The sequence below is a fragment of the Loxodonta africana genome, chromosome 4 (assembly GCF_030014295.1).
Source record: "Loxodonta africana isolate mLoxAfr1 chromosome 4, mLoxAfr1.hap2, whole genome shotgun sequence".
NCBI lineage: Eukaryota > Metazoa > Chordata > Mammalia > Proboscidea > Elephantidae > Loxodonta > Loxodonta africana.
In genome coordinates, this window is record NC_087345.1 from 140,500,700 (window position 1) to 140,564,690 (window position 63,991).

Consider the following 63,991-nt stretch of genomic DNA (forward strand, 5'->3'; position numbering starts at 1 on the left):
CAGCCTGGAGAGGCAGAGGGAAGCCTCCACTCACCCTGGCACCAGCTCCTCCCCTTCTCCACCTCCTCAGGTTTTCCCCATTAAAATGAAAGTATCGTTGCTTTCTTTCTTTTTGGGTAGATGGGAGTGTGCAGAGGTGGCCACGTGTCTCCAAGCGTGTGCATGAGCTAAGCAAGTAAGCGAGGGTGTGAAAAGAGAGCGAGCTCCCACCTCCCTACTCAACAGTCCCCCTTTTTGGGTTGCCAGCTTCCCTCTCTTCTCCTTGTGGCTCAGTTCCCCACCCACCCGCCCTCCTACCTCACCACCACAAAAAGCTCCCCCAGCAGCCAGCAGGCACAGTTCCAGGGACAATACAGTGAGGAGGGGGCCCATCGCCAGGGGCTGGGGTGTAGGGGCTGGGGCCTTACCCCAGGGACCCTCCCCAGGATGCTGTGGGGTGCCCCTCTTAGGGGAGCCCTTTGTGCTGCTCCAGATGGTGCTGGCCAGGGAGGATTCAGTGTAGTGAAGAGCATGGATTTGGTGGTAGCAGATCTGGGTCCTAGCCTGGCTCTGCGGCTCCCTACACGGGTGATCCTGGGCAGGTCATGGAACATCTCTGCAACTTGGTTCCTCTCTGTGTAAAGTGAGGAATAACAACAGCACCTGTCTCATGGGGCTGTGCAGATGAGTGCATTATAGACAAGATCATGTTTTAAACAGCATGGTGTTAGGTATCAGTATCCTGGGGGGTGGGGACAAGCACAGGATGGCAGAGATGGGTATAAGCACAAGGCGAAGTAGGCGTCTGGAGGGCACAGAGGGAATCCCTTTCATCAGATCACCTTCTCCTTGGCACCCGGGCCTCCCCAGAGGTCACCCCCAGGGCATTTTCTTCTCAGGAGCCTTGATGTGGGTTTTGGTGGAAGGGCATCTTTGGAGAAGTTGTTGTTGGGTGTCGTTGAGTCAATTCTGACTCATAGCGACCCCACGTTACAGAGTAGAACTGCCTCCATGGTGTTTTCTAGGTTGTAATCTTTACAGAAGCAGATTATCAGGTCTTTCTTCCACAGAGCTGCTAGGTGGGTTTGAATTGCCAAACTTTTGCAGAGTGCTTAACCATTGCACCACCAGGGCTACTTGGAAAAGTACAACACCTTGTTCCAAGTTGACTCCCCAGCTTCGCCCTTTTGTTTCAAACATCCCTACTGCTTCTCACTCTACCTCCTACTCGTCTCCCTCCGACCGTGATGTGAATAATTTCTAGGCCTTCTGTGTCTACTGTGGCCTGGATTAGCGTCCCCCTCCCCACCGGTGTAAGGTTTCCTCTGCCTGAGACTTATGGGCCCCTGGACAATCTCCTCAGGGCCTCAGTCCCTCCATGTGTAAATCAAAAGGGTAAGGCCAAAGGGGCTTAAAGGTCCCTTTTGGTGCTATTTTATGATTTTCTTGGTGGTCTTTTTTTTTTTTTTTTTTATCCCGTTGGCCGTTTTCCAGAGTGGGAGCTGGGGGTTGGAGTTGGGTGCCTGCCTGCTCTGAAAATCTTCCTGGTCCTTGTCTTTGGAGGGTTCTGGTGCCTTGGTTGGTGGAGGCCCAGCCGTGGCTGCCTTTTCTCATACCCTTAGAGCCAGCCACTCTCTGTCTGTACACTCGCTCTTCCGGCCAGCTGTGAGGGGCTCTATTGACCGAGAAGTTTCTCAGGGCAGTTTGGGGGAAGTGTTGCTGGCCCTGGGAGACTCTTAAGGGAGTGGAGAACAGGTTGCCTCTTTCTGTTTAGGAGAAGCCATGGTGGCCTTGCGGACTCCAGAGGCACGGCAGCTCCCTGGGTTAGTCTCATCCGATTTAAGGAACTTTCCAAGAAACTCAGATTTTTAGAGACAGATGAATCTTAGAGATCAACTCTTCTAGTCCTCTTTATATCTGGTACTTGGGCTAGAATCCAACTCTTTTGACTTTTTGGTCAAATATCTTTCCTTAATTTCGTGCTGGAATTTTAAATGCCAACTTTGACTGCTGGCTAGGGAGTAAAAAGATCAGCCCCATAGTCAGGGCATGAATGATCTTTTCAAGTGACTAAAGTGTGTTGGGAGGGAAGGTAGGAAGGGAAACCCAGGGGATCTGGGCATTCTCTCCCGTATCTCTTTACTGTCTTCCACCAAAGGTACAGAGGCGGGGGCACCCCAATCTTGGCCCCTGCCCTGGAGCACAGGTGTATCAATTACCTGGTGCCTCTGCTGAGTGAAGATTGAAGACAAAGCTGCCAGCTGGCTGCTCAGCAGCCTGGCGGTACCACAGAGGGAAGTGGTCCATGGTGAATATGCTGGCCTCGTCTTCAGGAGTCAGGAACTTCCTGCAAGGAGAGAGATTTGGTACCTTTCCCCAAATCTGGGATCTACTCACTCCTTTTTCCTTTTTTCATACCAAGTCATCTTGGCTAGGCCAACGGTGATTCCTCATAGTGCTTTTGCAGAGTGGCAGATAGCTTGAAAATGTTGTTGTTGTTAGCTGTTGTGGACTGGGTCCCAACCAATGGCAACTCCATGCACAACAGGATTACACCATTGTGATCCAGAACGTTTTTAGTGACTGATTTTTGTAACTACATCACCAGGCGCTTTCTTCCTAGTCCGACTTAGTCTGGAAGCCCCGCTAAAACCTGTTCAGCATCGTAGAAACACGCGAGCCTCCACTGGCAGATGGGTGGTGGCTACACATGGGGTGCATGGACTGGGAATCAACCGGGGTCTCCGGCATGGAAGGGGAGAATTCTACCACGGAACGACGCTGCCCCCAGTTTGAAACTATTAGCCCCTAAATTGGTACTGCCCAGAAAATGTTTGCTAGCAATTCCGGCCTTTTCTAGAATCAGAATGATGCTGCAAATGACGCCACATTAGTAGCTAGTAGAGGCTTGGAGTCTGTATGTGAAGGAATACTTCCTATTTGTATGTAAGCTCCTCTGCCTGCAGGGTTTATTGCTTTTGGATGTAGCCTGATCTCTTTTTGTCCAGCTCATTGCAATGTCTGAGCGAGGAAATTGTATAGCCGACTCTATCACTGCCCTAAGAGAAGAGAGGGGAATAGATTCCCCAAAACGGTTACTTCAAAAATCACTGCCTCGAGGTTTTAGGATGCGTTATGAGTTTTCTTTTTTTGAGCAGCTTTACTAATTATGGTTCTGCATTCCCTGAACACACACCAGTAGACAGAAGGGAGTGTTGGTCCAGAAGCCCAGTGGGAGGGAGGGAGAAGCTAGTGGGGGATTAAAAAAGTTACTGTGGATAATCCGCAAGGTGGATGGGTGAGACCTAAGGCTGAATGCCTTACGTATTCCATGCGCAGGTCTGTCTTACTGCACAATCCCTGGGTAGCCATTCATGCCCCAGTTGGGGGTGAAGGGTGCCCTCTGGAGGTGCATGGTGCACGTGTGGCCATACCTGGCGGCTGTGTTCGTAAGAGGCCAAGGACTCTGCCAGCTCTGCAAGGTCTGTCTGTGTTGAGAGCTCCTTCTTTCACTTTTAGAAATTCTTTAGAGAGGGTGCAGGGGAATACGGAGAATGTTTTCACGCCCCTTCCCACCTGCGGATGTGGTTCATCCTGTCCACCCCTTGCCAGGCAAAGCAAGGGCATGCGATTTTCTGATTGGGGTGGAAATTGAAGGCATGGAAAACTCAAGGGAAGAGGAAGCATGAGTGGGTGGAGAGCTGGAGTGGGTGGTAGGTGTGGAGTAGGAAAGGCCCTAGCCAGGATCTTAAGGTGAATCCACAGTGTATGCACTGGCTTTGGTCCTTCTGAGTCATTTGTCTCGTCCAGGGAAGAGGAACAGGAAAGGGTCAGCGAAACAGAGCGCTTTCCTCTGTTTCCACCTGTCAGGCAATGAGGAGAGAAAGGAGGGAGGGAGAAGAAAGAGCACCTTAAATTGCTTTCCTAGAATGCCTCAGCTTTGCTCAGCAAGTGTGTGGATCTGTCACAGCATGCTGGAAGAATCTCAAACATGGTGCCCTGTGGCTAAGTGCACTTGTGTTTAATGAGAAAAGCATTGTGTGGGTGGAAGGCAAGGATGGTGGTGTCAAATCTGCTCAGTAACCCCCTCTGCAGTTTTCTTCCAGGTGCCTGGTTGCCCAGACCCATTGGAATTTTGTGGTTTGGAGTGATAGGTGCTCCCGCCTGCCCAATAGCACCCTTCTCTGGGCTCCCAGCCTCCCTTTGCCACAGCACCCATCGAGGTGGGCACCCTGGGCAGCCTGGTCCCTGGGCCCCTCAGGCTTCCCCCAGAACCTGGAATTTGCTTAAAGCAGGGTTTCTTTGTTTTGTGAGGCTGTGCTGTACATTGTAGGAGGTTTAGCAGCATCCCTGGCCTCTCCCCACCAGATGCCAGTAGTGCCCCTCCCTCAGTTGTGACAACCAAAAATGTCTCCAGACACTGCCAAATGAGCCCTGTGGGAAGGGATGGGAGGTTGCAGATTCATGCCCAGTTGAGAATCGCTGGCTTAGACTCCACAGGGAATTGGACCTGAAACTCTATCAGATAAGGGTAGAAATCACAAATGTCTCTCACTCTGAGTTAGGGAGTGGGTTGTCTGAAAAGCTCTCCATCTATAGGGCTCAAGTAGTAGCTCCTTTCCCCTTACAGAATGGGGAAGGTATACACAAAGGAGAAGACACAACCAGAAAATTTAGCTTGTCATGGAGACCAGTCCCAGAAGGGAAAATAATTTCTCTCTGTGGAAATGGAATCTCTGATCAATTCTCCCAACTTCGAGATCCTGGCAACTCTCTTCCCCACTGGTTACCCTCCCTCTTCTGGGGACACCTCCAGGGTGTGTCTAAGCCTGGTGGAAGAGTTATTTTTCTTACTCTCCAATACATAAATCCCAGCCCTTCCACCAGCCCTGATCTCCCAGAAGGCCTAGTATGCTAGAGTCCAAGTCTGTCCATGTGCCACAGGCACGCACCTGAGGACTTTGTCCCTTCCTGCCCCCGCAGGGGTCCCCACTCCCCGAGCTGGCCAGCAGGACTCACTTGTTAGAGACCTTCTCGGAGCCCACGAACAAGCCGCTTCTAAGAAGACCAGCCCGGGTGCCCAGGAACGCCATGTCCACGTCCTTGGAGTCTCTGTGAGGCAGACAGAGTGAGGGTAATGAACACGTGGATGCTGGAGCAGGTCCTGAGAAGGGCAGAGAGAGACAGCACAGGGAAGACCTGAAGGATTTTCTAGCCTTCCTCTCTCTTAGCTCCTGGGCCCAATCTGACTCAGGGGAAAACTTTCTAGAAAGGCTGATTTCTCAGGGAGTTGCACACACATGCTCATGAGCCACTGTGAGCATCAAGTGTTACCTCAGGAAAAGCGGGCTTCCTCAGGCACCTCTCCTTGTTAATTGCATCCCCTGGGCCCCTGCCTTTCTGCTTTTTCAGGTCTAGCTCCTGATTTGTTGACCTGGTTTTGGAGGACTTGGTTCTAGAAGACATGGAGGAAACTCAGGCAGAGACATTTTGTCCTGGGGCCCAAGGAATAGTAACTTCTCATAACCAACAGTCACGTAGCACCTCATATTTAAGCATTTTTCACATATTTACCTTATTATTGAGATGTGAAAGGAGGATGCACCAACTACACCTAAGAGAAGTCCCAGTGGACTTCATAATCTTGCCAACAAGATGTGAAAAAACAAAAATCTGTTAGTTAGCTAGAGTTTAATTTTTCTCACAGTCCCAAGGCACTAATGCTATGACAGAGGGCACCAAGAGCTTGAAAATGTACAGAGCCAGTGCCAGAGGTCATCACTTCTGACTTCATGAATATTCTGGTCTATCGGTCTAATTTGTTTTAGGCTATTACCCAACTCTCTCAGTGCCTGGATCTGTGGGTTTTAGTGAGTATACAAGGTGGGGATTACCCAAAGCATTGCTAAGGGAACACTTTTTCATTAAGGCCCAGATGTTAGGCTCTTGGGGTTTCCCTCATGAAGGATATGTGGAGGAGGCTACACCAGGCAGTGTCCATGGATAGTACCTGGAACAGGATTAAAACACTTGGCCTAGAGACTGGAAAATCACTGAGCAAAAGGGTCTGGAGACGTTGGTCCAGGCCTCCCACCACTCCAGCGTTCTAGCCAGGGTGTGCGCTGCAATCACATAGGGACATTACAAACATTACATTCTGGAGCTCTGAGGTAGACCCACCCACATTCAAGGCACAGGTGTATGTTTGAAAGTGTCCAGATCCAATTCTCTATTCACAAGTAGCGAAAACAGTACACCAATGTTCCTGTCAGCATTATTCACAGTAGCCGAAAGGTAGAAACTACCCAAGTGTGGTATGTCTACATAGAGAGCAATTGGCTCAGTTTTTCTTTTAGTACTTGCATGGCTTCACTTTTACATTTAAACCTCTGAGCCATTTGGAATTTATCCAGGTGTGTGGTGTTAGGAAAGAATTCAATGTTATCATTCTCCATATGGCTATCCAGATATCCCAAAGCCAATTCTTTTAAAAAGTCCATCTTTTCCTCTCTGATTTAACATGCTGCCTTGATCTTACACTAAATTTCCACATACAATTAGATGAATTTCTGGATTTTCTATTCTGCTCTATTTGCCTGCCTATTCATGGCCAACATCACTTTTATAAGTCATGAAGGTTTTACAATATGTTCCAATTTTTGTAAGACCAATCTCCACTCATTTTCCCTTCTTTTTCAGGGATTCCTGGCTATTCTTGGAAATGAACTTTATAATCAATTTGCCTGACTCCAGAAAAATTGGGTGGCATTTTTAGTGGGATTGTATTAATTTTATAAATTAATCTAGGGAGGATTAATATCTTTATCATGTTCAGTCTTCCTATCCAAGAGTGCTATATGTTTTCCATTGGTTCAAGTCTACATTTGTGCCTTTCAGGGGTGTTTTATAATTTTCCTTCTGTAGGTTTTTGTACACTTCTTATAGTTATGCACAGGTATTTTAGTTTAGTTTAGTTTTTGCTCTTCTAAATAGACCTTCTCACATTAATCTCTTCTACCTGGTTTGTGTTTGTACAGATCATTGTTAGTTGCAGTTGAGTTGATTCCAACTCACAGTGACCCCAAGTGTTCAGAGTAGAACTGTACTCCATAGGGGTTTCATGACTGTGACCTTTTGGAAAGCAAGTAAAGGCTATTAATTTCTGAATGTTGATATTACAACCTGTTACTTTACCAATTCTATTATTTTTAGTAGCTTTCTTATTAATTCTTTTGGGGGTTTCCAGGTATATAATCATACCATCTTTAAACAGAGATAATCTTACTTCTTCCTTTCCAGGTCTCATTGTCCCTCAACACTTTCCCTTGTCTAATTGCATTGCCTGCCCCTTCAGCACCTTGTTAAATACCAGTGGTGAAAGCGGCATGCTTGTCTTGTGCCTGTCTTTAGAGAGAGAGCCTCTAGCCCCATTAAGTAAGATGCTGACTTTGAGGCCTAGGTCAATTTTAATTTTATTGAGTGGCTTTTAAAAATGTGAGAAGATATTAGTATTTTTTCAAATGTCTTTTCTGCATCTATGGAGATGATTATATGACTTTTTCCATATCTTTGTTAATATTTTATATTCATTTCCCAGATAATCTTCTCTGATGCACACTCTTAGTTAAGAATACTGGCTCCTCAATGTTTCTCAAAATTAAAAACCATCCGTGGTTCATCTATGAACTTGGAAAGATGAAGAGTGTGCGCCTTCTCTCTCAGCCTAGTGCTCTAATCCACTGTACGACGAAGAAAAGTGCAAGGGCTAAGAGTCCAGACTCTGAAGCCAGGCTGCCAGGTTTTGAGTCCAGCTCTGCATACGACCTTAGGTAAAATGCAGGTAATGATAATACCTATATCGTAGGGTTGTTGTGAGGATGAAATGGGTTCATATACTCTAAGCATTGAGAATAGTACCTGGCCTGCTGTATTCTTAACTTTATTAATATCTTACACCACCTTTCACATGTGCACGCATGCGTGTGCGTGCACATATATATCATACACACACCACAATTCATCTTCTTTCTACCTGGCCATGAAACACTCTAGCACTAGGTAAAAATTCAGCAAAGGAAGTGAGGGAATCTAAAACCAGTGACTCATGGCACGTGTCAGAGTAGAACTGTGATCCATAGGATTTTCAGTGGCTGATTTTTTGGAAGTAGACCACCAGGCCCTTCTTCCCAGGTGCCTCTAAGTGGACGCGAACTTCCAAGCTTCAGTTCGCAGTTACGCATGACGAGGCTAGAAAATATGGAGGTAAGGTTTGCGCTTCACTGGTGTCATGACCCTGGTGGCTAGAAACAAGGCTCAGACTTGCTTAAACTGTTCTTATCACGGCACTTGGGCTAATGAGCTCTCATGGGTACAGCCTGACCCAGAGAGAAGGGTTCTCAGGATGGGGCTCTGCTGAGCGAGGTGGTATTTGGGTCCATGCCCATCAGCCTGTGAGGGGAGCTGCATTTGGGATTTTTTCAAAGGGGAGAGAGGGCAGCAGCAATCTGCCAGTGTGGAAGGTTTGCTGAGCTACCTGCTTTCCTGGGGCTATGTGAAGGTCGTTCTCACTCCACCCACATCTTACCACACTCATCACCATTCATATCAGGCCAAGAGGATGTGAGTGGTCTCCTGAGCTGCCAGCCAGGTAGTAGGAGGGACCTTGACTCAGCAAGGGGATCCTGGGGTCTGAACTGGGCCTGCTGCTTTTCCTTCTCCAAGCCCTCAGCCCATCCCGGGACGTACTCAGACATGTTGAGAGCCAGCCCAGTCCAATAGGCTTCCATGGGAGCCGTCACCACTGCGTCAAACAGCACCTCCTGCAGCAGCTCCTCGTCACCTGGGTGAGCAAGACAGGGGCAAAATAAAAATGAAGTCACTTGTTTTGCCCATGATATGGACATAGCTCACCTCTCCTTTTAAGGAAACTTTAAGTTCAGGGAAGAAGCTATGCCTGAAACAGGTACCTGGAACATGTAAAACCATCTGTGTGAATTGAGGAACTCACTTAACCTCTTTCAGTCTTAGTCTCCTCAACTCCAAAATATGTGAGTAAAAATAAATGGTTTCTAAGACTCTTTCCACTTCTAACATCCTATGGAGTCAGGAGAACACCTCTGTGGTATCAGACTTAGATCTGGGCCTTGCCTGTTTCTTCCATCTCAACTTTCACCCCTCTGCTCCTTGCCCATCACTCTCAGGACACATTGGTCTCTTGTCAGTTCTGTGGATTTGAACTTGCCAAGCCCCTCCTTGTCTCAGAACCTCCACACATGCTGTTCCCCGGTCTGAATGCTCTTTTCTCCACTCTGCATGGGTAGCTCTTTTTATCCTCAACCTAAGTGACAGCTTGTTACAGAGGTGGCCTTCCCTGACCATCTGTTTAATTGAAGCAGACCCCATTTTTCTCCCTCATGGTCCTCTATTATGGCACTTTTCACAAGCTGTGATTACCTACATCTATACATGTATGCTTGCTTGTTTATTGTCTGCTTTCTCCACTAGATTATAAGCTCTATGAGAGCAACGGCCTTGTCTGTTTGGGTTATCTCTACACCTTCAATGCCTAGCCTAGGGCATAAAAAAAGATTAAACACTCAGCACATATTTGTTGATGGGATGGATAAATGAACAAACAATGCCCTAATGAGCCAGCATGGGAGGCAGAGTCTTCTCATGGGAGGGATGCTTATGTGACATGATGACCTGCTCCTTCTTCCAACGAGGAAGAGGAAGGACTGTGCTGAGGGTGTGACCCAATGATTTCACCATTTGTCTTAGTGCAGGGGAACTTAGAATTAGCCTGAGAACCAGGGTTTACAAAACAATCATAGACCCACAGGCCTTAAGAGGCCATGTGGTCTTGTGCTCTCTTCTTCAGAGATGAGGAACCAGGGAGCAGGGTGTCAGCTCCTTGCCCTGGGTCCACTTTAGGTGATGATGGGGACAAGCTTGACTAGCAGGTTGGTGCCCTTACACGTAAGAGCCTTTCTTCTGAGTCCTAACAGTGCTCTGTAGACAGAAGCTTTGAAAGATCTCAGTTCCTGACATAGCGATACATTCATGTCACCACAGTTCCAGAAATGCTTAAACACTAGCTTGGCCCCATAGTAAGGCTGGTTCTGCCTTATTTCTTTGGAAATCCCCCTGTTCTCCCACAGTCACCCATGAGTTCCAGGGATAGGGTCACAAGGTAGCCTCCTCCCCTCCTGCAAGGTCCTGAGCTGCAGGACTCCATTGGAAAAGCTCCCAAGGTGAGGCCTCAGTGGACAGGCGGCGCTCACATTCCAGGTCTGCGTCCTCCCCTGTCAGGAAGTTGACCATGGCCTCTAGCTGGCTGAGCTTCCGGTGGTCTGGGTCGATATCTGTGATGCAGTAGATCCTGGAATCCAGGAGAGCCAGCGTTACCTCCAAAGATTCTACCATTCTCCCTCCCATCCTCTATTCCTCATGAGCAGTGACTTTCTTGCTTACCATTCACTGGCTACGGTCACATCCGGGTGAAGCAGGTCATGCAGGCCTGAAATCAGAGTTTACACTCAGTATGATACGCACCCACTGTCAGCAGAGTGCACACCTTGCACTGCTGAAAACCAGCTGCACAGTGAGCTCCTTGAGGATGGGACTGGGTTATTCTTTCCTTTGTCCGGGCACTGCTCTTAGCTCAGTGTAGGGACACGATCATGGATCATGCATTTGTCTGTGTTGCTCCTGCTTCCTGAAATGATTCTTCTCCCCATTTTCTCACGTCCAAATACCACCTTTCCTTCAAGGTTCAAATACAATGTCTTCAATAACCTACCTGACCAAGGGTCATCCCTTCCTCCTCCTTCAGCTTTCATGTCACTCACTCCTTTCCAAGCTGCATTTTACTTATTATGCCATGTCTTAATGCTTCCACTCAGAATCAACTCGACGGCACTGGGTTTGGTATTGGGTTTGAATGCTTCCACTAGACAGCAGCTCTGCGAGAAGGCCCTCTCTAATTCTTCTTAGGATCTCTCTCAGGAGCTAATACTTTGAAATCAGTGATTTCAGTCTCACTGGCTTTATTATACCCAACTGAGCTAAATGGCGGGTTAGAGATGAGCCTGACAATGGGTGGTGTCTGCTTTATGTAATCTCTGCAGCCTCATTGCCCAGTGCAGCTCCTGCACTGGCCATGTGCTCAGCACTGTTTGTTGATTGAATGAACAAATGAGCAAATGTTCTATTGAGTGCCTACTCATGCTCAGCAATAAATAGGCGCCCAAACAGCGTTTTGCTAAATCAAAAGAAAGGATGACGGAAGGTGAAGGGGGGCATCTGTGGAGCTATTTAAAGGAATACTGGACTGACACAGACACAAAGCAAATAGATAAAGGATGAGGCTCCTTTTCTCAGTAAACCCAGCCAGTTCCATGATGCCAAACCCCTGGCCTCTGGTCCATCTCACCACAGAGGTGGGTAAAATATAGCTCCTTCTGTCCCCTGAGTAATCTAACTTGGGAATACCTGAGTAGAGGAAGAAAAGCATAAGAAGGAAGAAGGCATAATGGAGGCCTAAGGATTTTGATTGTTTTGGGGCAGGGGAAGACAGAGAAGAAGAGTGTCCCAACAGACATGGACACATGCCATGAAAGGGCAAATAGAGTGGCTACACAGGAGAACATAGCTGGCACCTAACCTGGTCTGGGTGAGGGAGAGGGGTCTGCCAGGGATGGCTTCCCAGAAAAGTGACATCTAAGCTGGGACCTGAAGAGTGGGTCAAAGTTGGCTGGGATAAGAGGACTGAGGGATGGAGAGAGAAGCGTTTTGGGGGACCGCATAGCATATGGGAAGACTGTGAAGCTTAGTGTGTGGAGGAATGAAAGAAAAAAATTAAAAAGTCACCAATTCCTTAAGCAGTGACATGATCAGATCGGGCATTTCTGGAAATATCCTTCTGGCTAAAGTTGAGAGAAAGAAAGAGGCAGGGAGACCAGTTAGGAGGCCATTGTAGTTGTCCAGAACAGAGACGACAATGACTAGAGTGGTGGCAGAAAATGGAGAGATGAGATGCATTTGAGGGATAGAAAAGGAAGACTAGATAGAATGTGACTGTTAAGTAGAATGGTGACTAGATTTTCCAAGGACTTCCTGAGAGACCCCTGACCCCTGAATATAGGTTTTGTTCTCTGAAGGTACTCAGGCAGCTGCAAGTCAGGGACAAGGAGATGGAGTCCTTCTTTCCCATCCTCCCTCTGTTTCCAGCCATTCCTCTCAGGTTCATGTCCCACAAATAACCTTATTCTTCCTGATCTTCTCTCTTTCTTTTCCCCTCCTTTTAGCCTTCTGACAGCATTGTTCAAAGCAACACATTCCCTTGACTGCCCTACCTCTTTGGCCCTGCAATGCTCCCAGAATTGGACTCTGCATTGTCAGGCTTTGTCCGTTTTTGCAGGACTGACTGCCTGGCACTGCTTGGCTGGGTACCAGGATACACAAACCCCCCCTCACCAGGCAACCGATGCTCTGAGAGCCCACTCTGATGCCTGGAATCTGGGATGCTGTTAAACCAGCTCCACCCTGGGGTTGGCCTTGCCCAGCATTCCAGGAGAATCCAGGCTTTTCTCTAAACTGTCCACCAGAACTTGGTCTAACGCACCTTCTTCCACCGATGTGTTCCCCAGGAGGATGTATTCTCCGTGGCCCTGGGATAGCACCACTCCCAAACTGTGGGGAGAGCAGAGAACACACACACATCCACAGCATGTGACAATCCACCTCCCTGCTGCTTCCTGGTCCTTTCTTCATTCTTAGTTTATGAGCTTTTCATGCCTGTGACATACAGCTAGCATGTCAATCCTCTTTTTGTGGCTCTGGCCTCGCAGGCTGTCCATCTAGAACAGCGGCAGCACTTCTATTTCTCCATCAGCCTTTCTCCCTGAGAAGGACCCTGGAAATTCTCTAGACCAAGAATGCTCTCAGCTCCCACTTTAATCAAGGCATATCCTGAACCTCACAGGGACCCCCCAAAATGTAGAAAGGCCTCCATGTCTCACAGGCTGTCCTGCGAACAGGAAATCCCTTTGCCTCCTGGCGAGTCCTACCATGCCTTCCTCTCCTGTAGAGCATTGGTTTTCAACCTTGGCTGAACATTTGAATCACCTAACCCAAAAACCAAACCCCTTGCCATTGAGTTGATTCCGACTCATAGCAACCCCATAGGGCAGAGTAGAGGGAGCAGCTGGTGGATTTGAACTGCAGGCCTTTTGGTTAGCAGCCTGAGCTCTTAACCACTGTGCCACCAGGGCTCCATTTGAATCACCTCACCTGGGAGCTTTAAAAGATACTAGTGCTGGGTCCCACCCCCAGAAGTTCCAGTTAAATTGGCTTGAATGGGGCCTGGGCACTGGTATTTTCACAAAGTTCCTCAGGTATTCTAATGAGTAGTCAGGCCTAGGAATCACTACTTTAGAGACAAACGAGGTAATTCAGAGATAAGGGCCATTTGTTTCTTAATTTGTGTAATGTCTAGAGTCAAATATTTTCAGAGTTTGAGGGAACCCAAATATCTTCCAATTTGATCCTTTATTTTACAGTAAGGCATTGCTTTCATAGCTTTAAGTGGCTCATGCCATTTAATTCTCATAACAACTCCATGAAGTAGGTATTATTATTACCCCTGTTTTACAGATGAGGAGTCTAAAGCACAGAGAGGTTAAGTAACTTGACTACAGTCACACAGCCTGTAAGTCATGGAGTTGAGATTCAAACCCAGGCAGTTTGACTCTAGAGCCTGCACTCTTAATCACTAGGCTACACTGGCAAACAGGTCTAGACCTCAAGTTTCCTGAATGTTGACTTGGGTCTTTTTCTATTACCAAAACATTGCCAACTAAATATTACAAAATCTATCCCCAAACCTCAAAATCCTACCCTGAGTTGCTGGTATTCATATTTCATATGCCCTCCCTCTGCAAATAAAACATGAGTCCCTCACCTGAAAGGTGTGTCACTGATGTCTGTGAAGAAGTAATCATTGGTCAGGAAAAGGACTCGCTTCTGGAAGAGCCAACAAGAGAAGAGTGCTTGCTAGAAGGAAGAGTTCCTGCCCATGCCACCTGCCTTCTCACCCAATGCCCTGGGAGTGTTCATCACCTCTGGACCTCTGCCCTTGCTTCTTACCTCCTTCTCTCACCACCACCAATATGCCTCATCTTACTAACATCTACAGGCAGAACAGTCTCAAGGCACAGCAAAACCGCCACCCTTTGAGGGTTGCCCGGATTTAACGACTGGACTCTAGACCTGTGTTGCCCAGTACAGGAGCCATTAGCCACATGTGGCTATGGAGCACTTGAAATGTGAGAATCAACAACTAAACTGAAAATTAAAAAAATTTAAACTAATATAAATTTACGTTCAGAAAGCCAGTGTGGCCAACGGCTACCATATTCAATATAGCACAGGTGTCAATAATGACTCCAGGGTCCAGCATGAGGTCAAAGAAGAGGCTGCCAGTTGATGCTCAAAATTCCTGGAGCTCATCTATATAGAGCCCACCAAGGGAGAATGGGCACCATTCCCCCTCTGCGCTCCCCCACCCCAGCCCACGTCACCCCTTTACAACTTCTTTTTCCTTTCAAAGATGCCATCTTTTAAGTTTCATTTAAATGTGTACAAATTAGGGTATTAGTAGTACATCATGGTGGTTAAGGGCATGGACTAGAATCCTTGGGTGGTGTAAAAGGTTAATGTTCTTGACTGCTAACTGAAAGGTTAGAGTTCACCCAGAGGCTCCTTGGAAGAAAGGCCTGGTGATCCACTTCCCAAAAATCAGTGATTCAAAGCCCTGTTGAACACAGTTCTACTCTGACACACATGAGGTTGCCATGAGTTGAGGTCGACTCAATAGCAACTGGTTTTAAGGGCATGGACGGAGCATCAGAGCGCTGTGGATTTAAACCCTGCTCTGAAACCCCCCCTTTTTTTTTTTTTCTGAAACCTTGGTTGCATAGTGGTTAAGGGTTCAGCTGCTAACCAAAAGGTCATCAGTTCAAATCCACCAGGTGTTCCTTGGAAACCCTATGGGGCAGTTTTACTCTGTCCTATAGGGTTGCTATGAATTAGAATAGACCCGATGGCAGTGGGTTTTCTGCCACTTATAAGTTGTGGGCTTTTGGATAAGTTACTTCAGTTTTCCTGGCATCCTTGTTTCCATTTTTAAATCAGGATTAACAGTAGTAGCTCTGCATAAGGTTGCTGTGAAGTTGTGAGCTTGTTTGTCATTGGTGGAGATGGGCATGGGGAGGATCTTGACTTGCTCTGGGCTCTGAAGTGTTCTGTGGGTGGGCCTGTCCATACACACATGTTAATGTCAGGGAGAAAGTCAAGTTTCTTAGTTGGCTCAGGAGCAGTTCTTACTCCATGAATCACTTCTTACTGGCTTTTCTTTGTCCATTTGGAAACTGGAGTAAGATGTAAGGGACACAGAGGGAGAGTGATGACATTAAAAAAAAAAAAGGGTTTGCTTTCTAGCAACCTGGTGTTAGACCAAACCAGAATGAACAGTGATCTATCACTGGACTCAGGTCCCTGGGTGGCACAAGGGGTTTGTACTTGGCAGCTGTCATGGATCAAATTGTGTTCCCCCAAAATATCTGTCAGCTTGGCTAGGTCATGATTCCCAGTATTGTATGATTGTCTACTATTTTGTCATCTGATGTGATTTCCCTATGTGTTGTAAATCCTATCACTATGACGTAATGGAAACCCTGGTGACATAGTGCTTAAGTGCTACAGCTGCTAACCAAAAAGGTCAGCAGTTCAAATCTTCCAGGCACTCCTTGGAAACTCTATGGGGCAGTTCTACTCTGTAATTATGTAATTATGATGTAATGAGATGGATAAGTGGCAGTTAAACTGATGCCATCGACAAGATTAGATAGTATTTTAAGCCAATCTCCACTGAGATATAAAAGAGAGAAGCAAGCAGAGAGACAGAGGACCTCATACCACCAAGAAAACAACGCCAGGAACAGAGTGTGTCCTCTAGACCTGAGGTTCCTGTGCAGAGAAGCTCCTAGACCAAGGAAAGATTGATGACAAGGACCTTCGTCCAGAGCTGACGCAGCAAACGCCTTCCCCTGGAGCTGGTGCCCTGATTTTGGACTTGTAGCCTACTAGACTGTGAGAGAATAAATTTCTCTTTGTTAAAGCCATTAGCTTGTGGCATTTCTGTTACAGCAGCACTAGATGACTCAGATAGCAGCTAACCTAAAGGTTGGCAGTTTGAACTCATCCAGTAGCTCCATGGAAGAAAGGCCTGGCAAAATTCTTCTGTAAAGACTACAGCCAAGAAAACCCTATGGAGCAGTTCTACTCTGTAACACATGAAGTTGCTCTGAGTCAGAATTGACTCAACAGCAATGGGTACATATGTGTGTACCACTGGACTCATCTGCTGGTCATGGCCTCCTGCTTCCTCTGCTTCAGTCAGATCCTTCCTCCCAGTTTTTCTCCATCACAGCAGTCATGGGAGATGTCTGCTTCTTTCATTCATATCTACTAACATGACCCATCTGGCCCCATAATCTTTGAGTCTGTGAGTCCTGCTCTACCTGTGCTGGGGTTGCTGCTGCTGTCCTTGGTAGCACTGCAGTAGTTGCCTGTCTAGAGTTCAGGGGAGATGGAGAAAGGCCCAAACTGATCAGTGAGAAATAAGGATGCATGTTAAAATCTCCTCGAGAAAACAAAACAAAAAGCCAGGGTATCGCAGTTCTTAACCCTCCTGCCAGGATGGCTTGAAGGGTAACGGATAGTAACATGATGCTTTAACAAAGATTTCTGTTCCCTCAACCCAGACCTGAAGATTGTTTCTGCTGAGGAATAAGCTTGTAAGTGGAGATGTACCACTGAGATGAGAGAAAGGGCTGGGATAGATCGGCAGGCAAGAAAACAGTGGTATTGTCTGCCGACTCTGCTTTTAAAAAGAGAAGGCGTGTGGGGGAAACAGAGCAGTTGGTAGAGAACAAAATGTAGCAACATCAGGGAAGAGTGGCATCATACTAGACGGAGTAGTGAGAGGTTAGGATGCCACTGTGGTGACCTTTATACCAGCGAAATGCCCTACACACAGCGTAGGCTCGCTAGCTTCTGGGCGTGAGAGTAAAATGTAAAGATGAAAGGCTAAAGAGGGCTAGTTATGATATAATGTGGTAGACAGAGAGAAGGAGCCAGGGAATGTTAAGATGGAATAGAAGTCCTATTCAAAAGAGACTCTTGGGAAATCTTCGAGGCTGGAGAAAGAGTTGAGAGCTCAGGGCCAGTCCTACAGAAAGGCCTTATACAGCAGTGGTTAAGAGCAGTGGTCTAGAATCAGATACATGTGGGCTTTGCAATTTGTCATCTGGGTGGCCCTGGGCAAGTTTTTAGTTCCTACCTCATAGGGTTGTGAGTGTTAAAGCAGCAAAGTGCTTAGCCCAGTTTCTAATAAATGTCAGCTACTAGTAAAAAAAAAAAAAAAAAAATTTTTTTTTTTTTTTTACTAGTAGTAGTGAGGGCAGTGGTGATTCAGAGGTAGCATTTTCACCTTCCATGTGGGAGACCCGGGTTCGGTTCCAAGCCAATGCACTTTACACAACAATTATCCATCTGTTAGTGGTGGTTTACATGTTGCTCTGGTGCTGAACAGGCTTAAGCAGAACTTCCAGACTAAGATGAACTAGGAAGAAAGGCCCAGTGATCTACTGCTGAAAATCGGCCAGTGAAAAACCTATAGACCACAATGGTCAGATCCACAACTGATCATGGGGATGGTGCAGCACTGGGCGGACCATCATTCTATAGTGCATGGAGTCACCGTGAGGTGGAGGTCAAGCTGATGGCAGCTAACAACAACAAGAAGCAGTAGTAGTAAAGCATGAGCTTCTACATGCTATGAAATGTCCGTGATGGTCATGATGATGATCATCGTCGTCACCTCTTCTTCATGTTAGAGCAACCATATATCATGAAGACTTCCCTAAGCTGTAAATATGTAACCTGAATGGTTTATCAGCATCAATGGACACATTTCAAGGGGGGCAGATGTTTCAGGAGAAGTTCAGACCGCCCTGGGTCTGGTTAGGACTCTGCCTTGATGGTTTCGAGAAGTTTGAAGGCAGCATGAGAACGCAGGGTGCTGGAAGGAAAGGATGAAAGACAAACTATGCTCACTTCATGAGTAGCTCTGTATTAGATATACTATGTTGTCATTGTTAATTGCCGTTCAGTCAATTCTGACTCAAGGCACCCCATGTGTGCAGAGTAGAATGGCTCCATAGGGCTTTCAAGGCTGTGACCTTTTGGAAGCAGATCACCAGGCTTGTCTTCTGAGGCGCTTCTGACTGGGTTCAAAATGCCAAATTTTGGCTGGCTGTTGAGTGCTTAAACGGTTGCACCACCAAGATCTATTATGGTACTATTGTTGTTAGGTGCCATTGAGTTGATTCAACTCATAGCAACCCCACATGACAGAGTGGAACTGTCCCATAGGGTTTTCTAGGCTGTAATCTTTACAGGAGCAGATTGCCAGGTCTTTCTTCCGTGGAGCCGCTGGGTGGGTTTGAACCACCAACCTTTTGGTTAGCAGCCAAGTGCTTAATTGTTGTACCATCAGAGCCCCAGATATACTGCAGCCATACTCAAACCTGTCTTTAAATTGCCATATGCCCTGTGTATAATAAATTATTTATTATAGCGTGAAAACTAGTCCCACTTTAAATGTACTGGCCAGGCTGAAGTAGTTGAGAGTGGCCTTGAGTAAGTGAGCAAGAGCCTGGTTGGGATAAGAGTTGGGGTGCAGATGGAGTGAACCTCTACTCTTTTGGATCAGGAGAAGGAGCAGCAGCCGATGGTGGCCTGACGTCACTGATGTTGCCCAGGGTGCCTCAATGGGGCACTTCTCAGTCGAGAGCTTACAAAAAGTCAAGCAGATGTCACAGAAACCAGATACTGGCCCCTGTGAAAATCAGTCCATTGGTCTAAAAGGGATGCGATGCATTGTTTCTCCTGCCTAATGCTTTCTTGTTTGGCTTCCCTGGAGGTCTGTGTTTGTGGAAGAATTGGGCCTAATTGTTTCAGGCAGATGCCTGTGTTCTTTTAGCTGAGGCAGATGGGCAACAGGAGGAGGAGGTGGGGGTGGCTGTGAGGGAGGAGGTGACATTTGTAAACATGTCAAGGGACAATGAAAATTCCATAGATGCACTGGAATCTTGTAAGTGAGAAGAAGAAGTGATCTTTTAAAAATGATGTACAGATCTATAAAGACAGTAATTATATCAATGAGGGTGTTGATTACTGCCTATCTGTGGTCACAGCAGATGAAATCAGCTATAGGGAATACTGATTATTTTCAACCTCTTCCCATACAACGTGTTTTATGAGATCTACTAACAATTTGCAAAATTGGAGGTCACTTTCTCCTTTTCCATCATAAACAACAAAAGGTTCAAAGGGCAGGCATCATAAGGAAGAAAGAAGAGTTGGAAATGGCTTGGGTTAACCTAATGGCTAACTCAGCAGCCTCCAAAGAACCAGGCATTGATGCGAGCAGTCATGTAGCCCCTTGGCCAGGTGTTTCTGAGGCTCCCTGGAATATGCCCTTTAATCAAATCCTAAGTTTTAATTCGACTAAGTCCAAGTCCCTTGTCACCACCCAAAACTTCTATAAACTGAGATGCTGCCTTCCGAGAACCAGACCCAGGCTCTCTCTAGTACCTTACCCCTTTGTCCAGTGGCACCTTCACGTTCATAGACAGAGAGCCAGTTTCCCCATTGATCATGGCTGTTCTCAGCTTCAAGAAGAAAGATAATGGTATTACTTCCATGCCTTACACTGGAGCTTTACTGACCAGATGAGAGGTGACCCCTAGAAACACTTGGTTTTCCCCTTTTTCCTCTTGTCTTTTTTCTCTGAGCAGAATACCGGGAGGGAATATGGAACAGATCTTATATTCTGTTTAGCTTATAGGTTCAGGCATTCACCAAGTTAGTCCCCGAAAGTGGGCTGATGCATCAGGGTACACAGTGTCATATTACCGGAACACAACTTCCTTTAGGATGAGCTCCTGAGACCAAACGCCTGGCTAAAACATTACTAACTCTGTAGCTTATAGACATAATCTCATTCATCCTTAGTAATCCTTGTAATTCAGGAAGATATTGTTATATTATTTTTTTTTAGTTGTTTAAAGAATTTGTCCATTATAGGAATTGCTTCTGGCTTGGGGCTTGGAACCACTCTGGGACTGAACTGCTTTGTCCGAGAGAAGTAGAGTGAGTGATCTCAAAGCTTAATACCACGTGGTTGACCCATTTTGTTGGAGATAGAGCTAATTAGCTTCCTTTTCCCGACTTTCCCCACTCACGATTTCAGCTTGGTCTTCCCACTCCACTTCGGAGAGATCCACGCTGTTGTAGTTAGGTTTGGGCTTCAGTTTCTTCCCCTCTCTGTACTGGAGTGAGCAGGTCAGGAAGAAAAACATGAGGTTAGCACAAGGCCCTGCTCAGTTTCTAAAGCCTTCTGGTATAATCATAAAATCAAAGCACCTCAGTGATTCCTTCAACTTGTCTGGGCCAACCTTCCACCCAATGCAGAGCTTTCCTTACCAATGTTCATGACAGATGGTCTCAGGGCCTCTGAGTGAATATTTCCCACATTGAGGAGCTCTTTTTTTTTTTTGAGTCAGCTTGTCATAGTTTTAGACAGCTGTAATTGCTAGAAAGTTCTTCCCCATACAGAGCTGAAATCTGTCTCCCTGTAACTTTTACCAATTGATCTTAGTTCTTTCTCCTGGGGATACACAGAATGTCTTCTACCTGACAACCCTGGAAATTTCCAAGGTACTTGTCACTCCTTAGATTTTGCTTCTCCAAACTAAATATTTCCAATTTGCAGATGCCTTAACATCCTCTGAATATGCTCCACTTTGTCAACGTCACTCCTAAAATGAGTGCCCAGGACAAAAATCAATAGTGCGGATGGAGTATGACCAGTGTGGTGTGAGTCTGACCTCTCCGGGCCAAAATATCACACAGTTACGACTGCTGCCTATGATTCTGCTTAACTTCTTAGAGAGTTACACTACCCTGCTGGTTCACATTGAATTTTCATTTAATTAAATCCCTTTGGTCTTTCTGACGTGATATACTGTTAAATTACATCTCCACAACCTTACATTTGAGCACTGAGTGTTTTGGCAGAATATTCCATGTATCCCTAATATATTTTATCTTGTTAGTTTCAGCCCATTGTTTTAGAAGAAAACTTTCTGTATACTGATTTTCTCACTTAATGCATTAGCCATACCTTCCAGGCTTTGTAGCATCTGCTTTCTGCATTTTCATCTTGTTGATAGAACTTTTGAGTGGGACAGAGCCCCAAGGAGAGATATTGCAGTGCCTTTCCAGGTGATCTGTAGCTCAGCTGCTACAACAGTGCTCACTTTCATTCTTTTTCTCCTCCCCCATGCCTGGATGACGCCTCCGTTCTAGGTTTTATTGGTGTCCATACTCATGGCAAACAGTGCTGCTCTGCCACCTTTCACATTCGATCTATTTATTCTGAGTAAGGTGCAACATTCCATTGCCGTTGACTAAGTTAAGTCCTGATGACTCCTGAAAAATCGTCTTTAGCTTCTCATATTAAAACCATAATTTCACTTTGTTAGTTACTCATACTCTGGGCACTGACATAGATTTCAGGGCAAAAGTATGGTTCTTGATCCTCTTTCAATTTATTACTAGGCATCTCCTCTATTATTTTCCTTTTATTTTTTTTTAACTCAACACTGGTTCTCCTTAATATCCATCATAAATTGATAGTACTTTCCTTAGGAATCTCATTACATTGGCTTTATCATATCTTTTGTTAGATAATTATATTCTGCTGTATTATTCTCTATTGTTTTACTTATGTAAGTCTTATTTCCTTAATTACATTATAAATTTCATTTTTGGTTCTAGCATATTTCACAGCATTAAAAAGTTAGGCACACAGTAGGTCCACAATATGAATTTATTTGTTGAAGCCTTGTATTCATTTAGATTAAATAGAGGATGACAGGTGGGTTTCTGATCAGTGTCCCTTTAATTGAGCTCTAGGATCAACATATTTATTATTTCCCTAGTGAGTCATTTTGCTGGCATTGGGACTGCTTCCCACAGATCCCGCTGGTACAGGACAGTCACACATCATGAGTTCAGATGATGTGACGTAAGACCTAAAATTAAGGCTCAATATTATGTGCTGCCTTGACATCTGGCCTAACCTAAAGTTCCCTTCTCCACTCTGCTCCTGTGGATAAGGTCTCCTAGCCAAACAACCATCCTTATCACAGGACCAGGCACAGTTCCTGCTTATCCCTGAGTAGTGGGCTTCAGTTCCCTGCCAGCTCATGGACTTATTCAAACAAGCCAATCACATCCTCCCCTGGGAAACAGGGGGCACCTCATCCTCTTAATGCTACAAAGCCTGCCTCCCACAGCCCATGCTTGTTCACCTTATTTCCAAGCACAACCCCTGTGTGGTCCTCCTTCCGTGGGCTATGAGTATATGAAACAATTAGAGAATAACACCACATAGAGAATAATACCACATAGAGAGTTAGAGAATAATACCACATAGGCTGTGACTAATAAACTGCTATCAATTTCATCTGCCCAGTGTTGGGTATTATCTATTTGGCCACCTCCAAAACCCTAGGGCAGGAATTTCCCCATCATCGATGCGGTGAATAACCAAAAGAAAAAAAGACAAACCCGTTGGTGTCAAGTCGATTCCAAATCATAACGACCCTATAGGACAGAGTAGAACTGCCCCATAGGGTTATGGGGTGAATAGGAGGTGATTAAAACAGGTGCTTGTCCAGCAGAGACTGAACTAGGAAGACAGAGTAGACAGAGTTCTTTCCAGTGCACCCTGATCTCTCTTTACTCTGAACCTGCCTGTGGGCCCTCAGTCTCCATTTGAACTGAATGGAATGGAATGTGGTTAGAATGATCTCTCCAAATGGCACCTGGGGCAGATAAACACCTTGGTAAGTTCTTGGAAAAGTACTCTGCTGCCTATTGCCCTCCGCTGCCATCTTCAATTCAGTATAAGACTGGTAGAGGGGACTGGCTAAACTTCCTCTAGGATTTTAACTCCTCTCCTCTTTAACAACTGCTCTGTGAGGTACAGCCATTATTGCTGTGGATAGTGGCCAAGTGCCATGGGGGGGTGGGGGGTGGGGATTAAGGAGCCTCTAGCCCTGAAGGCAGAACCTTTAGATAAGGCTATGCAACTTTTCCTTTTAAGCCATCAGTTGCTCAGTTAAGCCCCTGTGAAAATCCTTCTAGCTTCTGTATCAGGCTGGAGAGAGCTAGGAAGGGGGCAGGAGAACTCGGGAACACATTATTAAGACAAACTCAGGGGAGCCTTGGCATTGCCACCCCCCACCTCTCACGAGAGGGTTCTCCACACTTGTCCTGGCATTTTTATTGTTAACTAGATATTAACACCCCCTTTGGGTGGGGCCCTGGAGTTACACTTATATGGCTGTCAGACTCCCAAGGGAATGTGGGGCTACCTACTGAGGCAGTGATAGGAATGTCAGTGTCTTAAGGGTTTCTATAACCACATATCTGCACACTTCGTTACATGTTCTCTGGTCTGTTCATCAATCATTTCATGTATTTTTGCCTTGTCTCTCCTGCTAGATTATAAATGATTTGAAAACAAAGGCCATAACTCAAATACATTTTTTTTCTCATACTATCCATAACAGAGTGCTGGATTCCTACATGGAGCCCAACATGTGTTCATTGTTTCAACTACTTAATGAACCACTCCCAAGTACTATATAGTTAGGATCCCAAGGCAAATAAGACCTGTACCTACCAAGGGCCGGAGGTCAGGATGGGAGAGGATGTAGCCATTGTTAGTGTTCAAAAAGGCATATCCGTGCACTCCTAGCTGCCAGAGACAGGGATTGAGGCGCATTAGACCTGTTGTTTATGTCGGATCATTGGACTTGGTAAGGGGTTTGGGGCCATAGATAGTTAAAGATGGCCACTCACTGGGGAGAGTTTTCTAAATAGGAATACAATTGAGCCAATGTTTCATTTTTACATTAAAAAACTTATTGTGGTAAAATATAGATAACATGAAAATTTGCCATTTTAACCATTTTTAAGAGTATAGTTGAGTAGCATTCATTGCATTCACAATGTTTTGTACCCATCACCACTGTTTCTAAAACTGCTTCATCACCCCCAAACAGAAACTCAGCACCCTTAAGCAATAACTCCACATTTTTCCTTACCCGCCTCCAGCCCCTACCTATACCCATTGCTGTAGAGTTGATTCTGACTCATAGCAACAGTATAGGACAGAGTAGAGCTGCCCCATAAAGGTTTTCAAGGCTGTAAATCTTTATAGAAGCAGACTGCCACATCTTTCTCCCATGAAGGACTGGTGAGTTCGAACCACTGACCTTTCAGTTAGCAGTCGAGAGGTTAACCACTGCACCATCAGGGCTCCTTTCCCTAGCCTCTGGCAACCTCTAATTCCTTTCCATCTCTATGAATTTGCCTATTGTAGATATTTCATATAAGTTGAATCATGTAGTATTTGCACTTTCATATCTGGCTTATTTCGCTTAATTTTTTTTTTCCACTTCGTGTAATGTTTTAGGTTCGTCCATGTCATAGCATGTATCAGAACTTCATTTCTCTTTATGGCTGAATAATATTCCATTGTATGCATATACCACATTTTGTTTATCCATTTATCTGTTGATGGAAACTGGGTTATTTCTACCTTTTAGCTATTGTGGATAATGTTGTTAAGAACATTAGTATGCAAATATCTGTTTCAGTCCCTGCTTTCAATTCTTTTGGGTCAGTACTTAGGAGTGGAATTGCTGGGTGATCTAGTAATTTTGTGTTTAACTTTTTGAAGACTGTATCCTTTAATTTTGAAGTCTTTTCCAAACTCTATTGTTTATAAAAAAATTATAGCAACAATAATTGTGCTATACTGCTACCTGACCCTTCCCGATCACATGCTCTAGGTGCTTTGATGATATAATATCATTCACTCTTAAAACAGGACTGCACAGCATGGAGGAGCAGGTTGAGAAACTGAGGCATAACCCAAGGAAAGAACTTTTTGAAGGCCACAGAGTAAATTACAGGGAACACTGGCAACGGACTCAGGAGTCCAGGCCACTGCACCCACTTTGTTACCCACCCTGCTCTGGAGACAAAATGGAGAGGCCCCAGCCCAGCTCTGGACTTGGCTGCCACTGCTGGGTAAAGGGTCCTAACACTGCCTGGGGCAGCTCCTGGGGGGCTTGTGACCCCCATTCAGGGACCTGACCCAAGCCCACCTTGTACTTAGGTGCCAGCTTCATCAGCTCTCGCAGGGCTACATCAGAGCCCACCACACCCAGGAGAATGCCATGAGATCGCTGGAAGAAAAGACACTAGGGTTAGGGGACACACAGCTTCCCTGTGAGCAGGGTCAGATAGGACCCGAGGCGTTTACAGAGCTCAGAAATGGAAGCTGCTTAGGCCTCAAGTGGTTCTTCCTCTGCCACTAAATTTTTGGCTGAGCTCCCTGGAATAAAAACCTAGAACCTATCAAGAGAATCCCAGGAGCAATCTCAGCTGCTTAGAAGATTAATGTTCACTATTAATATTTAAGTTATAGTATCTAAATGAAATACAAAGTTGAATAAAATGTTAATCTTCACAGCAGAGGCAAAGTACTGGGAATCTAGGGACGAGAATCTACAGGTGCTCTGAACCACATGATGCCTATAAGGGAACATTTCCTGACCAGATGGAGGATGGAAGGTTCTGGAAATTCTCTCACCAGAGGCCTTTACAAACAGTTAGAGTCTGCCTAAGCTGGTAGGTTAAGTGTGGTTTTGCTGGAAGACTAGGCAGATGACCTCTCCAGCCCCGTTTCCTCAGAGAAATGGCTCCAAGTACACAGTGGACTGGCATCAAGCCAGCTGCATTAGGACCACTGAAGGAGCTTTGGAAAAGTATGGACCCTCCAACTCCTGATTAAGAGATTCTGGTGGAGCTAGTCTGAGACAGAGCCTGGGAATAAGCATTTAAAATCTTCCCAAGGTAGTTCTGTTGCCCAGCCAAGTTAAAAGCCATTGGTCTAAAGATGCTGGCCAGTGGCCCAAAGTTCTAATCACTGCTGCAGTCTCTCAGGCAGTGGCCACTCACCGTTTCGTTCTTTTTGCTGAAGACAGGCATGGCCACAGTAGTCAGGAGCATCAAGCTCTGTGCCTGCGAGGTGAAGAGCTGTCAAAGAGGAAAGAGCAAAGGACAAGAGTCAGGCCCAGGAGGTCCAGCAGTTTTCCCTGCTCACGGCACACAGTGTGGAGAGTCCACCATCACTGCTATCAACTACATGGTGTCACCTTTCAATGGGAAGGAAGAAATCCCTAATGAAGTTTCACTTCTCTGCAAACAGGGAACTGGCAGAAATGGTGGATGAGAAAGGTAGGCTGTAGTGGAGGGTCAAGCTGGTTATCACTTACCAAAGACAGTCCTAAGACAGGGCAAGTCTCAGAACCCCAGAGCCCACAGCCCAGCTTCCAAACTTGCTCATTGAGCTCTCATATCTCAGTCATGCCAAGGATGAGCATGAACCCATAGAACAGGCCCATCCCTCACATGTTCAGGAACAAAGAGGTTTAGCACAGAAAAAACTTGCTGAAAAATCTCTGATATAGACCCAAAGTTGGTACAAGGGGGCCACTCAAGGAGGAGAAGGACTCAGATCCAGACCCATCCACAAACACAAGCAGACACACATGGAACTGAAGTACAAGGGCAGACCACAGTCTATTTGTAGTCCCACCTTGGGGTCATTCCTAACACACATGGGATAGACCCTCAACCTCTTCTCCACTCAATCATTCCCAACCTCCGAGGGTGTTTTCCTTCTGATTCCCTATCTCACCATGCTGCCTCCTCCAGCTACCTTAGGAAAGGGCAGCATGGTGAGGCTCTACCTATGTGCCTCCCTCTAAAATGAAGACAGGTTCCTGAAAAGAGGTGTGCATTGACACTTTTTAAGCATCTGACCCTCATTTAGGTAAACCTAAGGAAGCTGCGAGTCATGGGTGCCTGCAGTAGACATTATCGGACAACGAAGAAATATTTGGCCATCAAGTACCTTCTCTCTACTTCATCTGATTTTTCAATTTAGTTTGGAAGTAAGGTTTTCTTAAAGTGAGCTGCAATTCTGTTCCCAGCTCAGACACATCAATATGGACAAGATGAATGCTCTTAAGTCTCCTTGAGTTATGAATTTATGATGCCATAGGTACTTCTCCCCAGCTTCTCCAGGGAATCCCATTCTTCCCCTCTTACCTGCCCTCTCCCTTAGGAGTCATCTCCCACTCTGCAGGATCCCAGTGCAGCGTGCAGATGTCCCCACACACTTGTCTTTGGGCATCTGTGCCAGGTGGGAGACCTGCCCTGGGCTCAGTGAGGAACATCCTCTACTCAGAAGTTCTCAAAGTTGGATCCAGGAAATTTACAGATGACCCTTGACTATGGGGACTCCTAAGCCAGGGAGAAGGAGAGGCAGGGAAAAGAGAGGAGACGTAAGGACTAGGGGGTCTTCCTTATTAGGAGGACAGCTGCCATTTTTTACAGCGAAGATAAAACTGTGCTGTCATCTGTTGACATGAGGGGAAGAAGGGGCCTGGAAGGCTAGGATGTCCATGAAATGCTAAAGGATGACCTGGCACAATCTGTCTGAAATCATTTTTATGGCATTATAGGGAAGCAAGGTTATGCTGCTTCTCACCTTTGTTCTCCTTCTGTGTCCCTTCTCCAAACACACCCTCAAACATTGCAAGCCACCCTTAGCCAGGGTCCATGCTCCCCTCTTGGATTTCAAGGCTCTGGAAGTTGTGAGTACAAACCCAGCCTTCCCTTTGCCAGCTCCCTTGGCATGAACACAAACACTCACACACGCAGGAAGCATACAAGCAGTGTCTACTGGAGAGGTGGTGGTCCCCTCCTCAGGTCGTGGTAGCTAATGGATGGATGGATGGATGGAAGGAGGGAGGGAGGGAGGGAGGGATGGGTGAATGGGTGGATGGATGGTAAAAAATGGAAGAGAGTGAAAAGTGTGAGACAAAGTACAAAGAAAGACAAATAATCGATCTCTCTCTGTCTCATTCTTGCTCTCTCTTTCTCTTACTCTCTTTCTATCATTCTCTGTCAATGGTATCTGCCCCGAACAGGGTCCTGAGAACACCTAGACAATGAAAGGAGAAACATACCCCAATGAAGGAAGCTTTTCTCTTCTGAGCACTTGCTTTGAGAACAGCAGTTGGTGATAGTTGGATGGCATTTCCTGAGTATGACCTTATTGGCTGAACCCCTTTAAGGTAGATTAATGAATTTTTTCTTCCAAAATTGGCAGGATGGTTCATATCTACTATTAATAGGTAGAGAGGTAAGTATGCCACTGACCTTAGACAGAGTTAAGTCAGAAGCAAAGCTGAAAGTTTGCATTCCTAGCCTCCCTTGTAGCTAGGAGTCAACATGGGCCAATGAAATATAAGTTCGAGTGTCATCTAAGACTCCCTAGAAGTTCCTTTTACAGGAGTGGGACATGCTCCTCTCTCCTTCCACCATCTTGCTGCTCAGAATGTGATGTCTATTGACTAGAGCTCCACTAGCCACCTTGGACCAGGAGGACAAGGGTCATACGTGGGGATGGCAAAGGGGACAGTAGGAAGGAGGGGCCAGTGATGACCAGAGAGCTCCTCATTAGCTCAGGGCCAAACAGCTCTGGACTTCTTTTACGTGAGGGAGAAACACGCTTCTATCTGATTTAATCTGGTATTTTTAGATCTCTTTTAATCTCAGGCTGAAACATCATCACTGAAGCAGATGGTTGCACACGTGATTTGAGAGGTCCCAGGAAGGTTCCTCTTCCCCCAAAACAGCTCATCTGAAATTTTACCTTTGATAATTTATTCCTTTGTATAAGTCATTGCTGCCCACAGGCAGTTTCTGTGAAAATGCAGGTACCCAGGAAAGAAGAGCACATGATTAAGCATTATGATTGATTGTGAATGACTGGTCAAACTTTTTTCTTCCACAGGTAGGGGGGAAGAACAATGAGGGCGGCGAGTCCCAGTGGGGGAAGGCAGGAGAAACAAATTTGGAACAGAGGGCTCTGTCCATGGGGCAGGCCTGGGCAGGTTTGCTGGGAGGATTTCTGGCATCCAGAACAGCATATGGGCATGAAACTGCTACTGGGCTGGGGGGTGTCAGGAGAAGGAGGGGAAAATGCATGAAAGAGGGGGTGTATTCATCCCTTCATAGCTCTGCCTAAGAAGGTATATTATGCTGACTCCTCTCCTGACCCAGGAAGTCACGACTTATACCCCAGGGTCCCTAACTCTGGGGCAGCTGTTACAGCCCCACCTGGCTGTCCAGGTAAGCTTCTGTCCAGGTGATGTCGTGGTCGTGGTTGATGACCATGGGGCGGCTGAGCACATGCAGGTACTCCATCACGTTCTCCTGGGCGTCTGCCAGTGTGGAGATCTGCGTATAGTAGCCTAGTGGAGGGAAAGATTGTGTGGCTGTAGTGATGTGGGGCTCCACTCAAAATCTCCCTGCAGGGGCCAAGCACCCTTCCCCCAGCTGCTGATGCCTCACAGCTGGGTCCTTCACTGGGAATTGCCCTGGGCCACCAGGAACTACCTCCCCTGATGTTATATCTCTTCCAGGGCTGCCGTAGGGTATCAGTACTGAAGGGGAATTCAAAGGCCCAGGTCCTACCTCACTTTGGGAGAACTCTGAGGGCACTTGCAGTCCCAGAGCTTCTCATAGGGACAGCAGAGGTCTCAGGTGCAATCACATTGAGGGTTGGCTGCTCCTTCTCCCAACTCTGCCTCCCTCACTTCCTTATGGGTGTATCTCCCAAGACTGCGTCCCAGTAAAACTTCTGCCTGCAACTCTAGGTCTCAGAGTCTGTGTTCAGGCAACCCAATCTAAGACAGTAATTCCTTGCTCAGCCTCCTCGTTTCTCTGATCATTGTCCTTCCTCAGATTACGAGGTGGGGTGCTATAGCTTCTTTGCTATGTAGCCACAGTGACATTTAAAGACCAAATGGCTTTAAGGCTATGAGTGAATTAGTTCATGAGCACCTCTCTGATTTCATTGCTCACCACCTCCCACAAAACATTCATCCCACACTCAGGTAAAACGGGACATTTTTCTGTTCCCAACATATGTCCTGTCTCAGGTTTTTTGTCCATGCTCTTCCCTCTGCCTGGAATACCCTTCCTTGCTCACTAAAAAAAGTCTGGCTAAATCTTACCAGTTTTTCATGTCTCAGCTTAGACAACCCTTTCTTCAAGAAGCTTTCCCTGACTCCCCAAACTGAGGGAAGCGCCTCTCCCATTGTGCCCCCGGCACCCTGCATAATCTGTGCCCCTCCAGAATTTCAGAATTTCCAGTTTGTTTATTTGTTTGTCTTCCATGCTGGGCAGTAGGAAGAGCAAGACTGAGCCTGTTCTGACCACTCTCGATTCCCCAGGGCCTACAAACAGTACCAGGTTCACAGTAAATGCTTGACAGATTTTTGTTGAATCAACAGTGTCCAAGCTGGCACAGTGAGCCCCAGGTCTTGGGTTCTGGTTAGAAATAGGCCAGGACTGTCTGCATACTAAAAATTATTCCAAAGAAAACAGCGACCCTCTGTTTTTTGTTTGGCAGCAGAACCAGAGCAAATGGGCTTAGTTTGCAGCAAGAAGGATGAAGGCTAGACACCAGAGAGAGCTTACACTTAAAATATTAGTTCCACCTTTACCTCGTCCTGGTTTCGGTATTGTGGTTTTGTGTCAGGCTTTTTTCTTTTTTTTGAAGAGAGAGCTCTTCTCCTTTCTGCAAACACTGGAGAGATGACTCCTAAGTTCTATTTCAGGTGACTTATGACTTAGGAAGAGGCCCTGAAGGCACCATCAAGCACTTACTCAAGGCTCTATGGAGCAATCCACAATTTGTCTCACTTTTTCCAAATAAGAAGAAGGAGGGCATGTCCTGTCATTCCTCCCACATCACCACTTCACTGCACAGCGCCAGTGCAGAAGCCTGCACACAGCACCTCTGGGTGTCCCACTTGTGCTCAGGTGTGGGCTACAAGGCACTCACTCGGCTGACATGTCACCTACCTTTGTTGTTGCACGCGATCCACTTCATGCAGTCAGCAAAAGTCACTTCTCTCCCAATGAGGTAGGTGAAAACTCGGACCTAATCCACAAGACACAGAGCGGCTCAGCAGACATTTTCTCCACAAACAGCAATCATTCCTGGCCATAGTAATGCTAACTTTATTTATGTGGGTTTTAGATGCTGGGTCAACCAGTTTGCAGGCTTTGGATTCCCCCAAGTGGTACCGTGATGGCGCAAACATTTAAGTGCTCAGATGCTAACTGAAAGGATGAGAGTTCAAATCCCCCCAGTGGCTGCATGGGAAAAAAACCCTGGTGTTCTACTTCTGTAAAGACGATCATGAGGACAACTCTACAGGGCAGCTCTACTCTTCACATGGGGTCACCATAAGTCAAAACGGACTCGATGGCACCTAACAACACCAACAACACCTCCTTGTGATCTGAAAAGATGCTAAGGTCCAGGCAGCAAAATGATTGGCCCAGGGCCAAGGTGAGCGTGGAGCAGGTATAAGGCTGAGGTTCACAGTCCAGCAACTTTCATGTCTCAAAACCATATTCTGATCCCTCATCCTGACTGCCCTCACATTCCTCTTCATTGAGACCTCTGTGCCTAAAAACCAGTTGCCGTTGGGATGATTTTGATTCATGGTAACCCATGTGTGTCAGAGTAGAACTGTGCTCTACAGGGTTTTCAATGCCTGATTTTTCTGAAGTAGATCACCAAGCCTTTCTTTTGAGGGCTCTCTGGGAGGACTTGAACCTCCAACTTTTTGGGTAGTAGCCTAGCACATTAACCTTTTGCACCACCCAGGGATGATTTCTCAGTACCTAGGACTGACATAATTTTTGACCACCAAATCGAGACATAGCTCCAATAAACATTGTTGTTGGGTACGTTGAATCCGTTCCGAGTCATGGCGAGGCTATGTACGACAGAACTAAACGCTGCCTGGTCCTGTGCCATCCTTACAATCATTGCTATGTTTGAGCCCATTGTTGTAACCACTGTATCAATCCATTTTGCCATAAAGATTAAAAAAAAAAAATGGGGCAGTTCCACCCTGTCATAGAGAGAGAGTCGCTATGAGTTGGAATTGACAGCACACAACAACAGTGGGACAGAACACTTGAACTCAGTGCAGCCCTGGCTTTTCTAGGTCCCACTGGTTGTCCTATCCATGGCAGCAGGAGAACTCTCCCCTTGGCCCCTTCCACTCCTCCTTGAACCCCCACTAGGAGGATAACCTTGCGATCCGGCCAATTATACTTCTCAAATACTGGCTCATAGTCCTCCACGGCACCATCGGTGATCAACATGATGGCCTGGTTACAGAGGCTTCCTTGCCTGGCCTCCTGGAACTGTGTGGGGAAGGGGAGGACACCATGACTGCGGGCTGTGAACTGCCCTCCCTCCACCTCCACCTCTTATCCCTGTCACTCTCCCCTGACTTCCTCAGGTGCGCATACCTGCTTGAGGATTTGGAAGGCTTCACTCAGGGCTTGGTTCACAATCCCTACACCTCTGACCATCAGCTCTTCCACCAGCTGTTTGAAATGCTGTCATGAGTGAAAAAATTTGAGAAAGGTCAAGGGGTTGAGTGGGCCAGCAAGCCTTCATCTTTGGTCTAAATTCAGGAGACTATTTAGAGGTATTGTCCAAAAGAACACCATTGCAGATTCCACCTCTTCATGATCCACCTAATTTCGTGGGCTGAGCCCCTGCAATAATTGTTTCTCAAATGGCCTCAAGGTAACTGGGAGAGAATGACTTTTCGTATCCCCTGCACTGGAAGGATACTGCCAAGTGTGAGCACTACCAGAGGACTGGGCAGGGACAGGGATGAGGAATGATCTCCTGGGAGCCAACACCCAAGTTCCTGTGGTCTCAGGAACATCAACATCCTAGCCCTTAACTCGATGGTGAGTGAGCATTTCACAGGAGAAGACGTGGAGGCAGCCAGGGACTCTAGGAACCAACCTATGGGCCAAAATTCAAGAGGAAGCCAAACCCAAATTCCCCACCACAGAAGGAAGGATTTATGGCACACAAAATGTCCCTTTAAAAAACAGTTGCCACATCCTCTCCTCCTTGGCCTTTTACCAGAGAAAAGGACTCAACTCAATGAGTTTGAATTTCTTCTCCTTTTGAGGAAGTTCCCGTGAAGACTGACAGAGTGAAAAGGCCCACGGGGGAGGCAAAGAGGGGGACTGAGTCCTGGGTCATTCACAGAGTGAAAAACTAGCCCCTGAATAGCCGAGCTTCCCTTAGATGCAGCCTTTCACTATTTCCTGTAAATAGGTAGGTACCATATTTATAAGAGAGATTTCTTGGGCATATTTGCATGGTTAACCACAAATTTGCTTTGCCCTCTTTCTAAGTGCTATGGAGTAAGTACAAGGGGGCCATTAAAGCAGTCTACGCAGGTGACACCTCAATATCCTAGCAGGAACAGGGGCTCAGAACCATCAGGCCACAGTGGACACTCACCTCTCGGTTGTCTCGATCTGCTTGGACGAGGATCCCTTTAAAGCAAGGCTCAATGTAATGAACATATTCGTTGTACTACGGTTGCGGTGGGGAGAGGCGAAGAAAGAATAAACAGGATTAGTTAGAAAGTCAGGGCCTGGTGAAGAAGCTTAGGCACTTCATAGGGTGGTCAGGGGTGAGGTTCACCTAGACAAGTGCTTACTATTATCTTGGGGTATACTTTACTTTTTGCAACTTTTCATACTAGAGAGAAGAGAGTAGGAAGAAGAACAGGGCCTATGAACTCTAAAAATTCTCTCATATCTGAATTCTGGGCTTTTTCTGAGCTGGCTGGCTGAGGGACATTCATTTCCCAGAGTTCAGAGAAGATGCAGTTGCTGAGAGAATTCCTTTGGGTCTCTTCCTCAAAGATCAGACAAGGTGCCCCCACAGGGAAGCCCAGAACCTTCCATGTGCACCCCCTCCCCAACAGGCCTCATGGCGGGATGAGGCTCTGTGCTTTCTTCTCTTTGCTGTGTGTATATGAAGGGGTCCTTTTGCTATCAACAGAGGGTGGGGTGGGGAAGGAAATGAATTATTACTTGTCCTCCCTTTCTCTTAATCACCCCTCTTCCTCATAGTTAAACTCAAATCTTCCATATTGCTCTGACGTCCTTAATGCACTTCTGCATAAACGAGAGAAGGAAAGAAGGGGAGATAGTGGTGACCAAGCGGTAGGACAGCATGGGTGCTCTGGGGAGAATGTTGGCAGCGAACACTTCCCTGAACTTCTACTTCCCAATCTGTTGAAAAAGCTGGGGGGTGGGAGAGGGAAGACAGGGTTGGGCGAGAGGGCAGAAAGGCTCTGAGGGATAGGCTCACACTGTCCCACTCTTGTGGAGTGATGGAACCTATTTTCTGTGGCCGTCCTGTCACTCCTGCAGGCCCAGGAACAGGATGGAGAGAGGATTAAGATGAGGAGATAGGGTCTAGGGGTGACACAGGTGGGTAAACAGAGGGAGGCCTCCAGGGAGCAGTTCAGAGAGTGTGGGCTGGAAATACAGGAATGGAGGGGGGCATTCTTGTACCCCAGCAAGATTATTTACAAGTTAGACAATTTTGCCTTGGCATTACTTTGCTAGATAAGTAGATTCCACTAAAGATCGGGATTTGGGGCGATGTGACAGGCTGTGGGCAGAACTTTTGGATCAGGTAGAACTTCTAGTGCCCTTCAAAGCCCCAAGGTGGCTGTCAGCTCTGCCTCTTCAGAGGATTCAAATGGCCCACTTTTGTTGCATTTCAAAATAGCATCCTAACTTGTCCCCCCTTTTTTCTTTATTCCTCTACTTCATCACTTCTCTAGGGATAGGTGGAGCTGCCCTCGGGAAGCGTTGCTGTAAAAACAGGTCCCAGATTTGTTGTTCCCTTTCTAGGCTCACACCACCTACTTTCCCCCTTCTTCCAATTCTTCTGGATTTGATGAGATTAAAGAACTGGGGAGGACTGGAATTGTTGTGAAGCAGGAACCTGGGGATCATTCACTCTACATCAGATTGGAGAATAGATCTGAATGGGAATAAACTGGGCATTTACTTATGGTCAGTGGTTCTTCGCCTTTATTAGATCCTAGACTCCTCTAAGAAATTGAAAGATAGGACCCAGGAAAATGGATGTACACAGCATTTTATATATAATTTCAGGGGCTAGGACAGACCATGGACCTTAGCGTAATAGCCCAGCTCGAGAGAAGAGAATCAATCTATAGTAGGAGGCATCAAGTATTGGTCATTCTAGAGCAGGTAGAAGAAATTATTTTCTCAAAGGAGTGAGAACTGCTCTAGAACAAGAAAGCACATTTACCGCAATGATGTTAACGAAATCATTCTCTCCCAGGGTGTCCAAGATGGTGGAGATGGTATGTTTGGCAATAGCCATCCTCAGCCCCTTCATGCTGCCGCTCACGTCCACTACAATCACTATGTCCTTGGGAGAAGTAGCAGCCTGTATGTACCTTTGGCATGAAGAAATGGAAAGAAAAGGGATAAGCAGAAGATGGGAAAACCAAAGTCAAATAACCCCCTGACCAAGAGTTTTCAGTTATTTCTATTCAAATTCTGGCCCAAATACATTCAAAGTTCAGGGCCCCATCTATGATAAATTTTGTTGTGTCCTATATCAACTCGGCATACTTCTGAAGCCATTTTGGCTTGATGTAGTTGGGCATGTGCCTACTCAATGGGCCATCAGGTGGGAAAAAGGTCAAATCCTGGTGGTTACCCTGGTCCTGTTTGGTTTAGACCAACCAGAGTTCCTACGGGGCTGGCAGTGGGAAAGGAGAGAGCTGGGTTTCACCCTGAGTGTCTGTTACAAATCTGCCAGAGAAGGGGCAGCAAGGGAGAGGAGATCCTGACAGAAGGTGCATATGAGGACAGTCCAGTGTTCTGGAAGGAGGTTTAAATTGAGAAAGAGAAACGTTATCAGTTCTAGATGATCAGTCCTGCAGCAAAGGCAGTTGTAGAGGGAAGGGAGGCATCTAGCTGGCAATTCTTCCTGCTTTGTGCTGGATTAGGCCTTTTGGTGAGGTGGGGTGTTAAAGGGGGTGGGCAAAGAGTATAGGAGAACTAGGAGCCAGAGATTTTTCCCCTATGAGTTCTTACCAGCCACGATTTCGGCAGTCAAAGGCAATGACTCCATTCTCATCAGGTGCCCATTTTATACCTGGGGAAATAAAGGCTGGTTCTTTCACTAGCTCAGTGAGGCTTCCCCAGAGCCCCTGGCTGGGTGCTGACACCCAGAATGGCCATGATCCCCAGGCAGAGCCAGCTGTGATCTGGGCAACAGGGTGTAGGAACATAGATTATATTCTGTAAATTGGGGCAGCAGGCAATGAGGGAGCCTGCTCTATGGAGGATCACCCACCATGTAAACTGCCCCTATCTCAAATGGGGTTATTTTATAGGGAAGATCCCTAAATGTGGGGCCTGCAACCCATTTGTGAGATGTGACTTTTAACATCCATTATCAAAGCATAGACAAGGTGGTAAGAGAGCCAGATACCCTGTTTTCCAATGTAGTGCTCTTCTTGCTAGCCCATCTGCCACTAGTCAGGTTAAACTCATTAGTGCTCATGATCCCTTCTGTTAGTTGGGTCAGGAGAAATGATGTGGGTATGCAGCTGTAAGCTCCTTGAGGACAGGCATTCCCAGCACTTAGTGCAGTGTCTGACAGCACCTGGCAGAGTAAATGCTCAATAAATGCCTGTTACATGAATGAAAGAACAAATACATGAATATGGAAGCTCTTCCTTTAACCTAACGAAGTGCTATGGTCGATTTTGTCCTATTCATGTAATCAAATACTTGGCTAGATACACATAAAGCACTGATAACACTGATATGATTCATGATAGAATCTCTATTCAATAGGATTTTAACAATTTGGAATAGTGGATTCAAATAAAGAAGATTGAAAATAACAGTTAAAATTGTAATATGTTGCATTTGAAGTAGAAAAAAATTATGGCAATATCATGAATGACGAGGAGTTCTAAAGGATTTGCTGTTCCATAGCAGTTAGACTTCAGACAAGACATGCTCTTTGAGGCTTTGCTGGTCTCTCAAAAACAGGAGAGATTTGCAGGTAGTACACCCCCAAACTAATGATAACAGAGTCCCAAGGGTGAGGGGCAGGGGCCAGGAGTATAAGGAGCCAAAGACTTGATATGGAGAAAGATGATGTTGAAAGATGGAAAGTATGGATGAGAGCCATGGGTGGAGTTCATGTGGCTGGAGCTTGAATGTCAGGGGTCCGATCTGGACCTGTAGCAATGAAAAGTGGGGTCATCCTATAGCTGCTTTCCAGTAGCAACATGGTGATGGGCATTTGGATCTTCAGAACAGCAATGAAAAGGAGAAGCTAAGTCTGAGGCTCCTGACTCTGAACCAAAACCTTGGAAGATGGTGTTGGTGGTCCTGGTATGGGAATATCCTCAATTCCTGGCAGAAATACAAGGAAATCCTTTTTAGAGGAAGCTTTCCAAAGTCAGACCTGCAGAATTCCTACAAACATGCCCTCATGAGCAAAGATTACTAAATACATAAAAAGGCAGCTCCTATGAGTAAAAGGCAGCAGAGTCAAGAATCATCAGACTTAGCCCCTCAAAGATCTCAGATGTTGTAAATATCAAATACAAAATATAGAGTAACCATGTTTGAGGAAATAAGAAACAGAAACATACAGAAAGAAATAAAGTGTCAGCCTTCAAAAAAAAAAAAGAGGGAACTTTTAAAAATGAAAAAAAAAATTTAGGTTGAAAAAATCTAAAAGGATAGTGGATTATTCATACAAAGAGAGAATTTGTATATTTGAAGAATTTGCCTAGAATCCTGTGGAGGCTAGAATAAGAAGGTTCAATATATATGTCTGATTGGAGATCCAAAATAGAAAAGGGAGAGCACATAGGAAAGAAAATGGTTAAGTACATGATGCCTGAAAAATTTCCAGAGCTGATAAATCCACAAATTCACTGATCCAGCAAGTATAGTATACCCAAAGCAGGATAAATAAAAAGATATCCACATATAAATGCATCATAGTGAAACTGCAGAATGTCGAAAGCAAAAAGACCTTGAAAGCAGCCAGAAAGAAAGGCCAGAACACCTACAAAGAAACAGCAGTTAAATCGACAGCAGATTTTCTCAACATCGCTGGAAGCTAGAAGACAATGGGAAAATATTTTTAAAGTGCTGAGAAGAAAGAACTGTTAATTTAGAATTGCATTCCCAGAAATACTATCATTCAAGAATGAGGATAAAATAGAACAATTATAGATAAACACAAAATGTAACAGTTTACCACCAAAAGACCTGCTGTAAAGGAACTTCTGGAGGATTTACTTTAAAAAGAAGGAAAGTGATCTTGGAAAGACAGCCTGAGATGCATGAAGAAAAAGCAAACAAATAAAAAGATAGACAAGTAGTTAAATCCAAACAAGCAATAACTGTATCCAATAACAGTAATAGTGTTTAGTTTGTGCAGATGAAAAAATGTGAAATATCATATGACAATAGAATGGAAGTCAGAATGGGGGGAGGCATGAAAGAGTTTTAAGGTCTTTTTGACTAGGAGAAGGGTAAAAATGTTATTTAATTTTAACATTTTGTTATGTTAAATACAGGTAGTTCCTGACTTACGATGTATTTGCATTACAACCAACCACATTTACAACTGTCCATTTATTTTGTGCATCTTATCTTTAGTAATCTGTACTACATACAATGCTGCAGTGCATAATTTGCCGATGTTATCATTCTCAGGTGTTCACTCACGGATGTTCAATTTTATGATTTACTCTTCAAAACACTGCTGTATAGCAGGCTGAAACATTGCATCTTCCTGGGAAAATGCATGCAGGGGATGTGGAAAAAATTGCTGAGTTATGTAAACATGCTGCAATCATTTGATCAGGATAATATGATGGAAAAGACTGGTGGAAAAATCATCCACATGGCAAGAACCTGAATTTAGAACTTGGTATCACCGATGTGGAACAGTTCTTGGATCACGAAGAAGGGGAATTGACAGATCAGGACTTGATGGATTTTGAAAAGGAAAGAAATGCTGAAGAAGAAAGAAATAACGAGGAAGAGGGAGGAGGAAACTTTTCAAAAAATTTTATGCGAAAGGACTGGCTGAAGGTTTTCTAAACTTAATTAGGGGCTTCAGCTTCTTGAAAACATGGACCTGAATGCTGATCACTTTGCTAAAGTTGACAGGCAGATTCGGGAAGCAGTGAGATGTTACCATGAAATATATGAAGAAAAAAAAGAAAAGGACCATACAGACAACTTTCATTAATTTTCTGACTAGGAAGTCCACCCCCATTCCCAGGGATAATCCAGATGATCCAGAACCTTCTATAAGTGGAGTTATTACTGCAAAATGCCAATGTTGTCTAACTCTTCTTCATTGTTGGAGTAAATTTTTATGATTTGTGTATTTTTAATGTATGTATATGGTTAAGTGTTACGGCCGCTGACCAAAGGGATGGCAGTTTGAGTCCGCCAGGCGCTCCTTGGAAACTCTGTGGGGCAGTTCTATTCTGTCCTATAGGGTTGCTATGAGTCGGAATCGACTCGACGGCACTGGGGTGAGTATATATTAAAATGTGTTTGTAAGTTTATATGCAATGTTTTCAACCCCAAAAGACAATAAAGATTGGATTTATGAAGATGCTGATAATAAAAGGCAATAATAATAAATGGTAAACAAACAAAAAAATGAGGCATTTGACTAATGTCAGAACTGACTTACGATGGAGTCATCAGAACAGAACCCTGTTGTAAGTTGGGGGCTACCTGTATGCCTAATAAAATTACAGGAGTAATTACTAAAAGAATAAAAATAGGGGGCATAAGTGCCAGAGTGGTAGAGAGTTTTAAAATGGGAAATAATGGAAGAAGAGGAGATTTATCAGAAAAATTTAATCATTAAAAAAAGCAAAAGATCAAAAAAGGAAACATAAAAATAGTGGGAAAGTAAAAATTTAAAAAATAAAGTGATACCAAGTTCAAATATATCAATGTTCACAATAAATGTAAATGTGCTTAACTTGCCAACTAGTAAAAGAGACTGTCCGTTTGGATGAAAATTAAAAAGTTATTAATTATTTTTAAGAGATAAAGCTAAAACAAAATGACATAGAAAGGTTGGCAGTAAAGGGATGGGAAATTATGTTTCATATATATACACGCACACACACACATACGTATACATATGTATGAAACTTTGTTTCTTAGACTTTGGACATGTTATCAGGAGGGACCAGCCCCTGGAGAAGGACATCATTCTTGGTAAAGCTGAGGGTCAGCGAAAAAGAGGAAGCCCCTCACAGTGGCTGCTACAATGGGCTCAAACATAGCAATTGTGAGGGTGGTACAGAACCAGGCAGTGTTTCATTCTGTCGTGCATAATGTTGCCATGAGTCTGAACCAGTCTGGCAGCACCTAATAGCAACAGCACCATATACATATGGCAAACATGGTTGCCACTCTATGAATATCAGGCAAAATAAACATAAAATAAAAAGTATATTGAGGGTTATCAGGGGTCGCAATTATTGATAGGTCAAGCAGACATAAAATCAGCAAAGATATAGAAAATTTTAACAGCGCAATTAACAAGCTTGATTAATGACTTATATAGATTTTTTCATCCAACAGTTCTCAAATACACATGGAATATTTACAAAACTTGACAACATACTAGGCCATAAAACAAATTTCAATTAATTCCATGTAGTCAGTACACCATGTTCTCTGACTTTGCAAAATGATTGAACTAGAAATGTATAATAAAAAGATAAGTATAAAATCTCCATATATTTGGAAATTTAAAAAATGTATTTTTAAATAATTCAAAGGTCAAAGAAGAAATCACAAGAAAATTGTAAAATACTCAGATGCAAATGAAATTAAAACACTACCAACCAAAACTTGTGAGATAAGCTTAAATGTAGCTTCCAGTGACAATGTGTAGCTGTAAATGCTTATTTTAGAAATGACAAAAGGCTAAAAATAAAAGCTAAGTGTCCAATTTAAGAAGTCAGGAGAAGGCAAAACAGAATAAATCCAAAGAAAAATAAAGCTGAAATAGATGAGATAGGAAACCAAGAAACAATACAGAGTGATCGACGAAGACAAGACGATTTCTCAAAAGACTAACAAAATAAAGAAACCACTGGGAGATTGATAAAGAAAAAAATGAACAATACTATAAATAAAAAGGAGACATAAGTATAGTCACAGAAGAGATTAAAAAGATAAGAAGAGAATAATAGCTTTATGTAAATAAATTCAAAAAATTAGGTGAAATAGATGAGTTCTTAGAAAAATGTAATTTATCAAATTTTAAGAAGAAATAGAAAGCCGTATTAGTCTTGTAAGTATTAAATAAATGGAAGGGGTTTAAAATTTTCCCATAAAGTAAACACCAGGCCCATATGGTTTTAAAGATGAGTTCTAGTAGGCATCAAGGAATTAATCACTCTAATATTATTCAAACACTCCTAAAAACCAAATAAAAAGGGAATACTCTGCAATTTATTCTATAAAGCTGATATAACTTTGACAACAGACAAGGCCAGTTCAAGAAAGAAGAATTACAGGACCATCTCACTTATAAATACAGATGTAAAAGTCCTAAACAAAATATTAGTAAACCAAATCCAGCCGTACATAAAAAGGTTATAATTTACTGTAATTAATAGGTTTATCAGAAGAAAATAGAGGTGAATTTCTGGAGTCAGAGATTAATAAATTTGTTGCATTAAAATCAAGAATTTTGCTCACCAAAAGCTTACTGAAAGAAAACTACAAGACAAGCAAAACTAGAACAAGATATTTGCAATCCATAAAACTGACAAAAGATTAGTATCAAGGATATACAAAGAACACCTACACATGAAGCGAGAGAGAGAGAGAAAAAAAAAACTATCCAATAGAAAAAAGGCAAAAGACATTAACAGGCATTTCACAGAAGAAGAACTATAGCTAATAAACATATAAAGAGATGCTCAGCTTCACAAGTGATCAAAGAAATGCAAAGCCAGACCACAACGAAATGCCGTTTTATACTAAAAGATTATTAGCAAACATTTTTTAAAAACAATACCAAGGGTTAGAAAGAATGTGCATCAGTAGGCTTTCTTATTCATTGCTGATGGGGAAATAATTGGTACACGCATTTTGGAAAACAATCTGTCATTTTCTTGTCAAAATTGGACACTGTTGTATCTTAAGACCTAGCAATTCCACACCTAGATATACATCCAAGAGAAACTGTTTTGATGTGTCTCAGGAGACATGTACAAGAACATTTATAGCAACACTGTTCTTAAAAGCCCAAAACAAAACAAAACCCAGAACTGGAAACAACCTAAATGGGATCAGGAGAATAGATAAACTGTGATATATTTACTCCAAAGAATATTATACAGTAACAAAAATGACTAAGTATGTGACAACCCAGAAAAATCTTGGTAGTAATATTGAATTTAAAAAAGCAAGTTCTAAAAGACTGTATACAAAACCAGGTTTTAAAAGTCTAAAAATAAGGAAAGCAAAACAATATATTGTTTAAAAAAAAAAGAACAAAACCCGTTGCCGTTGAGTCCATTCCGACTCATAGCAAGCCTATAGGACAAAGTAGAACTGCCCCATAAGGTTTTCAAGGAGTGCCAGGTGGATTCGAACTGCCTACCTTTTGGTTAGCAGCCATAACTCTTAACCACTACGCCACCAGGGTTTACATATATTGTTTAGGCAGACATATAAATGAGATAAAATGAAACAAACAGACAAAAAATTCTGAATAGAGTGATAAGCTTCTGGCCGGAAACCCTGGTGGAGTAGTGGTTAAGTGCTACAGCTGCTAACCAAAGGGTTGGCAGTTCAAATCCACTAGGCGCTCCTTGGGAACTCTATGGGGCAGTTCTACTCTGTCCTATAGGGTCGCTATGAGTCAGAATCGTGGTTACCCGGCCAGTTCAGGGGGTGGGAGCTGGGTGGTACAGGGAGAATGGGGAAGTAGGACAGAGGGACAGGAAAGAGCATGTACACCTAAAAAAAAATACAAATTATTGGTAATATTCTAGGTCTTGTGTTGGTGATATGTAAACATTCATTATATTATAAATAAAGTAAAATGGGCCTGCATGAACCAATGAGTATAGTGTTCATGAACCAAGGATTATGGTCAATTCAATACTGTCTACCTGAAGGCCAGTATTTATATACGGTTGTGTGGGTAGGTGTGTGCACCTAAGTATCAAAGTGAGAAATATCTCCTCTGTACTAACACCGATGAGCTCACATCTGCATTGTGTTGTCTGCAGGCAATTTGGCGTCTCTGGAAGCCCTGATGTGGCATGAATGTTTTTAGGTATTGTAGGTGTTTACCCTGGAGAAGACTTGGAGAAGACTTGAGGGATATTTGAAGTCTTCAGGCATTTAAAGGGCTGCTACATGCGAGAGGAATACACTTATTCATTACAGTTCCAGAGAACAGAAATAGAACCAACGGCTAGTTGTAGGTTGTGTCAGAGAAGCACAAGGAGGAGCAGGCTAATGATGGGAACTCTGTGAGCTCTAGGGTCACTTTGCACCTCAAGACAGGGATTGGCTTTCCCAGCTTGGGAACACAGAGGGGTCCTTTAGAACTTTTCTGGTTTCCTGTCTTAGAAAAGCAGGGCAACTTTAAGACTTTCTGGACAGTGTGCTAAAATATAAAAATGGGTTGGGGTGATATATGGAAGTGAATTATTTAAAATGGGAAGGAAAAAGGGGCAAAAATCATGCCAACTTTGTGGCAGATGTTTTTTGCTTTCTATTTTTGTTGGTAGGCAAAGGAGCCATCCCCACTCTATTTGTTAGGTTGACCACTAGCCACATGGTACCAAAACAAAAAACCAAACCCACTGCCTTCGAGTCTATTCTGACTCATAGTGACCCTATAGGACAGAGTATAACTGTCCCACAGAGTTTCCAAGAAGCACCTGGTGGATTCAAACTGGTGACCTTTTGGTTAGCAGCTGTAGCACTTAACTACTATGCCACCAGGGTTTCCACGTGGTAGCCTGTGACATTTCCTATATTGATGTTGAACATTTCAAATGAGTATGACTCCTTTCTCCAATTGGGATATAAATCTCTTAAGTCGAAGGATTGTTTTATCTTCCTTTGCACAATAGCTCTCTCGCAATGTTTTCTATGGGATAGGATTATCAATTGTCTGGTTACCATGGGGTTTGACGGTTTCATTCATTCTTTCAACAGCTATTTACTGAGGGGTGTCAAAGAGTGGGTTCCAAGTACTTTTTGGCCGGGGGTCAGCCCATTCACTGGGGGTTTGAGTAGCAGGGGCCATCTTCAAAGCTCTGTTGTCTTATTTCCAGAGAAGAAGCCCAGAGGATTCTGGAGACGCTGCCCAATGTCCTTACCTGGATAGATCCTGAAGAATCCAGTTGAGCTGCCAAAATATTGCCAGGTCAATGTTGGGTCTCTCTGGAAGTTCTCCACAAAAACAGTGTTCAAGGCTTCAGACATGAAGACTCCGTTTAAAATATCAGGGTCTGAAGGGTGAGATACAGGAGAATCTTCATGGGAAAGTGTAGTACACCAAACACACACACACATAGAGCTAATTCCTGTAGAGATGTAGTTTAGATGTTCCCTCTACATCTCATTTGGAAAGCTACACTCACACCCTCTAATCCCAGTTTCTCTCAGCCCAGGCTTGTGTAGAATAATTTTTCTCATTCCCAATCTAGGAGGTTGGGGAGACAGTTTATGACTCTGCAGGGTTTCTCAGGAAAATGGAGGCAAATCATTGAAAAACCACCGTACCTGAATTGTACAGGGGAAAATTGTTGAATTTGCAAATGTTTTGTTATATATATATTTCTACCACAAACAAAACAAAACAAAACCCAGCAGTCCCACCACCACCACTCTTCACTACCTCCAAAGCAGTTGAGAAGGGCATGCTGGGAGGCGGGGGCTCAGGGGTGGGGTGGCGTGTGTTACCTTTGTTGTACACGTTGGTGGGCAGCTGCACACTGCTGATGGAGGTGTTCACCATCAGGTTGCTGAAGTGTGCGTTGGACTCCAGGACAAACTCAGCTCCCAGCTCCACAAAGTTGCCATTCTCGTCCCTCTCGTTGATCAGCACGGAGTTGTAATAGTCAAACTAGGGACAGAGGGGAACGAGCCAGACACCGACATCCCATACACAAGGGACATGCAGGGTGAGAGAGAAAAAGAAAGACGGGAGAGCCTGTGGCTCTCTATGCCCCGTCTGAAGAGCCAGCCATCTGCTTTGTGTCTCACACAGTGTAGGGGGATTGGTAGGAGTACCACCCATGGAGCTAGAATCAGGCTCTCCTCCCAGATCCCTCCACAACTATCTGGTCCAGACCTTGAACAGCCCTTGCCAGGGCGGTTGCTACAACACCCCACCTTGCTTCCCCCGCCTCAGACCTGGTATACCCAACACTTTGCCAGTGTTAGCTTTCTAGAGCGTAAATCCGTCTGGGACTCCCCTCGCAAACCCTTCCTTACTCACCACTTCCTGCTGAATGAAGACCAGATGCCCTACGCTGGCATTCAAGGTCCCCTACTGTGTGTCCCACCTTCTTTTCCAAGGTCACTTGGAAAGGTCACCAAGATTGCTTGAGGATCAGACTATTGTGTTGCATACGGTTTTCACTGACTGATTTTCAGAAGTAGATTGCTAACCTTTCTTCCTAGTCTGTCTTAGTCTGGAACCTCCTCTGAAATCTGTTCACCATTATAGCAACATGCAAGCCTCCACTGACAGATGGGTGGTGGTTGTGCGTGAGGTGCATTGGCTGGGAATTGAACCCAGGACTCCTGCATGAAAGGCCAGAATTCTGTCACTGAACCACCAGTGCTCCCTTCTTCACATCTATACCTGCCCAAATTCCCCTCGGTCTGAGGCCCAGGACTAACACCACCTTCTCTGCAAAGATTCCTGTGTGTGCCTCTGCTACCCTATTCTGCATTCTCATGCTATTCTGTCCCTATTGTATGGACTTGTTGCATGTTTTATACTAGAGTTATTTGCTCTCTGAGTGTCTTGAAGACAAGAATATGCCTCACTCATTTATCTTCTTATCTTCCTAGAGGCTACCACATTGCTTTGCCTATGGGCATGGGGTAATAAATGTCTATCACATGAGTGGATTGTCACTCTACACCCTCCACACCAGTTCTTAATAGTTTTCTCTTTTACCTGGTCCATAAGTCCCTTCCCAAAAGACTTGGGAGCATTTCAAAAAACAAACTATTGTAGGTTCTCACAAATCCTGTGCACATTTAAAGCTAGTGCTGAACCTCCACAAACCCTCCATATCCTGTACTCAGGTGGCCTTGGCCCTGGGTGGGTTTGGGGGTTAGTCATTAAACCCTCCCAGCACCAGCTCTGAACACAGGAGGACTCACCACCAGAGAGGCGTTGAATTCATGGTTCAGGTCAGCCTCCTCAGCGGCCTCCACCAGCCTCTGAGAGACACAAGGGGAGAATGAGCGGTCAAGGGAAGCAGTCACTGGGGGCAGCTGCTCAGGAGTCAGAGGCCTGAGCAACTGTTCAGGCTCTGCCAGTGGGCAAGCCGCTAAGGCTCTCAGGCCTCTATTTATACAACTGCAAATTGAGTAGAATAAGTGGTTATGAGCTTGGCTGCTAACCAAAAAGTCAGCAGTTCGAATCCACCACCTGCTCCTTGGGACAGACAGTTCTACTCTGTCCTATACAGTTGCTATGAATCAGAATTAACTTGACGACAATGGGGTTTTTTAAAAAATCTTTCCTCCCCTCCTCCCAACCCCCATTTGTAGGATGTGATGGAGAAAACTCCACAGAGCAAAAATTATTTTAGTGGTGCTTTTTAAATTTTTTTTTGCAGGAAATTTACCCACAAACACCCTCATAGAAGTTTTTGTGGCCCAGAGAGATCTACCCAGCAGGGAGCAGGGACCAGTGCTGAGAGAAGCTCAGTAGAACAAGTGCATGTTTGTTTTGTTTGTACTTTTGAGGCTGTGGGAAGGAAGCAGGTGGACTGGAAGCCTCTGTTTGCTGCTTCTGTGCCATAAGGACCTGCATCTAGGTGCATTTCTGCCTCCCAAGGTCTGTGCTCCACCCAGAGAGGGTGTTTAAACAAACTTTGCTAATTGAAGGAGGCAGGGTGACAGGGGTGTGTGACGTCAGCGTCCTTCTGCTATGGGTCATGATTCAGGGGCCCTGGATGGACTCTTGGGCCCCCATGTGTCTGCTCATTGGTTCCTGATGCTTGAGATTCCTTGTGCCTAAGCCTAAAAAAGTCCAAACTGTTAACACACTCAGCTGCTAAGTGAAAGGTTGGAGGTTGTAGTCTACCCATAGGTGCCTTGAAGGAAGGCCTAGCAATCTACTTCTGAAAAATCAGCTTCTGAAAACTTATAGGGCACAGTTCTACTCTGACACACATGGGGTCACCATGAGTTGGAATCGTCGATGGCAGCTGGTTTAAGCCCAGAGCCTTTGTTTGACACTGGATCCCTCCCAGATGGTCGGTTTTGATGCAAGAGTTGGGGAGGCAGAGCCAGGCACATTGCTTAGCACACAGCTGTGGCCTGAACTGGCCTGTGTCAGACTCTGTGAGGCTGACGCTTGCCTTTCCCAGCATTGAAGCCCTACCCTCGCCCTTTAGCACTGGCCTCAGCCCCCTATCCTCCCTGCACAGCAAACTGCCCCATCTCCTTATCTCCTCTCTCAGGGCCACTAGTTCTCCATAGTTCTCCTGGGCTCCCCCAAGGGTGTCATTGGTCTTCTAAGTCCTTTCAGGGACAATACTGGTCTTGGGTGGTCAGTTTATTGTCTGGTGGAGTGGGAGACTGTGTCTCTCCAATCACACGGTATCTACTGGTTTGCACCAATCCTGTACCCACAAGCATCCTGGGGAGACACTTTGTAAGCACTGAAGGCAACATATTCAGTGTCTATAGGCCAAGCCAAGGTCAATGGGTGTCCAGTGATGGAATCACCTGGGCACCAGAGGCAGGCTCACTTACTGTGAGCACCCCTGCCGTCCAAGCAGCCACCAGATCACTTGGGCACCATGAAAATAATAATAATAAAAAAACCAAACCCATTGCCATTGAGTTGATTTTGACTCATAGCGACATTACACCACAGGGTAGAACTTCCCCATAGGGTTTCCAAAGCTTCAATCTTTATGGAAGCAGGCTGCCACATCTTTCTCCCTTAGAGCAGATGGTGGGTTTGGACCCACTTTTGGTTAGTAGATAAGTGCTTTAACCACTACGCCACCAGGGCTCCTTGGGTGGCAGAAAGAAATGTCCTTATGGCAGAAAGGGAAAGGGAGGGAGTAGGGAAAGAGAGAGTGGTGGAGAAGAGAGAAGGAAGGGAGCTTTGCTTTGCTTGTTCTCCATTCACCTATACTCCCATTTGTCCATCCATTCATTCAATAAGTCCTAAGTCCTCACTCCATACACTGTTCTGTATTAGTCACTAAATAACCAGTAACTAGTTCCTGTCAAGTAGATTCCAACTCATGGTGACTCCATATGTGTTAGAGCAGAACTGTGCTCCCTAGGGTTTTCAATGACGGATATTTTTGAAGTAGGTTGCCAGGCCTTTCTTCCCAGGCACCTTTGAGTGGATTCAAACCTCCAACCTTTTGGTTAACAACAGAACTCATTAACCCTTTGTACCACCCAAGGACTCCAGTCACTAAATATGAACTTGTAATTGGAGCCCTGGTGGTGCAATGGTTAAGCGCTTGACAGTTAACTGAAAGGTTGGTGGTTTGAAGCCACTAGTGGATCTGCTGGAGAAAAGACCTGTCATCTGCTCCCATAAAGATCACAGCCTAGGAAACCCTATGGGGCAGTTCTACAATGTTCTATAGGGTTGCTATGAATTGGAATCGACTCCATGGCACACAACAACAGGTAACAATTGAGAGTCTCTCTTAATACTGTAGGGAGCTCCTATTATAGTTGACATTGTTACCCTTTAGGTAGAGCTCAAATCCCAGCTCCTCCCACCCCCCTTGCTTCCCGTAATTCCTCTTTTACAACTTTGAGCAAGGATTCTTCTGGCTATTGGGGATAAAAGGCAAAAGCCTTAAAAGGTAAGAGAAGGTCATGTGGATGGGAGGATGCAGGACCATGCCATCAGTGAGGGTCATTGTGGTGTTGTGGGGGCTTGGAGAAGCCCCTTCCCAGGTCAGAGGACCTGGAGTACCTTGACAGCCTCCACTTTGCTCCGCAGCATGTTCTCCATGTCCTCTGAGAACTTCCTCACCAGTGCCAAGCCGTCCACCTCCTTGATCTTCAGACTGGACTCCACATCCTTGTATTTCTGCTCCGGAGAAAGTGGGAGACATAGGCATGTGTCATTTTGTGCCACGTTGTTTGGCACTTGATTACGTAAGTCCTCCATCCTCTCAGGTAGTGTGCTCACGCAACCGAAGTCTTGTTTACTCAGGTAGAGGCAAGGACCAGCTCCCTCCTTGCATAATCTCCCCCAGTAACAGTTATCAAACGTCCTCTCTGTTCTGGGTGCTTTGCACACATTATTTTTTTTGAATCAGACAATCATATGATCTACTATGCTAGGAATGACAAACCTAAGAGGAATGGCATTGCATTCATCGTCAAAAAAGAACGTTTCAAGATCTAGCCTGAAATACAGTGCTGTCAGTAATAGAGTTATAATACCCATTAGCCTACAAGAACAACCAGTTAATATGACTATTATTCAAATTTATGCACCAACCACTAAGGCCAAAGATGAAGAAACTGATCAAACTTCTGTGGTCTGAAATTGATCAAACATGCAATCAGGATGGGTTGATAATTACTGGTTACTGGAATGCAAAAGTTGGAAACAAAGAAGGACTGGTAGTTGGAAAATATCGCCTTAGTGATAGAAATGATGCCAGAAATCACATGATAGAACTTTGCAAGACTTCTTCATTGCAAATATCTTTTTTCACCAATGTAAATGGTGACTATACACGTGGACCTCACCAGATGGAATACACAGGAATCAAATCAACTACATCTGTGGAAAGAGACAGTGCAAAAGCTCAATGTTATCAGTCAGAACAAGGCAAGGGGTCAATTGTGGAACAGACCATCAATTGGTCATATGCAAGTTCAAGTAGAAGCTGAAGAAAACTAGAACAAGTCCCTGACAGCTAAAATACTACCTTGAGTATATCCCACCTGAATTTGGAGACCATCTCAAGAATAGATTTCATACATTGAACACTAATGACCAAAGAACAGACAAGTTGTAGAGTGACATCAAGGACATCATATGTGAAGAAAGCTGGAGGTCATTAAAAAGACAAGAAAGAAAAGACCAAAATGGATTCAGAAGAGACTCTGAAACTTGCTCTTGAATGTCGAGTAGTTAAAGTGAAAGAAAGAAATGATGAAGTAAAAGAGCTGAACACAAGATTCAAAGGGCTGCTGGAGAGGACAAAATAAAGCATTATAATGAAATGTTCAAAGAGCTGGAGTTAGAAAACCAAAAGGGAAGAACTCATCTGACATTTCTCAAGCTGAAAGAACTGAAGAAAAAACTCAAGCCTCGAGTTGCAATATTGAAGGATTCTATGGGCAAAATGGAAACCCTGGTGGCGTAGAGGTTAATTTCTACAGCTGCTAACCAAAGGGTCAGCAGTTCGACTCTGCCAGGCGCTCCTTGGCAACTCTATGGGACAGTTCTACTCTGTTGTATAGGGTTGCTATGAGTTGGAATCGACTCGACAGCACTGGGTTTTTTTTTTGTGTGTGGGCAAAATATTGAACATGTAGGAAGCATCAAAAGAAGATGGAAGGAATACACAGAGTCGCTGTACCAAAAAGAATTGGTTGATGTTCAAACATTTCAGGAGGCAGCATATGATCAGAAACTGATGGTACTGAAGGAAGAAATTCAAGCTGCACTGAAGACATTGGTGAAAAACAAGATCTGGGAATTGACAGAATATCAATTGAGACATTTCAACAAATGGGTGCAGTGCTGAAAGTATTCACTCATGTAAGCCAAGAAATTTGGAAGACAGCTACCTGGCCAACCGACTGGAAGAGATCCATATTTATGCATATTCCCAAGAAAGGCAATCCAACGGAATCCAGAAATTATGGAACAATATCATTAATATCACACACAAGTAAAATTTTGCTGAAGATCATTCAAAAGTGGTTGCAGCAGTGCATCGATAGGGAACTGCCATAAATTCAAGCTGGATTAAGAGGAGGACGTGGAACAAGGGATATCATTGCTGATATCAGGTGGATCTTGACTGAAAGCAGGGAATACCAGGAAGATGGTTACTTGTGTTTTATTGACTATGCAAAGGCATTCGATTGTGTGGATCATACGAAATTATGGATAACATTGCGAAGAATGGGAATTCCAGAATACTTAATTTTGCTTATGAGGGATCTGTACATGGATCAAGAGGCAGTCGTCCGAACAGAACAAGGGCATACGGTATGATTTAAAGTAAGGAAAAGTATGGGTCAGGGTTGTATCCTTTCACCATACCTATTCAATCTGTATGCTGAGCAAATAATCCAAGAAGGTGGACTATATGAAGAAGACCTGGGCATCAGGATTGGAGGAAGACTCATTAACAACCTGCATTACGCAGATAACACACCTTGCTTGCTGGAGGGGAAGAGGACTTGAAGCACTTACTGATGAAGACCAAAGACCACAGCCTTCAGTATGGATTACATCTCAACATAAAGAAAACAAAAATCCTCACAACTGCACCAATATGCAACATCATAATAAATGGAGAAAAGACTAAAGTTGTCAAGGATTTCATTTTACTTGTGTCCACAATCAATTCCTATGGAAGCAGCAGTCAAGAAATCAATTGATGTATTGCATTGGGCATGTGAAAGCTGGACAATGAATAAGGAAGACTGAAGAAGAATTGATGCCTTTGAATTATGGTGTTGGTGAAGAATAGTGAGCATACCATGGACTGGTAGAAGAATGAACAAATCTGTCTTGGAAGAAGTACAGGCAGAATGCCCCTTAGAAGCAAGGATGGAAAGACTTCATGTTATCAGAAGACATGTTGTCAGGAGGCACCTGTCCCTCAAAGGACATCATGCCTGGTAAAGTAGAGGGTCAGTGAAAAAGAGGAAGACCCTTGAAGAGACGGATCGACACAGTGGCTGCAACGATGGGCTCAAACATACAGTGATTGTGAGGATGGCAGTGACCTGGCAGTGTTTCATTCTGTTGTACATAAGGTCTCTTTGAGTCAGAACCAACTAGACGGCACCTAACAACAAGAGCCCTTAATGGGGGAGTAAATTGAGGCTTAGAAAGGTCAATGAGTTTGAAAAAGGCTACACAGTCAAGTAGGGCTCCCAGACTTCCACACCCATATACTTTGTGCCTCCCTGGAGCCCGCTCACACCGATGGTGAAATCATCCTGAACATGGGTTCATCTTTCCCTGATGCACCAGAAGGAAAATCTTGATATCAGTGTGCCTTTGGGCACACCAGCGTCACCTTCAACGAAGCAGGTAATGAGGACAGCTGCCTGACAAGCTGCCAGTGAGCTCAGGAGAGTCAGGAGACCTGGATGAAGCTTCCTCTCTGGACCCGTAGAAGACAATCTGTAACTGAGTGTGTGTCTGTTGAATGTCCAATGTCCCAGCTCTGCAACCTATTGACTGTGTGACCTTGGGTAAGTCACCCCATCAATCAGCTCCCTCATCTGTAAAATATGGCATTTTGCAAGAGAACTACATAACTACTGTTGTATCTTCATCACTTGGGGTTGCTATTGAGTAGAACTGCCCCATAGGGTTTCCAAGGAGTCCCTGGTGGATTTGAACTGCTGACCCTTTTGGTTAGCAGCTGTAGCCCTTAACCACTACGCCATAGGTGCGTGGTATGTGTGGAAGGTGGGATCTTAGCTCTTATTGCTACTGAAGCCTATGGAAGGGCTGTGCCTGTGGGGGCCCAGCATGGGGAGCAGGTCCACTCTGGGCTCCTCCCACTTCCTCCAGTTTGAGTACCTGGGGACTGTGGGGAAGGGAGAAGAGGAAAGTACTGCAGTGTGGTCCTGCGCAGGCATAAATGCCTGGGATTTAATCTGAACATCGTTTATTATGGAGAGATCGTACCACACAGAGTTGTGGTGAGGATTAAACCATGAATAGGAAGCTCTCAGCCAATGGTAATAATAAAAGGGAGCCACGAATATTAGAGAAAAATGAAGTTGTTTGTAATCAATGGCAAGGGAGTCATGAATTTTAGAGAAAAATGAAGTTGTTTGTTATCTGGTTAGAGAACAGGCTAGCCATAACTCTGCACTTAAAGTAATGAACAAATATGGTGTTAAGGGGGAGGGGAACTGCAGCATTGTCTCTTCCTTGGGAGCTGCTTCCTCCCAAGAACCCTGCCGTGGGCTCAGACCTCTGCTAAAGCACCATGTGGACACAGGGTATGGCTGGAGGTTCTGGAAACTGAGGTATGGAAAGCCCTCCCTGCACGGATGGCCACAGACCAGCCCCGGACTTCCTGTCCCAGCAGCTCCCATGAGGCCCTGCATGCTGCCATCTAAGGTTCCTCTACCCTGCCCTCCTTCCTTCCCACCGCCTTTCACAAGGGTCAGGTCTGCATCCCGTCTGCTCACTCCTGCTCCCCCTCCCCCATATTCTTCATAGGCTTCTCTCCCAGGAAATCTATTGCATGTCTTATTCTGTCTTGATGTCTGCATCTCAGAGTGTCTGAGCTAGCACAACACTCTTAGCCCTTCTACCATACTGATCTCCTGACCCCACTCCATGACTTGGGCGAATTGCTCATTTCCCTGGGCCTCAGTTTCCTCATCTGCAAATGAGGGGATTGGATTAGATGATCCCCAAGGCAATGACAATTGGGGATCTGTGACCCTGCTGTCTACTAGGAAGGAGGCCCTGGCTAACTGCCCTCTGATCACCCCAGGAGATGCTTTGGCCTGGGAAGGCGGTACTGACCTTCTGCAGCAAGAGGGAGCCTGAGTATTTGGTCACAGTGTTGTACAGGTCCTGGCCGAAGGTATCTGCCCACAGCTTCACTCTGCCAGAGGACAAAAGAGCACGTGTGCATATGAACACACACACAGATATGCCCACTAACGAACATACATGTAAGCACACAGATACACCCACTAACGAACATACATGTAAGCACACACAAGCAGAGACACACACGCATCATACCTACAAAGATTCGCACATATACACAGATACACATGCACACACACCCATACACGAACACACACCCAGAAGTACACACACAGAACTCCTGTCCCTCCTGGCTCTAAAGCTGCAGCCATGGCCAGGGCAGGAGACCTAGAGGAGACACCGAGGCTCAGCGGGTGCACGGTCTGTGCAGTGAACACCCATGCGGTTAGCACTGTTGGCCATGTCTCCTCTGCAGGTCCATGGGGTGGGTGCTGACAAGCCCAGAACCACAGTGGACCCTGAGTGCCCAAGGGCTCTGGGTTGCGAGTGGAGAATGGAGAGGAAGAGTCTATGGACAGGTCCAGGCCAGGGCAGGAGGACCCCCGAGGACAGGAACAAGAATGGCTTGGCCACAGCTGCAGCTTCTCAATGAGCCACTGGCTGCAGTGTTTCTCTGTTCAATTCCACTGTGGCCCCTGGAGTCCTCTATTGAAACTTCAGAGGGAGGGTGAGGCGAGGCGCAGGAGGAAAGGGTTCTGAGCCTCTTCTGCTGAGGCCAAGGCAGGGCAGGCAGGGAGGCATGAGGAGGCCACACCTCGCCCTGGTGTGGGCAGCCAAGTGGAGAAGCCCTGACCTTCCATCTGTCCCCTAGAAGGGCACTGATGTCCCGCCTCTGTGGCAGACTGGAGGGGTCCTGAGGGTGGGCAAACAGAACCATGTTGAGCCTCTCCATATGGAGCAAGAGTCATTTGTCCGGGTGATCATTCCCTCTTGAATGTTGGCATCATTCAGTCATTCAACCAATATTTATGGAGGTCTACTCTGTCACATGGGGTCGCTACGAGTCGGAATTGACTAGACGGCACCCAACAACAACAACAACACTATGTGCCGGGCATTGCGCACAGTGCTGAAGCCACATTACAGTCCTCACTCACCTTTGTAAAACCCTCAGTTAGCAGGAAGCCCCTTCACGTATAGATAGCATAATATGTGCTTGGGGTGTCATGGAAACACAGAGAAGGGATGTCAATTAAATCTGGGGAGGGGTAGTGGTGGTGAGGGAAGGCTTCTTGAAGGAGGTAGCACCTGAGTTCAGTGCTAGAAGTGTGGTGGGGTTTAGCCTGGCAAAGAGATTTTGGAAAGAATTCTAGGTAGAGGGTATAGACAATTTGGAGGAGTTAAAAATGACTTCCAGTTTTCTAGCTTGGGTGGTTGGGCTGATGGCAATGTCACTGAATAAAACCAAGAATATCAAGAAGAACAAGGGGAGCAAGTTTGGCAGTGGGATAAGGAGATAAGTGTAGCTTGGGATATGCTGAATATGAAGTTTCCAATACAGGTCTACTGAGTACAGTTGGGCAGGCTTTGCACTGCACAACCCTGAAAAGCACCAATAGCATTGGATCTATGTGAACTTAAAAGCTTTCAGGGTGTTCAGATAGAGCTGTTCATAGATAATTAATATGTGAGTTTGATGGACAGAAGCCAGGGCTCAGAGTCATTCGTATATGGGTAGGAGTTGAAATTATGGGGATAGATAGGATCTCTCAGGGAGAGTGTGTAGCATAAGATCTGGGGGTGGGGCAAGGGCCTGGGTGGAGATCTGAGTCCAAGATGGTGGGAGGATGGTGCAGATGTGGGCATGTTTATAGGCTGTTGATCTCAGCCAGCTCTTTGGGTTTCCTGTGTGGATGGTCCACTCTTTGGTTCGCGTCAATGAAGGGCTAAATTACAGCCATTTTTACCTGTCACTCAACCTATTCCTGGAGCTCACCTTCTACCATTAATTGGTGCGTGCTCTGGAAAGGAGAATTATTCTGTACAACTCCCTCGGCAACAGAGAGTGTTATAGGCTTGCAGTGGGTGTAATGGTGAAAGTGTAGGCCAGACTGACTTGAGTTCAAATTCCAGCACTTTTGTTTACTTGCTGTGTTGACTCAGGGAAGTTGCCTAACCTTTCTAAGCCTCTGTTTTCTCAACTGTAGAGATAACATTAAAGACCCCAGTGAATTGCTGTGTGAATTAAAGTTATCATTTGTAAAGCACCTAGTACAATACCGGTCATATAAAAAGTAGGGGCTATACCAAACCAAAAAGAAATCTAAACCCATTGCTGTTGAGTTGATTCTGGATTATAGCGACCCTATAGGACAGAGTAGAACTGCCCCATAGAGTTTCCAAGAAGCGCCTGGAGGGTTTGAACTGCCGACATTTTGGTTAGCAGCCATAACACTTAACCACTATGAAACCAGGGTTTCCAGGGGTTATACAGCTCAGTGGAAATGAGGCTGCCCAAATGCACTGTGCAAAGAAGCTAAGCACAAACAATATGCCTTGCTGGATGCCCCTGTCCCCACTTCTGTTAAGGCATGTGGTTGCCAGTCAGCTCTAACAGTAGCCTGACTGTCACGCTGGGCTTGAGTGACTGGACTTAGACATGAACCGAGTAGGTAACAACCTTCAGTCTGGGGAGGTGGGGGGCAACCTAGATGCTGTCACACTGTGCTCCCCACACGGATCAGAAATTCCTTTAGTAGGACCACCAGAGTTAAGGACAAAAAAACAGACATTCCCAAATAAATGAAACGTGGGATGTATACGCAATGAACTATTACTCAGCCATAAAATGGAATGAAGGACTGATGCATGCTACAATGTGGGTGAATCTCAAAAACATTATGCTCAATGCAAAAAGACTCAAAAGGTCGCATATTATGTGATTCCATTTATATGAAATATCCAGAATAGGTAAATCCATAGAAACAGAGAGCAGATGGCGGTTGCCAGGGACTGAGGTGGGGAGTAACTGCTTAATGGGTATGGGGTTTTATTTTGAAGAGGTGAAAATGTTTAGAACTAGATCGAGGTGATAGTTCCACATCATGGTGACAGTTCTAAATGCCACTGAACTGCTCACTGTAAAATGGTTAATTTTATGTTATGTGAATTTCACCTCAATTGAAAAAAAAAAGAAAACAAAAACACCCTCCGAGATGCTGCAGTCATTTCAGTCTGCACCAAGGTGGGGATGACTGATACCAGGGTTTTTCCCACAGCTGGGCTTAATGACAGGGTGTAGAGCTGGCTCCTGGAGGAGGCAGAGGGCAGAGAAGGGCAGTCTGCGACTACAAAATCCAGTTTTTACCTAGTTCCTGGACAAGTATGAGCCATTCTGCTTTCGAACTGCTCTGCATTTTCAGAACGTCAAGACACAAATTTCCTAACCAGTCCTTTGGGGAGCTGTGATGATTGCTTCCAGAGCCAGCTGAGCACCCACTCCAAGTCGCCTAATCACAGCAATTATCCTGAGGAGCACCCGCTCGTCAGGTGCTCGAGGTGCTGCCTACCATTCCAGTGAGGAGTGTGAGTCTGACAGACACCTTCAGACTTCCAGGGAGGGGCAAGTGGGACTCAACTCTGGGCAGAGCTTTGGAGAGGAGAAGAGACCAATGCAGGGAGAGGCGAAGAAAAGGTTCTCACAGCAAGAAAGGGAGAAATGGGCAGTTGGAGCCCTTAGGAAAGAGCCCAGAGGGAGGTTCAGAGGTGGGAGGGAATGGGGAAGGCAGAGGGCTGAGATGTCAGTGGGAAGGAGGGAGGAGAGGACAAAGTGGTTTTATAGGGTGGGGGCTGAACTTGATGCTTACGTTTCCAGAGGAATCTTGGTCTGAGCCCAAGTGGGAGGCAAGGGGAGGCAGGCCAGCAGCAGCCACAGGATGACCACAGTCTTCTGTAGGAAGGCCCAGGCCACTGACCATGCAGGGTAGGGGCTCACACTGTGGGTGGAGCTGGGGTTTGGGTGAAATTTGGGGAGTCCAGGCATGGTGCTTCTGCTGGGATCAGGGTGGTAGGAGAGGAGTGAGCTCTGTCTGCTGATCACCCAGGATCGTTGGGATGTCCTCAAGCCTTCTGCCTTCCGGGTCGTGCAAGCCCGGGACTTCCCAGCCTTCCAGTCAGGCCCTGGCTGGGATGCCTGGTGGGGAAGGCACCTCTCTCTCTTCCTTGTAGCTGCAGCAAGCAGAGGAGCTGCCTGACATGGCCAGCAGGCTTCCAGGAGAAGGGCTGACGGGTCCAGTGGGAGAGGCTGTGATAAAATGAACCCCTTTAATCCCTTGGCCTCTCCACTAATCCCCTGCCTGACAGCAGAGGGAAAGGGGTGGCAGGAAGGGCAGGGGTGACCTCAGCAGGATTACTCTGGTTTCAGAAGACAGAGCTCAGCTTATTCCATTGGCGGGGGGGTGGGGGGGAGCGGTCAGAGCACACCCTTCTGCTTTAAAGAGGGAGGCCTGTTCCTGTAAAACAACCTTCTGGACAGATGAGGAGGAGGATGCTGTGACACTGGTCAGAGGACAATAGCTGACATTTGTTTACACAAGAGTTACAACAAATCCACCACTTTAAACCTCAGAAAAATCTTAGGAGGTCAGTGCCGTCATCCCTGTTTTGCAGGGAGGCTCTTGAGGCCCAGGGAGGTGCAGGGTCAGAGTTGGGGCTCTAAATCCGGCTCATGTTTCCAAGCCTAGTGAGTTTTGACCCATGTCACAAATAATGTCAACAGTCTTATGGGCCCCCAGGTCCCCCACATCTCACCTACTCATGGTTCTAGGGTAGGGGCAAATTTTCTGTGAAGCTATTGAAGCCTCAGGACCCTTCACTTTCCTGGGAGGGGCCCTAGCAATATGTTCCTATGGCCAAATGTTTTTTGTAAAATATGCCAAAATAAGATATTTTGACCACAATTAAGACTCTGTCTCTTTCCATTCTGACTTCTCCCCCCATCTCATATTCTCTTGGTTGGGTAATGTTTAACTGGCTGTGCGCATTTCGATGATTCAGCTAAGAAGAAGTTGAGTTGGGAAAACATTTGGGCTCAGTGGGACATATTTATGTAGGTCACGGTCACCTGTGTGACTAGTATCTTCAGCTGTTCTGGTGTAGGGAGGGCTTCTAAGAACACTCCTATCACACACTGGGCCAACTCACCCTGTATCATGAAATGTGAACATAAACTATAGCACCTACTACTGTAGTATGTAGTAGGAGAGGAAAAAATAAGGCTTGAAACATAGGGAGCCAGAAGCTAGTCTGTGGAAAATTTTTCCAAAGATGAAACAAATAAAATTGTCAGCAGAGGATTTAGCTCTCATCAAGGCCTGGGCAAAGCAGACGTTCTGTCCTGCTAGGAAAATAGTTGATATTGAATTGTAAATACCCCATACATTGTTTTCTCTTCTGATCTGCATTGCATGAAAGAGAATTGGTTAAAATCATTGTATGTGGGGGACAAACTGTAATAGTACTCTCAGAGTACCTCTGTGGTAGAAGTCACATGTTTTATGCATTCTATGTATCAGATTGCTTCTCAGTGCTTCTGATGCATCTTCTCCTGACAAAGCTTGGTGGTTTCAGCAAAATAGTACATAAAATTGTCACCAACGCAGTGAAACGCCTGAAGAAGCAAGTGTTCCAGTGACTAAACTCCTGCACATACTCATCATTAAGTCAATGTTGTAGTATAAGAGTAATCTGATTACACAATTCTGTGGCTCAACACAACATAGCAGCAATTTTGAAATGCATTTGAAATGTTCCTGTGAATGCCTTAATTTCCGATTAATTTTATGTATTTTTCAGAATTATTTCTCACATTAAATTTAGAAAAAGTACTATAGAGGTGTGCTGGGCAGTTAATAAATTAACAGAATGTGTTCTTTTTCTAGTTTTATGATTTCTGTGGTATTCATCAGCTTTTTAAAATTTGTAATTGGAGTTTTTTTTTCCATTTTAATAAATATTCACTTTTATACCTATTTTTGTATTTGTAATTTGTATCCTTTTTCTTATAGGTGACCCTCAAATTCTATAAGCTTCCAACCCCACAGATCCTGGCTCCACCCAGTTATAGCTCTTGGCTTGTCCAACACTCCCACCCACTTCAGTGTGTTCAGATTAGGAGTTGCTTGGAGATCTCTAGCCACGTTTGTTTCACAAACACAGTAGTGGCCTGGGACCCACACAGACCTTTGGACCTGCTTGGGAGGCCCTTGAAGTACTTGTAAAGAAAAACACTGATATCAGAACAATGAGTAAAGTAACATTATATCTTTGGAAAGATCTAACAAGGTTTTGCACCATACACACTGGCCCTAACCAGCCATGCAGAGAAAGACGTCTTTTAAATACCTCTAAAATATATTGCTATGTACACATTGTTGACTCTGGCAAATTCCAGCTTATTAGGAAGTTGGTCCCTCTTACATCGGTGTATTGCCGCACATACTAGGGATTGTGATGGGGAGTGGGAGAGGTGGTGGGTAAGGGAGACAGCTTTAGAGAGAATAACTTCAGAGAAGGGATTTCTTAGTGGAAAAGGAATGAAGCTTGGGAGCAGAGCATGGAGCTAAGGGGATTTTCAATTTTTAGGATAGATCTTTGAAACTCAGAACCTTCAGAGAACCTTCTCATCTGTCCCCTTAGCTGTAGTCTAAGATGCATATCATTCATGCCAGTTCAAACCAAAGAGAGACTGAGCACTTAACCACTGTGTCACTGGGGTTCCTCATGCCATTTAGGAGGGAACATACATTGTGTCTTTATTTGTCTACCATGGAAAGAGGATTCCAACCTTCTCTTGATCAGTCTTTCAGGTGTCCCAAACACCTTAAAACTTAACAGACTTCCATGGGCCCTCTTTTTGGTGTCAGTCCCTCACAAGGCACTGGAGATGTGATGCAAACAGTTGGAATGAAGGTTGGACATGACGCTTGAAATAGACACTCTGAATCAATCCAAGAAGGCTGACTTTAAACACACCACTCAAGCTAAGTGCTGTGACACATGAGTATTTGAGTAGCATTGTGGAGGGAACAATTATTTTTCCCTTATGGTGGGAAAAGGGGGAAGAGAACTTTTAGGGAAAGCTTCACAGAGAAAGAAACATTTGGATTGGGCTTTAAATGATAAATAGGAGTTTCCCAACTGGAGAGTAGGGATAATCATAAGAAAGAGAATAGAAGGAACACAGGATCAATAGTAGAAAAGCATAGTAGGCATGTTAAAAAGTATACAGGTTTTGGGAAATGGTGAGCATATCAGTCATCTATCACCCCACACATCTGTCAGTTTGTTGTACCGTGGGGGCTTGCATATTTCTGTGATGCTGGAAGCTATGTCAATGGTATTCAAGTACCAGCAGGGTCACCCATGGCGGAGTGGTTTCAGCTGAGCTTCCAGACTAAGACAGACTAGGAAGAAGGGCCCTGTGGTCTACTTCTAAAAAGAACTAACCAGTGAAAACCTTATGAATAGCACCGAAACATTGACACAGTACCAGAAGATGAGCCCCTCGGGTCGGAAGACACTCAAAACATGACTGGGGAAAAGCTGCCTCCTCAAAGTAGAGCCAATCTTAATGATGTGGATGGAGACAAGCTTTCAGGACCTTCATTTGCTGATGTGGCATGACTCATAATAAGAAGAAACATCTGTAAACATCCATTAATGATCAGAACCTGGTATGCACGAGGTACGGATCTAGGAAAACTGGAAATCATCAAAAATGAGATAGAATGTGTAAATATCGATATCCTAGGCATTAGTGGGCTCAGATGGACTGGTATTGACCATTTTGAATCTGACAATCATATGGTCTACTATGCCGGGAATTACAAATTGAAGAGGAATGGCATTGCATTCATTGTCAAAAAGAACATTTCAAGATCTGTCCTGAAGTAAAATGCTGCCAGTGATAGGATAATGTCCATATGCCTACAAGAAAGACCAGCTAATACTCTTACTCAAATTTAGGCACGAACCACTAAGGCCAAAGATTAAGAAATTGAAGATTTTTACCAACTTCTCCAGTCTGAAATTGACCTAACTTGCAATCAATATGCATTGATAATTACTCACGATTGAAATGTGAAAGCTGGAAACAAAGAAGAAGTATTGGTAGTTGGAAAATATGGCCTTGGTGATAGAAACGATGCTGGATATTGCATGATAGAATTTTGCAAGACCAATGACTTCTTCATTGCAAATACCTTTTTTCACCAACATAAACACTGACTATAGATGTAGACCTTGCCAGATGAAATACACAGGAATCAAATCAAATACATCTGAGGAAAGAGACAATGGAAAAGCTCAATATCATAAGTCAGAACAAGGCCTGGGGCCGACTGTGGAATAGATCATCAATTGTTCATATGCAAGTTCAAGTTGAAGCTGAAGAAAATTAGAACCAGTCCATGAGAGCTAAAGTATGACCTTGAGTATATCCCACCTGAATTTATAAACCATCTCAAGAATAGATATGACTTATTGAACACTAATGACCAAAGACCAGATGAGTTGTGGAATGACATCAAGGACATCACACATGAAGACAGCAAAAGGTCATTAAAAAGACAGGAAAGAAAGAAAAGACCAAAATGGATGTCAGAAGAGACTCTGAAACTTGGTCTTGAATGTCAAGTGGCTAAAGCAAAAGGAAGAAATGATGAAGTAAAAGAGCTGAACAGAAGATTTCAAAGGGTGGCTCAGGAAGACAAAGTAAAATATTATAATGACATGTTCAAAGACCTGAAGTTAGAAAACCAAAAGGGAAGAACACATCCAGCATTTCTCAAGCTGAAAGAACTGAAGAAAAAATTCAAGCTTCAAATTTCAATATTGAAGGATTCTATAGGGAAAATATTAAATGATGCAGAAAGCATTAAAAGAAGATGGAGAGAATACACAGAGTCACTATAGCAAAAAGTATTGGTTGATGTTCAACCATTTCAGGAGGTAGCATATGATCAGGAACTGATGGTACTGAAGGAAGAGGTCCAAGCTCACTGAAGGCACTGGAAAAAAACAAGTCTCCAGGAATTGATGAAATACCAACTGAAATGTTTCAACAAACCGATGCAGCCCTGGAAGTGCTTACTCCTCTATGAGAAGAAATTTGGAAGACAGCTATCTGGCCAACCGAGGGGAAGAGATCCATATTTATGCCTATTCCTAAGAAAGGTGATTCAACCAAATGTGGAAATTATGAAGCAATATCATTAATATCACATGCAAGTAAAATTTGGCTGAAGATCACTCAAAAGTGGCTGCAGCAGTATATCGACAGGTGACTGCCAGAAATTCAAGCTGGATTCAGAACAGGACATGGAACCAAGGATATCATTGCTGACGTCAGATGGATTCTGGCTGAAAGCAAAGAATACTAGAAAGATGTTTACCTGTGTTTTATTGACTATGCAAATACATTTGACTGTGTGGATCATAACAAATTATGGATAACATATCAAAGAATGGGAATTCCAGAACACTTAATTGTGCTCAAAAGAGCCTGTACATAGATCAAGAGGCAGTTGTTCAAACAGAACAAGGGGATATCGCACGGTTTAAAGTCAGGAAAGGTGTGCGTCAGGATTGTATGTATCCTTTCACCATACTTCTTCAATCTGTATGTTGAACAAATAATCTGAGAAGCTGGACTATATGTAGAAGAACGGAGCATCAGGATTGGAAGAAGAC

General features: G+C 44.9%; 1 protein-coding gene and 1 non-coding gene across 2 annotated transcripts; both read right to left on the reverse strand.

Annotated features, from left to right (window-relative positions):
- Window positions 1-19,130: 19,130 nt before the first annotated feature.
- On the reverse strand, window positions 19,131-58,465 carry LOC100663604 (voltage-dependent calcium channel subunit alpha-2/delta-4). The gene is given in 18 exon segments (XM_064284779.1): window positions 19,131-19,778; window positions 20,352-20,438; window positions 23,864-23,995; window positions 25,346-25,436; window positions 26,212-26,289; window positions 29,446-29,579; window positions 31,198-31,276; window positions 32,446-32,559; window positions 32,668-32,757; window positions 33,689-33,763; window positions 35,528-35,678; window positions 36,325-36,385; window positions 44,664-44,795; window positions 45,250-45,412; window positions 46,687-46,746; window positions 49,490-49,606; window positions 54,272-54,353; window positions 58,108-58,465. Coding segments are annotated over 17 exon segments (1,770 nt in total). The 5' UTR covers window positions 58,284-58,465; the 3' UTR covers window positions 19,131-19,778; window positions 20,352-20,403.
- Window positions 46,066-46,136, reverse strand: TRNAE-UUC (transfer RNA glutamic acid (anticodon UUC)). Its single transcript has one exon. It is a non-coding gene; the product is annotated as a tRNA-Glu (tRNA).
- Window positions 58,466-63,991: the final 5,526 nt, after the last annotated feature.